The sequence below is a fragment of the Pinus tabuliformis genome, chromosome 9 (genome assembly GCF_031772625.1).
Source record: "Pinus tabuliformis cultivar Carrire ecotype Pingquan chromosome 9, CPIR1, whole genome shotgun sequence".
NCBI classification, from domain to species: Eukaryota; Viridiplantae; Streptophyta; class Pinopsida; order Pinales; family Pinaceae; genus Pinus; species Pinus tabuliformis.
The window spans coordinates 162,406,415-162,478,503 of record NC_142307.1 but is presented as its reverse complement, the minus strand read 5'-3'; the positions used below and the strand labels follow the sequence as shown (position 1 = coordinate 162,478,503).

Genomic DNA, 72,089 nt, shown 5'->3' with positions numbered 1-72,089 from the left:
CTCCAACAAAGCATAAATCACCCAATACTCTGATATCTATCTCAAAACCAACAGCAATTCCTTACAATGTGCAAAATTCCAGCCTCTGGATCTCTGGGATGAGGGATCCATATATAGATGTATGCAAGGAGGATGAGTCAGCTTGTGATTTGATTAGTGTCTTCTCTCTGTTAGTTCTTGCTTCCACTTGGAGACTGAAGGCCTCTTACTCATCCTTTGTCGAATTCAGTGAGGCAAGTGTCATAGGAGAAGATTCTGGAAGCTTCCATTGTCTCTCCACCTCGCGGAATGGCACTGCCATTTGTCATTTCTCACTCAACGCACCCTCATAGTGCATTTAGGTGCGTTGCAACGCACCTAGCTAGTGTGTTTAGGTGCTATGCAACGCAGCTAGCCAGTGGAGTAGCTGAAATGATCCTGTTTTGACTTATTTTGAGCAGTTTCTGGTGGAGAACTTCTGGGAGAAGCTGTAATTTGTTGACCTTGTTCCTTTAGGGGTTGGAACAACACTTTTAGGGACTTAGGAGCCCTTGGTTTATGGACATTTCATGCTTGGAGCTGCAAGGCACAAAAATGTCTATAACATTCATTACCCAAAATCATTTGATCCAGAGATATAATTTCAGCTAAGAGAAAGAAACCCCTCAACACTAGAAGAGATGCAAAACATGGCAGTAGATGTAGAAGTTAATCTCCAAATTAGAAGAGGAAAGTTGAAAGCAAAAAAAGAGGAAAGACTGAACATTCTGATGAAGAAAACAGAGAAGATGATGTAGAAGATCGCCATGAAAGATGAATTTTTTTCTCAAAATCACCATGACACATTTATTTTACAAAAGGAAAAGGTTGATATTCATGAACAAATTCCTACTAACTCCAACTACCATAGATCAGAAGATAGATTCTTAGAGAAATATGTGGAAGAGCAATCTCCTGATCTAATGCGTATGTTTGATGACATTACTTCTTTTGATGATTTGCCCAAATATGATCAGTATGATGATAATTATGTTCTTCAAATTTAAACTAACTTTACAGAGCAATTAGAAGCTAGTTTGGGGAATAAGGAAATTTAGTTTCAGTAGCTTGAAAATAGTGATCATTTTATCCATATCAGCTATGAAAGTGAAGAAGAAAGCGTAGAAAAATTGGAAATAAGTGAAGCTTCTTTGCCTCTTTGTTTTGAACCATTTGAGTTTTTAATGGAAATGTGGTATAACATCTCTAAAGAAAAAGATGAGCAGCTTGTAGAAACCTATGAAGTTCCATTCAAACCTATATGCAATAAGTTGCAGCATTCCTTCTAAGTTCTTTATGATCCAATAGCTGATAGGTTGGATGATAAATGCAATCAAAATTTTTCTTCATTAACTAAAAATCAAATTCAGGATCAAGATGATAAAGGTTTCATCGGTCAAACATTTCAATCAGAAGAAATATCATCACGAAGCTTATTTGAAAATATGCAGGGTGATAAAGGTGAAAGTGATATTTCAGTTTCATGGCCTGGAGGCCATCCACAACAGATGTACAGTTTCTTAAATCAATTCAAAAATAATGTGTATATTTTGGAAGATCTTTTTGTACAGTTTCTAGAGTCAACAAAGGAAATCAAGTATTTCCTTATCTTCTCATTTGTTGACAAGGTTATAATTGGCTTTAGAATCTCAATTTTAATCACAAACAAGCACAAGCAGCAAAATTCGCCAATGTATATGATGCTTGAATGGTTCCATTGGCTATTTCATTTTACCTAACCAGTAGTCAAAAAGCTGATTAGAGTAAGTAGATAGGATTTCAGCTTGAATAAATTCAGTTTTCAGCAACAACTTTATGTTAGATCAGATTTCAGTTTGCAGAAAAGGGTTTATTTTCAGTTCAAAAGTGTCAGGCGAGGCAGTAACTCCACACAAAAAAAAAAAAACTGATTCGTATATTATTCCATAGGTAGGTCATTGTTATATACAATAGGGAGTGACTGTTCAGTTCATCTCCTGATGACTGTTCACATTCCTAATTTAATTATTTACATAAAATTCACCCAATCATGAAGATTAGGTGTCAACATTCCCCCCCTTAATCTGAAGGGATGTTGGTGAGTCCAAGCATCATTCTGAATCATTCAAGCTTTTCCCTTCCAAGTGCTTCGGTGAATATGTCTGCAATTTGCTCATTTGTGGAACAATGACGGAGATGGATTGTTTTGGCCTCAACATGATGTCGAATCAGATGATATTTGGTATTGATGTGCTTCGTTCGATCATGGAACTTTGGGTTCTTGGCAAAATTTATTGTAGAGGTGTTGTCAATCATGAGTGGAGTTGATTGTACTTGTTTTACCTGCAAATCTTCAAGAATTTTCTAGAGCCACACAATTTCTTTTGTTGCTTCAGCTGCTGCCACGTATTCTGCTTCTGTTGTAGAATCTGCTAGAACTGATTGTTTGCGTGATCTCTAGGAGACAACTCCTAATCCAAGACTCATAGCATATCCTGAAGTTGATAACCCAGTTTCTTTGTCTCCATCGAAGTCTGAGTCAGAGTATCCAATCAAACTGAAGTCGTCCACCGGTTTATACTTGATTCCAAAGTCTTGAGTTCCCTTCAAGTACCTTATAGCTCTTTTAGCAGCAGACCAAAGTCCCTCACAAGGCTTTTGCATAAACCTGGAGAGGATTCCAACAGCAAACGAAATGTCTAGTTGGGTTGTAGTTAGGTAGTTGAGACTTCCTACAAGTTGTCTATACTTTGTTGCATCCTCAAATTATTTTCCTTCAACAGATGTGAGCTTTAAGTTTTGTTCCATTGGAGTAGTGAGAGGATTGCACTCTGTCATGCCAAACCTGTTCAATAGATCTCCAATGTATTTCTTTTGAGAAAGAAATATGGACTTTGGATGTTGGGTTACTTCAATGCCAAGATAGTAATGAACATAGCCCAAATTAGTCATTTCAAAACTTTTCCCCAATTCCTTCTTTATGGATGCAATGTAGCTTTCATTGTTCCCTATCATCAAAAGATCATCTACATATACCACAAGATATACAACTGTTTTGCCAACTTTCTTGACAAATAAAGTTGCATCATCAAGATCAAAATGTTGAAATTGAGTTTCAGAAGATGCTCAGTTAATTTTTCATACCAGGCTTGCAGTGCTTGTTTGAGGCCATACAACGACTTCACAAGTTTTCATACTTTATGTTCATGTCCTTTCACAGCAAATCCTTCAGGCTGGGACATAAAAACATTCTCTTTTAGATCTCCATTCAAGAAAGCAGTTTTTACATCCATTTGATGGACTTTTCAACCGTTCTAAACTGCTAGTGCAAAGAGTGTCCGGATGGTAGCCCATTTTGTTGTGGGGGGAAAAGTCTCCTCATAATCGACCCCTTCCTTCTATGCAAATCCTTTTGCCACATGCCTAGCTTTGTGCTTGTCAAGTGAGCCATCATCTTTGTACTTGTTTTTGTAGACCCACTTGCAACCAATTGGTTTGGTTCCAAATGGAGGATCAACTAGCTTCCAAGCGCCATTCTTTATGAGGGCATCATACTCCTTTTGCATCGCTTCTTTCCATTCATCATGAGAAGCAGCTTCTTTAAAGGAAGTTGGTTCAAAATCTGTAGACAAGTTCAATTCACAATCATAAGAAACATCCATATCAACAGGTGAATTAGAGTCATCTACATCACCTCCATTTTGTCGATTTGAATTTCCGGTTCCTGTTTTTCCAATTTCATCAGGATGAACACTTTCAAGTGTCTTCGTCAGTCACTTTGGGGGACCTTTCTGAGATGGTCCAGGTTGCTCTGTTGATTGAGTTGGGACTGAATCAAGATTGAGTCTCCCAATTCTATCAATTACATCACTTAAAGCATCATCCGTTGTTGGAGTTTCATGCGGGGGAGAGTGTTCTTCAGAAGAAGATTCCACAGGTTGATCTAGAATAGGAATCCCCCCTTCAAGATGTGGAATCTGATTATCAAATTCTTGAAATGATTTTGTTTTTGCGAATCTATCCAAGCGATCAAGTTGTCGCTCAACAACATTATCAGATTTGGATGATTCAAGAAAAATTACATCTCTAGATACAACAAACTTTTTATTTACTTCATCATAGAGGCGGTATGCTTTGGAGGTGTTTGAATACCCCGGGAAGATACACTTACGACTTCTAGCACCAAGTTTGTTTCTATGTACCTTTGGTATCAAATCATAATAGGTGGAACCAAAGACCCTGAGATGTTTTACCAAAGGAACATGTCCATACCATAATTCATAAGGAGTCTTGTTTCTTATAGCATTAGATGGACATCTATTCTTTATATATGCAGCACAAAGAATAGCATTAGCCCAAAACATTATCTTTATATTTTTGAAGAAAAGCATGGATCGTACCATATTCAAGATTGTTCTATTCATTCTTTCAGCTACACCATTCTGTTGGGGATTATAAGGCACAGTTGTTTGATGTTTGATCCCATGTTGGCGAAGATAGTTTTCAAATTCATTTGATGTGTATTCTTTTCCATTATCAGTGCGAATAGACCCAATATGAGATTGTGCATCATTTTCAATCCATTTATGAAAATTCTTGAATGTTTGAAAAGCATCAGATTTGTTCTTCAATAAATAAACCCAACACATTCTGGTGTAGTCATCAATAAATGTCATGATATATTTATTTCCATTTGCATAAGGAACAGGCATTGGACCACATAAATCTGAATGAATGAGTTCAAGTTTCCTATGTGTTCTTCAATGTGAATCATGAAAAGACTGTTTGCTATGCTTTCCTAGGATGCAAGCATCACATTGCTTAAGTTTTCTAGAAATTGTAGGCAAACCAGCAACACCATTTTTCTTCAATAAGCAGAGACTGTCATAGTTCAAATGTCCGAATCTAGCATGCCATAATAAACTTGATGGAAGTGTACCTTCTTCATGATGAGAATTGTATGAGAAATGTTGTGCATGAGCAGATGTTCCTTGCAGTTTGAGAAGTCGTTCTTCTTCTATTCCCCTCATGACAAGTGAGTGGTCAGATGCTTTTCTTACCTCAAGCTTGCCATCAAACATATGAATGGAGTGACCTTGCTGGCGGATGTGGACCAAGGACAACAAGTTTCTCTTGAGCTATGGGAGACATAGAACATGATCCAGAAGAAAGTCTGGAAGACCAGGCAGTTTAAGCCTGATTGTGCCAAGCCCTGATGGCTTGATTTTTTATTGATCTGCAAAGTATACTGCTCCATAAACATTGTCAGTGAAATCTTCAAAAAAATCTTTTCTATGAGACATGTGGCAGGTTGCTCCTGAATCAAGCAACCAATCATTTTTCCATGAAGCAAGTGAAGCATTAAACAAATCTTCATTTACTCCAATGTTACATTGTGCCTCAACATAGTGAGCAGATTTAGGTGCTTTACCTTTGTCTGTATCATCAGTTTTACCTTTCTGTTGGTTTCTTTTCTGCTTAATTTTTTCCCATGGTAGCTTGCATGTAGAGGCATCATGTGATCCATTTCTTTTGCAGCGAATGCAGTGCAAATCTGCCTTTTCTCCTTGAGAATTTCTGCCCCCCTGCCTCTGAAATATCTTCCTCTTCCTCTTCGTCCACCTCTTACTCTTGTAGAATCTTGAGCAGGATGCTTTTCTTTATGAGCAAGGCACACAGTCTCTTCAGAAGATTCAGGGGCTGTCTTCTTTCCAAAAGCTTTCTCTCTTTCAGCAAACTTTTTCACAAGAGATTCAAAGGTTATATCTTTGAGATTTCCATTTGCTTGCAAAGACTCAAGATAATTGGCGTAAGTAGGCTAAAGAACCTTGAGAAAAGCAATAAGAGGGATATCCAACTCAACCTTAGTTTAATTGATATCATGCATTATAGACTTTACTTCAGATGCAAGAGCAAGAGGATCATTATTTTGCAGTTCAAGAGTGAAGAGTTTAATCATGAGTTGAACAAATTCAAGTGCAGAATGTGAGTCATAGAGTTCTTTCAGCTTTTGTAAAGCTTCAAAGGCATTTGAATATGACGAAATATGGCGACTCACCTCTTCATTTACAGATGCTGCGATTAATGCATAGGCTTTGCTGTTCTTGTTTTCCCAAATGACGAGCTCTTTGTCTGAGTTAGGCTGTACTCGGTCATTGTCTCCTTCTTTGACACACACTCCTTTCCACAACTCATTGAAGATGAGGGTGTGTTTTATCATCCGGGACCATTCAGGATAGTTCTCCTTGCCAGTGAGAACTATTCCTACCATGGATATGATTGAATGCATTCTGTAAAAAAAAACTTTTGCTGCAAAATTTTACTCTTAATGGGAAGGAAAAATATAGTTCTGATATAATGGTTAAGCAGATTCAAATATCAATTTGCATGCCTTATCTTTGCATCTTGTAAACCAAGAAAAAAAATCCACAGTTCTTATCCAATTCCCAGCAATGGCAGTCATACAATATATATCAATCTGTAGTTAATACGCTATACGCACAAGGTTATTGCAACTGTAATTGGAAGATATACCCTCCAGGATAGAAGGCAAGAAGGCGGTTATAATGCGGCTGGACAAATCTTAGTGTAAGCTCCTCAATTGTGATCTCTGTCAAAATAAGTTGCGTATGACTAAGAGCAGAAAGCCAACAAATATATGTGTATTACAACATTCTTTGCCTTGAGTTGCACTATTGCTAAATGGATATGCGCATACACAACTCCACTAGAGAGCACAGATCAACTGCAACAACACCCGAATGCAAACTACAGGCGGAGATATATAAAAAGAAGTATCAATTTCAATCTTAACAAGTCGTCAGCTTTTACCTCTGAAAATCTTTCCAAGTAAGCCCACACATCAAATACCAAAATCGAGAAACCCAGTTACGCAAAACTCATATATAAACATCGCATCTCATGGCCTGAGACAAACGCCCGGTAGAAGAATGGTTCAGGTGAACAGTCACATCGCAGAAAACCGACATGGCATGATGCCGAGTCTTCCAGCTCCCAACCGAGTCTTTCTGAGATGGTTGTGGGTTCGGTTCCCACAAACGGTGTGATTGACGGACAGGCGGGGGCGTAACAGAGTAAGGGCGGCTAGATTTCAAGGGTATACAGCGTTTCAATGAACAACGTTCAATCACAGTGTTTCATCCAGTGTTGATACCAATACCATAACACAGCGTTTCAACCAGCGTTGATGTCAGAGCAACGTTCAATGGAATGGTGCGACTGGAACAAGTCAGAACCAGCGTTCAATTAAAATGTCAGAACATTCACAAAAAAAAATTAACGTACAACGCTTCTTTCAGGACAGTATGGGCAGCGCTAGACAGGACAACGTTTCAGAAGAGCAGGGCGCAGGTTTTATAAAAGGAATATGGCAGAGGGGATATGGCAGATAGAGGAGTTACAGGAGCATAAGAGCTAAAACAAGGAGCTGGCTCTGATACCATGTCAGGCCAGGCAGTAACTCCACAAAACAAAAAACTGATTCGTATATTATTCCATAGGTAGGTCATTGTTATATACAATAGGGAGTGACTGTTCAGTTCATCTCCCGATGACTGTTCACATTCCTAATTTATTTATTTACATAAAATTCACCCAATCATGAAGATTAGGTGTCAACAAAAAGTTTTAGTCACAAAGATTATACAACAGAGCATATACATGTGTGGGATTGGCCCAATGGATCACACTACTAATCGACGGTGTTCTTAACATTTCACAAGGAAATTCCATCCCTAAGTGGAGCCACAGTTAGGTTCCTATACTGATAGGAGTCATAATTTTTAAGGGCTAAAGTTAAGCCTTGTAATATGTACATACCTTTGCTTTTTGCAAATGTTTTCCATATTTAAAAATCAAAAAATGAAAAGAGGATATGTCCTAAAAGAATAATCAAAGGACAAAAAGAAACAAAAAGGTCCAAAAAAGTGAAAAATATGAACCCCAAAAACAAAAGACCATGAAAGTGTGCAAGTCAAAATGCCACTACTATTTACTTTTATGCATAATAATGATTGTGTGCAGTTTATTATTCATGTCACAATCCATGGTAATCAAACTATTTAATCTTGATTATTCCATGCTTTAAATTTCATGTTGATAGTTAGAGAATAAAATCTGACCAAACTGTTTAATCTTGACAGATCATTAGATAGGTAGAGTAAATAAAACGAGCTCATCAGTTTAATCTAAGCCCTTGGATGATATAAAGTTAGATTAGTTAGTTTACTATTGTCAAGAGAAAGAAAAATATTTGATAAGGATTTTCTAGCTCAAATGCACCCTAATAAAGAGAAGTAAAAATGGTAGGATGAGTAGATGGTAAGTAGAAGAAAGGTTGCAGAAGTATGATGATTGATTAGACAAAAAGCATATTTATCATTCTCATCATAAAAGTTCCATATATGAATGAACAATCAAGCATGTAAGTGATTTACAAAGTCAATTAATTAACTTCCCCCATTCATTTCACCCTTTTACTTTACTAATTTCCCATAAATAAATTCAAAGTGCTCAAAAACCTTTAAGTCAAAGAGGCTCAGAGCATTTCTCTAACTTTTGGAGGGATCGGACCCTCGACTTAATGACTTAAGGACAACAAGTACTAGATTCCCCCTCATCAAAAAATTCATCTCGCTTCTGTTATGAAACCAGCTCAAGAAAAGATAGAAAAGATAGATCAACGCCTTAGAATTCAGCCTCTTCGAGGGGGCAACCTCCTTTACATTACATAAATGAACAATTCTTGGATGATACAAATGACAAAACCTCCTTTCTATATATAGGAGTCTAGGGAGTCACAATATAATCCAGCCGACCTAACAATAATAATATAAAGCCACAAAAATAACAATAGAGGGATTCTATGGGGCACAGAAATAAAAATATGGGGGTAATAGGGGCACAAAAATATAAATAAGGGGTATAACTACAATAATAATGGGGTAATCACTAGTATTATAGGGACCCAACACCTTCATTCCCCCTCATTTCCCTAATAAAATCCCTTTTCCTAAGGTTAAAACACTATTTGCTTAGGGAAAGTAATCACCCCCATGTAAAACCCCTTTTTCCCAAAAACCCACAAAAAAACACTCTAGCTGAAGTTATAATGCATATATGCGAAAATCAAACAAATCATAGAAAATACATTATGCTTAGTGCAATTCATTTCCGTCATTTTCATATTAACTTTTAACTTCTATCTATTAATTCCTGAAAAACCCACCATCCCATATATATATAGCTCCTATATATAAAATAACCCCACCCATTAGTTTTAAATATAAACTATATCGCTACCCCTTATCCCTCAAAAATATTAAAATCCCACCCTCAATCATTAACCCTGATTAAATCCTTCGTTAATCACCCCGACGACATAATCTCGAGTTAATCTGTCATTAACCCGATACCGCTGCACTTAATCACTCGTCGAGCCCCCCACTACCCTTTGTGCAGTTTCCCCACCCGATCACCATGCGATCATTGCTCCCCACATTTGATGGCTCTTATCCATATCAGGCCAACCCATCCGCCGAACCATACCCACTCGAAAAAGTGGTTTTGCCACCAGCCCCCGATGCTACGTGTTCGTCAATGAGTGGCATCAGGCTACCCCTCCCAAATACCACCAAGCCCACAAAAGCGGTGCGAAATAAACCGCTTATTGCCCTCTCGCTAAATGACAAAACCGTCTACTGTTCACTTTGCACCAAAATTCAAAAAAATCAAACCTTTACCCATTTAAACACGAAAACCCTAGTTTCGCTCATTTTTTCTTGTTTGTGTAGTAAAACCTTATGTAATCTTTCTGCACCACCTGAAGCCTTTGCTAACCAATTCAAACATGGTTTACCTCCCGAAATCACTTTGGACTCACTCCATAGACCTATAAAGCTCGATAAAGCCATTAATGACCCTCCCTGTCAACCCAACATTTTCCTAATAGTTTGTTTTATTTTACAGGCGATCAAAAGACCGCAGCCTTGGATAAATAGTCTTAATACTAGTCATAAGACCTATTTACTCCAAGATTTTTATCAAGTCTATTCAAATAGAGATGGAAAATAAACATACATTTAAAAGACAAGCAAAGGAAACATGAAATTAAATGATTTACTATTTAAATAGATAATAAAAACCTAAAATATACAGTGAAGGTAAAACAACACAATAAAGAATAGTCAAAGTGTATCAAGGTTAAAGAGTATCAGATTGAAGACAAAGTCAAGTAAAGCAGCTAGCATGAAGACAAATAGCAGGGAAGACAGTTACAAAGCATACAGATTCATGTCAAAGTGAAGAGAGATGAAAAAACAGAGCGGTAAAAGTAAACAGTAAAAGTAAACGTGGAGGCGATAAGAGTTAAACAGAGATGAAAACACTTTCGCCAGCAACAATGAAGTTTATCTAAAGTAAAAGTGAAAAACAGTTAAAAGAAATTTAAGGTTAAAAGATGAAATTAGAGCAGAAATGGTACATTTTTTCAGAAATTTCCTGTTTAAGTCATAGTTTTGCATAAACTATTATGGCCAATCCAAGAGGTATTTTGAGACAATAAAGGAGGTTTGTGTTCCTAAAAGGCTAGTCTACAAAAACCTATCTCACCTTTTACACAAGTATTACCAAAAGTGATATAAGTACATGTCTTCACAACCTATTTTTTGGACTATGTAAAGTCATGTTTTAGACATCTTTTGCAGAGAATATTGTGAACAGTTGGAGCTAAATTGTGGGAAACTAAGAGAGTTTTATCTCAAACACATTCTTATCTACCATAACCTCTTTCAGGTTTTACATATCTAGCTCGGATTGAGATATACAAAGGTATCAATGGACCCTAATTTTGCAGAATTGTTGGGGCAGAATGCACAAAGAAATGATGCAGTTAGTGACTTGGATGCCTCATCATCAATTAAGAGTTGCTATCAAATTCAACTTTCTCTTCTTTTTCACCCTCAATCCATAAATATAGTGCCAAATAGATTCATTATTTTTGAGTGTCCTTTATTTAAGTTCTATTAATGTAAAACAGTTTGAGATATTTGTAAACCAATCTTGATATTTTTTCAAGATATTTCAGTTTAGAAATTGTATAAATACTTCTTCATTTGAAGTATTTTGTGTGGATTAAAAGACATTTCTGTAGACATTTCATATCAAGTTAAGGATCTATTGTAATCAAGACTAGATTGGCTTGCTGGATCATGGAATAAAGTTAAAGACATTTCACAGGATTCTTGTGCACAGTGGAAATCAAATAAGTATTATCTCTTCATGTTTATTACTGTTTTCTCTTCATGTTTATAAATATTCACATGTTTCTCTATGAAATCTGAATGGTAAACAAGGAATGATATTTCAGAATTAGCTTTAATGCTCTCTGTCTTGACTATTTACTTTCTCACTATTTTCTACTAAACTATCTTAGTCTGGGAATTCTTAATTTCTCCCTTACTTCCGTAGTTCCCCCCCCTGAAATCCATAGTAAAGGATTCTTAGTTGCCCTTTGCTATTGATCTCCTTCTGTTCTTCATCTTGATCCCGGTTTAAGGATTCTTCATTGCCCTTTTACCCTAGTTAGGACTACCTCATCCATTTGAACCTACAGATTTTCTTTTTGCTATGCTAGCCTGCCCTGTGAACTCTTCCTTTAGTAATTGATCTGATCCAGTTAAGCCACTCTTTGATTGACTCCATAGCCCAATGGCCTGAAGGCTTGCTCTGCCCATCTATTCCCAGAATTCCACCACCCAACTTCAATTTCAAAATCAAAATCCCATGAGCACTAAGAACTAGCCTAAAATCCCATAAAAAACAAAGTTAAATTATAAAGAGAGAGCCCTCTCAGGAATTAGGTTGGTTAGAACCTGAGTCTAAAACATTAGGTTTGTGTTTATCTAGGAAATTTCTTTCTTTAACATTGAGAAAATTCTGAGTGATAATAGGTTATATAAACAAATCAATTATTACCTTGTCACTTTAATACCAAGCATGTTACCTTGAAACTGCTCACACATGTCAACCACTATTACACAGTATTTTGTCACACCTCATGTTCACTTCCTATTCCATATCCCGAAGTGCCAAAACATTGACTACTGTGTAGCATATCCATCGTGATATACAAACCAAAGCCTCCCTGAAGAATAAAAGGAAAACTACCCTAAATCCATTCTGAAGAAGGTTGCCTAAAAACCCATTTTTTGGCATTAATGCATTTGGCCCCACTGCATGCCCATGCTGATGGCAAGTTGCTCAGTTATACACTCGTGCTGACAGCACGGGTTTTCATAGGAAAACCCGCATTGAACCTCTTCTGGCAAGTTTTCCCAAAGTGGAGGAGAAGCTTCGCTCACTTGAACCTCCGAGAACATCGAACTGCATATTGGTTGTTGTTGATATGGTTGAACTCTCTCATTTGGGCCTCTTGGTCTTATCATCATGGGTTTTCCCCTTGAGATGTGGACCTTCCTCCCTCTTTTGTGGATCCCTAACTCTCTCTCCCTTCCTACAAATTCACTCCCTTCCATTACCAAATGGTTGGTCATTGATTGTTTCATCCCTATGCTAAGATTATGCTTACAAGCTAACCATTCTAGCTTGGAGAAGGAGTGCTTAAAGAGTATTTTTTTGGACTTGGATATCCACCAAAAGGAGGTCTCCAACATCAAGGCATAGGTTGTATGCTTCCCTTTTTAGCTTATTAATATATATATTTGATGTTCACTTTCCATAATTGTGTAAATGTTTATGCTATTAGCTTAATGTTCCTTGATCTGTTAAGTAGTTTACGTTTGATGTATGCCATATATTCTCTTGAATCTTGCATACTACTTTGATCTTCCTTGCAGATACCTAGATGTGAAGAACAACTAAGGAGCAAGGCCTAGAGCGAAATATTCAAGGTCATCTCCAAGGATCGAGCAATTAGCATCAGAGCGAGGTAGGTTTCTCCTTCTCTCTGCATTTGTCGAACATAAACTAGGAAAGTGTATGTTAGTTTGTTAAATTTGTTGCTAGACCCACTCATTGGGCTAGAGGGATCGCCTCTGTCCACAGAGGGGATTTACCTTCACAACAACCACTTATTCCAAATATCAAGACAATTATATCTATCAATTTGAAATCAGTCTTTACCAAGACTAACAATCATGTCATAAACAATAGTCAACTCATAGTCATTAGACATAATGCTACAAATGTCACCTACTACACTCAAGTACATATCAATGGTCTCAACACATGTGTTAGTACAATCATCTTAGAACAAGATCATTTCTTGATGCAATCTTATAGACCCATACTCATATCATGTGATTAATCAAACATTCATTGACAAATAAACGACATAGTAGACACCAACACTCAAACACCAAATAGACAATGTAATCAAATATTCAAGCACAAAGTAGACAACATAAGCAAGCTCATACCTTAATGTATCTCAGGGGGGCGATCTTGTCTGTATAACCAATCCAGATTAGCATGATATAACTGTTGGCATTATGATTCAGGTGTTGTACTTGATGGCAAACGCTTTCAGGTGGTAAATCAAGAAGGACGCAGGAAATTTTGTTCAGCAAGCGCGTCCCCGCAGGTATTCCATACAGAACCCGCGTCCAGGGACGCCGGCCAGCCGTTCAGAAGGTGCGTCCGCCCAGTGCACACATTTCAAGGTAGAGAAAAGCTCGTGGGGGTTTCTTGTGTGGTATCTAGCCGACGGTTGCGTGTTTCTATGGTGTCGGCTCGTGGTATTGTTCCACGCTTTGGGGAGAAGCTTGCCTATATAAAGCAAAGGAGTTCATTTGGATTAGGCATCATCTTGGTTGATCATCTCTTGGTGTGATCTAGTCCATATCTTTAAGGGTAAATCTTCTAATGGACTACGATCTATATGGCGCATGATCAGATCTGTGGATCTGAGTGTTTGGGTTGGTTCTAAAGTCCTCTTATCTTCTATATCTAAAGGGACGCAGATTCAGTGAAGGGAAAGTGCGCCGGGACGCAGTACAGTAAAGGATCAGGTGCGTCTCTGAAGCGAAGGACGCGGCGCGACTGTGGTATTGGGTGCGTCTCTGAAGCGAAAGACGCGGCGCGATAGTGTTGATATGTGCGTCGGTCGCAGACAAGCAAAAGGAACAGTGCGTCTGCACGCAGAACAGCATAAGGTATACTGCGTCCAGTCGCAGGCCACAGAAAGAACATATGCGTCCCTGTCTCAAGATGATCTGTTAACTGTATATTTCTGTTCATAAGGTGTTCTGGGTTGTTTCTGTAATTACTGATCTGATATCTGTAGTAGACTGTATCTGTTGTATACTTGTTGATCTTTTTGAAAAGAAGTAGGGGGTTGTAGCTCCCTTCCAGGAGAAGTCTGGAAAACGAGAAAGAGTTGTAGCTCCTTGCAGGTTGCAGCCTGCGTGCTGGTAAAGGACTGCACCAGTACAAAATCATTGTAAAAAGAATTTCTTGAAAGAAGATAGAGACATTATTGCAGCAGTATTATTTCCAACAATTGGTATCAGAGCAGGTCCTTCAGAACAGCTTGATCGCTTGAAGGTAGATCGTTCATCATGAGCAACTACGAGAGAGAAGCATCAATCAGGCCACCCGTCTTCGATGGAACAAACTTCAATTATTGGAAGGTAAGAGTTACTGCATATCTTCAATCTCTTGGTACAGAAGTTTGGAACATTGTAGAATCAGGCTATGCCTTTCCTTCAGTTACTCCTACAGATCCAGCTGAGAAAAAACAGTATGAAACAAATGCAAAAGCAGTCAGTACTCTATTAGGAAGTATATCTCAAACAGAGTTCATGAAGGTCATGCACTTCAAATCAGCAAAAGAGATATGGAACAAAATGATCACTAGCTATGAAGGAGATGAACAGGTAAAAGAAGCTAAACTTCAAACTCTCAGGATTCAATATGAGACTCTCAAGATGTATAATGATGAAAGTGTGGCTAATTATTTTCTTCGAGTAGATGAGATTGTTAATTGTATGAAAAATTTGGGTGAAGAAATAAAAGAGACTATAGTAGTTCAAAAGATTCTAAGATCTTTATCTCCCAAGTTTGAATCTAAAGTATCTGCAGTAGAAGAAAAGGAAAATCTCCGTGTTCTCACTATGTCTCAGTTGCATGGAATTCTAACTGCTTATGAAATGAGAAAGGGAGGTCCATCAGACAGAAGGGAAGCTGCTTTTAAAGCATCAGGCAAAGAAGATCACTATGAAGCATGTCATGTTCCAGAAGAAGAGGAAGAAGAATCAAACTTTGTCAGAAATCTTCAAAGGGGTTCTGGAAGGTTCAGAGGTAAGCTACCTTTCAAATGTTTTGCTTGTGGAAGAGTAGGTCATTATGCTGCAAAATGCTCTTATAAGGATAAAGGAAAGGAACCAGTTAGATGGAACAAGAAACAGGGTACAAATAAGAAAAGCTACTACACCCATGAAGATAGCGATGGCTTATCAAACAGTGATGAAGATGAACAAGGTAACAAATATAGATTGTTAATGGCATTTGAAGATGATAATTATGAGGATGCTATAGATGTGGATAACCTTTATGATGAAATTACTAGACTCAAGAGATGTATAGAAGAAAAGAACATGATTATTGATACTCTACAATTTCAGATTGATGAAAAGGAAAAACATCTTGAAAAATTAGAAGGTGAAATTGTTGGTCTTAGAAAAGAAATTGAGAAAACAAAAACTATTAATCTCAAGTTTGTCAAAGGATCTGAAACGTTGAATGAGATTATCAGTGTGCAGCGATCTCCTCTAAATAAGACAGGTCTGGGCTACAATGGAGAAACTTCTCAAGCTTCCACTTCAAAAAGTTATCTTGATGCCGCAAGAAGAAATGAGCAAGAACACAAGGAAGATCATCAGGTAAAGCAGGGACAAACTTCAAACTATCAGGGGCAATCCAGCTTAAGGGTGAACAAAAGTCACAACCAGCCACAGGTAAAACCTTCTCAATTTGGTTCAAGAATAGATGAAAATAGAAATTACAATCAGTCGGCTGGTAGATTCAATAATCGCAGAAACTTCTTCAATGGACAATGCTTTTCTTGCCATAACTTTGGTCACAAAGCAGCCCAATGTGTTGCGTATAAAACAATCATGACTAGGGAAGCTCAAAAACAAAGAAGCATGACAGGGAATACAAAAAGGACCTATAACAATTTTTCAGCTCTTGAAAATGAAGTTGAATGCTCTATTTGCAATAATTTTGGACATGAAGATTTTGAATGCAGAAGCAGGTTTCCGGAAAGAAAGGTACAAGAACAAAAAAGGGAACAAACCTCAGGCACCAAAACATGGAAAATAAAGGAACCTCAAACAGAAAGATGTGGGATAGCATTCTATGCAGAAGGACAAGAAAATCTATGGTACATTGACAGTGGATGTTCAAAGCACATGACAGGTGATAAAGAAAAACTTGAATCTTATTCTAATTTAGAAAAGGGAAAGAAAGTCTCTTTTGGAAATGATACTCCTGCAACTATAAAAGGAAAAGGTATTGCTCCTTTAAAAGAAGATGTTAAGGCTGGAAATGTTTTGTTTGTTGACGGACTAAAGCATAATCTTCTAAGTGTAAGCCAGATGTGTGATCAAAGAACCGAGGTTATATTCAGATCAAATGGATGTCTTGTTCGTGATCTTGATACAGGTAAAACAGTTCTCAAAGGAAAAAGAACTTCAAATAATCTATACATTTTTGATGAAGAACAACAACAATGCTATTTAAGCAAGGATGAAGAGCACTGGTTATGGCATCGAAGATTGGGACATCTAAGTTTCTCACAAATAAGGAAAGCTTGCAAATATCAGGCAGTTCGCGATCTTCCAGATATCAAAATTCCTGACAACACCATGTGCAGATCATGTCAGTTTGGAAAACAGACTAGAACTAACTTTCCAGAGAAAGAAGGATCAGCCAGTATGCCTCTGGAGCTAGTACATACAGATGTATGTGGACCATTCAGAAAAAGAACACCTAGAGGAGAGGAATACTTGATATTATTTATTGACGATTTCTCCAGGTTTGTTTGGTTGGGACTTATGAAGCACAAAGATGAAGCGTTCGAAAAATTCAAATCCTTCAAAGCCTTGGCTGAAAATGAATCAGGTCACAAGATTAAGTGCCTCAGATCCGACAGAGGTGGAGAATTTACTTCAAATGAATTTTTCGATTTCTGTGATGAACATGGAATAAGGAGAGAATTTTCTACAGCTAGAACTCCTCAGCAAAATGGAGTAGTGGAAAGAATGAACAGAACAGTCCAGCAAATGGCTCGTGCTATGCTTGATGAATCAAGAACTCCTGCAACCTTCTGGGGTGAAGCTGCACATGCGGCAGTTATTATTCTCAACAAGACAAATGTCCGAGTGAACAGCACTCAAACTCCTCATGAGCTCTGGAGTGGTAAAACTCCTTCAGTAAAGCACTTCAAAATCTTTGGGAGCAAATGCTATATCAAAAATACTGAGGAGCAGCTTGGCAAACTTGATCCTAGAGCAGATGAAGGAATTCTTCTTGGCTACTCTCCACATAGCAAAGCATACAAATGCTACAATAAAAGACTTGGCAGAATTGTTGAAAGCATTGATGTAGTGGTTGATGAGAAAGGATACATTCCTAGGCAAATACATCGTGAAGACATTGAAGAAGATGAAAGCTACCCTCAAAGACAGAATGATGAAGAAGAAGAACCGCAAGAACAATCTCAAGACGGACCTCACGAAGAAGCAGAAGAAAGAACAAGAATAGAAGAAAAGACTCCATCCAGATATGTTCTAAAGAACCATCCAGAATCTCAGATCATGGGACAAAAGGAAGCAGGTATACAAACTAGAAGAACAGTTGCAGAAGCTTCAAGTTATTTGGCATTACTCTCCTCTACTGAACCACAAAATGTGAAAGAAGCATGCAAAGATGAATGTTGGGTGAAAGCAATGGATGAAGAACTTGAGCAAATCGAAAAGAACAATACTTGGGAGCTGGTTCCTAGACCAAAGGATAAGAATGTTATCGGAACAAAATGGGTTTTCAAAAATAAATTGAATGAAAATGGAGAAGTAATTAGAAACAAAGCCAGACTTGTTTGTAAAGGGTATGCACAGCAAGAAGGAATAGACTTTGAAGAAACTTTTGCTCCTGTTGCAAGACTTGAGGCCATCCGAATGTTTCTTGCTCTCTCAAGTTGTCAGAACTTCAAAGTATTTCAAATGGATGTGAAATCAGCTTTTCTGAATGGAGACTTGGATGAAGAAGTGTACATTGAACAGCCAGATGGTTTCATTCTTGGAAACGATCCAAATCTTGTATGCCGATTAAAAAAGGCTCTCTATGGTCTCAAACAAGCTCCAAGGGCTTGGTACTACCGGTTGGACAAATATCTTCATCAACAAGGTTTCTCAAAAGGTTCAGCAGATAGCAATCTTTATATAAAAGTTGAAAATGACAAATTACTAATACTTGTTGTGTATGTAGATGACATTATTTTTGGCAGTAATGAAGAAGCTATGAGTCAAAGCTTTGCCTCAGTCATGCAGAAAGAATTTGAGATGTCCTTGCTAGGAGAACTGACATACTTTCTTGGTTTGCAAATCCAACAAAAGAAAGGAGGAATCCTTTTATCTCAAACCAAGTATCTCAAGCAGATTTTGAAGAAATATGGCATGGAAGATGCAAAACCAGTATGTACACCCATGGTTACAGGATGTAGTCTCAGTGCAAATGACGAATCTGCAGCAGTTCATCAACCAACCTACAGATCTATGATTGGAAGTCTACTATATTTGACAGGTACCCGACCAGACATCATGCATGCAGTTGGAATAGTTGGAAGGTTTCAGGCAAATCCAAAGGAGACTCATCTTCAAGCAGTAAAGAGAATCTTCAAATATCTTCAAGGGACTCAAAATTATGGCCTATGGTATCCTAGAGATACAGATCTCACTCTTCATGCTTATACAGATGCAGATTGGGCCGGAAGCGTGGATGACAGGAAAAGCACAAGTGGTGGTGCATTCTTTATGGGTTCTAGACTGGTATCTTGGTTCAGCAAGAAACAGAGTTCAATTGCCTTGTCTACAGCTGAAGCGGAATATGTTGCGGCTGCATCTTGTTGCACCCAACTTCTTTGGATGATGCAGACTTTGCAGGATTATCAAATCACTTGTACACCTCCTATTCCTATCTTATGTGACAACACAAGTGCAATCAGCATCTCAAAGAATCCGGTTATGCATTCAAAAACCAAGCACATACCAATCAAGTACCATTTTCTCCGGGAACAAGTACTTGAACAGAAGGTCAAGTTGGAGTATGTTCCTTCTAAGGAACAAGTTGCTGATATTTTCACCAAACCGTTGCCCAGGGACACTTTTGAATACCTCAGGCAAAAGCTGGGGGTTGTTGATGCATCATCTCACTGTTGACCATCTTCCTATTGATGGTATAGGCTCAGGGGGAGCACATAATGCATTGTTGGCATTATGGAGAAGGAGATCTTGGAAATAGCTGCAATATGTCTCTGTCTTCTTCATGATGGATTTCTGGTTACAATTCTGGAGAAGCATGCGCATAGGGGGAGCATACCCTTTGCTCTTGATGTCAAAGGGGGAGAATGATGAAGCTGAAGATTATGTGATTGCCATCAAGTCCAAAGGGGGAGTTTGTTGGCATTATGATTCAGGTGTTGTACTTGATGGCAAACGCTTTCAGGTGGTAAATCAAGAAGGACGCAGGAAATTTTGTTCAGCAAGCGCGTCCCCGCAGGTATTCCATACAGAACCCGCGTCCAGGGACGCCGGCCAGCCGTTCAGAAGGTGCGTCCGCCCAATGCACACATTTCAAGGTAGAGAAAAGCTCGTGGGGGTTTCTTGTGTGGTATCTAGCCGACGGTTGCGTGTTTCTATGGTGTCGGCTCGTGGTATTGTTCCACGCTTTGGGGAGAAGCTTGCCTATATAAAGCAAAGGAGTTCATTTGGATTAGGCATCATCTTGGTTGATCATCTCTTGGTGTGATCTAGTCCATATCTTTAAGGGTAAATCTTCTAATGGACTACGATCTATATGGCGCATGATCAGATCTGTGGATCTGAGTGTTTGGGTTGGTTCTAAAGTCCTCTTATCTTCTATATCTAAAGGGACGCAGATTCAGTGAAGGGAAAGTGCGCCGGGACGCAGTACAGTAAAGGATCAGGTGCGTCTCTGAAGCGAAGGACGCGGCGCGACTGTGGTATTGGGTGCGTCTCTGAAGCGAAAGACGCGGCGCGATAGTGTTGATATGTGCGTCGGTCGCAGACAAGCAAAAGGAACAGTGCGTCTGCACGCAGAACAGCATAAGGTATACTGCGTCCAGTCGCAGGCCACAGAAAGAACATATGCGTCCCTGTCTCAAGATGATCTGTTAACTGTATATTTCTGTTCATAAGGTGTTCTGGGTTGTTTCTGTAATTACTGATCTGATATCTGTAGTAGACTGTATCTGTTGTATACTTGTTGATCTTTTTGAAAAGAAGTAGGGGGTTGTAGCTCCCTTCCAGGAGAAGTCTGGAAAACGAGAAAGAGTTGTAGCTCCTTGCAGGTTGCAGCCTGCGTGCTGGTAAAGGACTGCACCAGTACAAAATCATTGTAAAAAGAATTTCTTGAAAGAAGATAGAGACATTATTGCAGCAGTATTATTTCCAACAATAACTTCACAACATATCAACTCAAACACAAATAAGATCATGATATCCATAACAATAACTAACAAACATGTTCACATCATAAAATCATAAACAATTTTCATTCATGCATAACAATCACATATGCACCATCAATCCATATTAGTATGACATAATATCACAACATATTAAATCATACCCTAACCAATTCATTAATGTCATAACCCTAACCATCAAGTTACTAGCATATAACAACAACAACATATAACTTAATCATCAAGCTAACTATCATATAACAACAAGTTAACCTATAGCATACTCATCAACAACATATAACATAATCATCAAGTTATCTAACATAAAACAACAATAACAATGCATACAACCACAAATTAATATCATTCATGACTATCCGACACATGTGTATATGACTACACTAATCAACTAGCATCTATCATGCATGTAACCATAACAACAATAAAATGAAAGGCATACACATAGCGATAATGCATATAACAATGCTTAACCTACATACCCACATGCCCAACATACAACCTGTAGGATGACATGCTCTTGCCTCGAGGTCTAATGCTGAAACTTCACTTTGATGATATGCATCTCCTACTCCATCTCAGCCAACACATTAGCATCATAACATACTAATATCATCATGATGACCTAATTGCATAAAATGACCTCATGCACAATAACCTTCACCATGACATTGCATGCTTTACAACATATAGAAACCGACATGCATAAACAATGCATATACAACCATACACTCATGATGACACATCCCACAACAACACCATAAACCTTCACATGGCAACATCACTACAACAATGATCAACACCATGCAAATTCAACAAGCACATGGATTACAAGCATAAGGATCGCATGTGCAACTCACATGAATGCATGACCAACACACCGCTCATCCAGTCTGAGAGGCTAACCATGCTCTGATACCACTCTGTATCCAATATGATCCAACAAGAGCGCAATCTACTCTGATACCGCTCTATAACACCCTCCTCCCACATCTACCCAAGTAATTGGCCAACCAGGGTAAACATGTGGCAAGGGGATACTATGATATGATTCAACCTCCTAAGTGTCCTTAAGGAAGTGGAATTGGCTGAAACACCTCAAACACACCTTCCACAACAGCAAAAACACTCCTAGGAGTCATCCCAACCCCTTAGGTATCATGCCCCTGGGTCCCACTGAGTTTTTAAGCTATTAAACCTCTAGGTGCTCCCATACTATGGGCATGCCAGCATTCAGAGAGCTTTGGACGCTCCCACAAGCCCGCGTGCCTACGTCTAGGGACTATTTCCAGCAGACCTGTGCCAATTTCTGTGGGATTTAAGGCACTTTTCAAGCCCAGATTTCCGACCACTGCCCAGAAGTTGTAGTAACTTCTAGAATCCATTAAACATGTGATGACAAAACTAATAAAGCAAAAAATAACTCTAGGACTAGGCCTAACCATCCCCAACTGGTACTGACATTATGTCAAACACTTGGCACCAATGCAATCGGCGGGTGTAAACAACAGATTTAAGCATAGGGGTCTCATACTTATCTAACAATTGCTAAGAAGCATTGATCCCTTATATCATTAGTTGCATTATCATCTATTCAATCATAGATACATTGTTCATTAATTTACCAATCAAAACACGACGAAATACATACATCATCATTGTCATAATACATGCTTATAACTATCATAATCACAATAGAAATCAGGATACATCAGCCATAAAATCCACATATAAACGAGTGAATTTACACACAAGGTATCAAGGGAATGAATTTCTCATTAATGAATATAAAAACCAACTAGGGATGGGGCTACCACATTCGACCCAACCATAGATTGGCTTAGCCAAATCTCTCTTCAGCCAATCACCCCCGTGCCATATTCCAAGAATGAATGTGGGACTCATAACCAACCAAAAAGAACCAAACAATCATGGATGCTACCGAAGTTCTCCACCTACACCGTGAGAAATTTTAGTGCCTCCTAGTCTCTCAGGCTTTGCCATAATCGTGGGCCCTACACCGAGACCCACTCCCTAGGCTTTACTGTATATCCCATCCCAGGACTACTAGGCCCAATGGATAGCAATCTACCTCTTGTTTTTACTGTATATCTCACTATTCACGGGCAAGGATTCCTAGGCCCACCGAGGCACACAATCATGATTTTAGCACAACCCATAGTCTAGCTTAGGGGTTACTAGGCCAGTGGCTTTACCGTGATCCACACTATGGTTGAGGGACCACTAGGCCATGTGTTTGTCATTTTGGAGATCCACCTCACTTAGCTTCAAATCCATCCACCAATCCATCTCAACTGAAGTATGAGAACCCATCTCATCAAGGCTATCTAGAAATGGCAAGGTTGGGCTGAAAACATTGTCACACCTAGCAAAATGGTGGGCTCCAGTATTGTAGCAATAATGCTACAACTCCTGGAGCTTCCTTCTCTAATTTTATCAACCCGGTAGTTCGTAACAAACTTGGAAGCGACGGTGCTGTATGCACAAGTACTAGCTCTTGCCGCAGCTGTCACTTGGTCAGCTGGCACAAGTCCTCTAGGGCTCAAGCCAACTTCTATGAGCTCTTAGAAGAAAATTTTTAACCGATGAACGAAAGCTAACTCAAAGGAAATTAACCTACTGCAGAAAGGAACTGAAAGCCAACAAGAAACACAAACCCTAGCAAACCCTAATTCTACCAGCTAGTCCTACTGATGCAAAGATGGGAATGCAAACTACTCGAAGAGATGCCATTACTTCTAGGAAGGTGAGATGCATGTGTCTAGACTACTTGGATCTGAAGAGAACATATTTTTGTATTTTTGTTCAAGTTGTTGGAATTATTATGCATGTGCTTCTAACTGGGTCTCTTACTGTGAAGGGGTAGATCAAGGAGGGAAATGCTTGGAAGAGGTCAGGAAGGTTCAGAGAGGGTCTAAGGAGTCCCTAACATCCTTTCAGAGAAGTTCACAAAGTTTAGATGCCAAGCAACTGTGTTTATGAGCTTCTACAGGAAGTCTGCAGGGGTTCTACAGGATGTTCAGAATTTCTACAGGAAGTTCAGTAATTCCTACAAGATGTTCTACAATCGGATTTTTGGGTGATGGTGAGTGGAAGAGACTGCATGGATGGATAGGGAGGTAGGAGGGGAGTTTGTAATGACTCAGCGACAAAGAGATGAGATGAAGAGGGGGTGTGCAAATCTGGTTTGTCTAAAGGAGGGTAGAGGGAATGGAAGGCCGAAAAAGGTAGGATAACGAGGGTACTAGAATAGTTGAGAGACAAGGGGGCTAATTGGGAGATGAGTAGTTGGCCTGGGCACGGCTTAGAAGGACAAGAGATTGAGGGAGTAGTGCTGCACAGTGTAAACGAAACAAATCATCCACGTCCTGCACATAACCGAAATATTATTAACCTATTCTAACAGTGGAATAAAATCAATGAACAACAACGTTATCTCTAAGGAGAATCATGCATGGTACTGAAACAAAGAAACATTCCAAGAGATCTGAACGCATGGACACTTCTATAAACAAAAATATTGCATCAAGGATTTCATGAACATGTAAACCGATGTTTTTGGTGGGTAGCACTGTCTACAATTCCAGCCCCTAGAAAGAGGTGAAAATGAGTGTGCGAGCAACCCTTTTCTGGAACTTTTATCAACTCCAATCTTCTTCAATTTATTCTAAATAGCTAAAGCAACTCTGTCTTCTATTAATGTCCTACTTAACCACACCAAGAAATCTAACTCAGCAAACTGTGTTTGAATGCATGTAAAGGAAAGAAAACATAATGCTAAAAGAAAGATAACAATACAAAGGAAGGAGGCCTTAGGATCTCAGGTTGGGCCCAACCCCGAGAGCTATGGCTCCTTTAAGAACTCAGAACTGAACTCAAATCTGCCTGCTTTCCATTAAAAGATAATAATCATAAGTCAAATAACATGCCAATAATGGCTACAAAAGAGAAAAATAGAGCTAGTAGCTCGTAATCCAGAATGTGCAACAAGGTTTCAAAAGTCCTCTTCAAAGGCTAAAGCCTCATCATTTATACGTTACGAGGCCCCAAGCTGGCCTCCTAAATCAATGGGATTTGGCTGACCAAACTAGGAGTGAACTGCTGCTTCCTCAAAATCCGTTTGGCTGCCTTCTAACTCGGTGGTGGTGGCTATCAGAGCTCGGAGTTGGGGGTGAAGATCACGAGGAAGGCCATTCAATGCTGTGGACAACCTTCCTACAAAATCTCAATCCCATCTTGGTTGTCTCCTAGCCCTCATCTGCGTGGTTTTGCTCCATTAAATGTCAAAAAACCTGAAATAAGCACGTGTTAGCCACCTAGGAATAGTGACTGCCCTTATTCGTACAAATGACATAAATATACTAAAAAATGATGCATAAGTTATGAAAAATGAAGGGTTGAGCAAGGGTAGTTAGGCCAAATGAGCCCAAAATGTTACCAAATTTGGGGCTCATCATCACCCCCCAGCTAAAATGATTGCTCATCCTTGAGCAACTAATCCAGCTCCTCGTCCTTCATTGCTTTCACTGCCACCCTCACATCCCAGGCCTCTGAAGTGGTCTCCTCCTCACTGCCATGGAACCCAGCTTTCCTTTCCACCTCCTCCCACTGCTTTTTCTCTTCTTTTTCTGTGCTACCTTCCATCAATCCTAACAGCAGAGGTGGGCTTAGCTTGAGGCCAATCCAATTGGCTTGGAGGTTCTGTATGGATTTCTTGTAAAGGGGCACCCGTGCTAGAGCTTCCCTCATTCGAGTTGGAGTATGGTATTCTCTGATTTTAAGGCTGTGGGACAACGAGTTCCATCGGCGGGTGCATGCATGAACACAGTTGTCCCCTAATAGTCGCTCCATATCCTCGAAATGGGCTATGGCTTGTGCTTGCTGATCCATGTATTTCAATAAAGTTTGAGGGTTGGTGGCTAAGTGTTGGTGGGCCATTATCAACTCAGTGGGATCCCCTGGCTCTGCTCTGATCAACAGTGGCTCATGTAATTCTCGGTCCATGACCTCCTTGACTTCTGCTGCCCTCTTCTCTTCATGGTTCAACCATGAGGCAAATGCCATCAATTGCATATCCCCTACAAATGTGTTGGGATCCCATGTAGTCACGTTAGGAAGGGCCAAATTATGGAGATAGAACTCCGAGAGTTTGGCCTTATCCTCTGATGAACTGCTATTATATAATGCTATGAACTGTTGCGGGTCTTGGAGTTAGGAGATACCCCTTTGCGCTAATACGTTGATTTGAAATTGCAGCCATTGGTCTCATAGGTACAGGCCATAGGATTTGGCCGGCTGTCTGCATTGTATAGCATCCATGGCCCAACTGGCCATGCAAGCCAGTTGTGCCTCTTTTTGCTGCAACTGCTGTTTGAGAGCTTGTATCTCAATTTGTGCTTGCAGTTCCCCTTCCTGTAGATGCGAGGTTGGCTCCCCGAGACCGACTTGCAGTCCTTCTCTGCCTTGATGTTCTGCTGTAGTGTCCCCTGAGGATGTGCCCTTTTCCTTCTTCAGCTCCTGTAGCTGCAGTCTAAGCTTCTCGTTTTCTTCCTGTAGGAACACCCACTGGCAGTTTGCCACGTGTTTAGCCATAGCTAATTCTTTTCGTGCCTCCTTGAGTTGTTCCTCCAAGGGGCCTATATCTGCCACACCTTTTTATTTGGCTATTTTCATCCACGTGTGGGTTCTCACCCTTTCTTCTTCCAATGCAAATAAAAGTGGCACAGTGAATTTCTGTGGTATAATTTTTCCAGCTTCTAAGAAGTTATAATATGAGCTCAGACTTGGTTGAGGACTAGGCTCCGGAATATGCTCTTTCTCTTCTTCTCTTGGCAGCTCTACTTCGTCTTCCCTCGGTGGTGATGAGGGTGCCTCTCCCTCCATTCTCTCTGTCTCCTTAAGCCGGGCTAAGGTTTCCTGTAGAGCAGCCTCAGCATCCTGTAGCCGGGCTTCTAAAGCCAACCTGTCCATTCTCTCTTTCCACGTGGTTGTCTTCGGGCTCCCCCGCTCATAAGTGACTGATATTTTTGAGGGGGACCTCTCCCTGGGCGAAGTAGGGGCATCCTCTATAGTAATTGGGCTGCTGGATGGAGGCTGTGGCCTCCCTGTTTTGATTCTCACACTTCTCCGGGCTTTAAAATACAGAGGGATCTCCCTCTTTCGTTTCTCTTTCGGCTTAGGAGGTGTACTAAGGGCGGCCAGCACGGCTGCTGCCTCCCTTGCAAGAATTTCGGCTCTCTTTTCCTTTGGTTTTCCTTTCTCAGGGCTTCCTGTAGAAGGCCCTTTATCAGCTGATTTCTGGCTTCCTATAGAAGCCGTTTTTGGTTTTCCTGTAGAAACATGTGGCACCGTTTTAGCTTGTTTGACGGCGGGTGCTTTGCTTTTTGACTTGGTTGAGGCTGCTGTCGAGGTGCCTTTACTGACGTGGACGGGTTCAGTCCTGTCCACCCTACTTTGTAACCTTTTCTCCCTGGGTGTCAATGTGGATTTGTCATCCTTCTCTTCGGCAACCTTTTTCTCTTGTTTCCCTTTTTGCTCTTTCTTCGGTGCTTTGGCCGTGGGTTCTTGGCCTTTTCCCTTCTTCTCTGTGGGTACTGACTCCTTCTCCTCGCTGCTGGAGGAACCAAGCTCTTCGGTCAACATTTTTATATCGCCATCCTTAGTCAGATTTCGGAAGGCTTCCCACGAGAGAGGGACTTTGTATGTGTGGAGTGCATCCTCCACGAGGAGCTTAATAAGCCCATGGTGGGCTACTTGGTCTGGCGTGCCTTCCTTTAACTTGGTGGTACATTCAGTCATAGACTGCAGTAGAAAGTAGAGAATACTTAGTTTGTTTTCTGCAGGTAGGTCCATCTGATGCCTTAATTCTGTGAGTAGCCGGAAATGGTACCCATATACAATGCTGAACCGTCCTTCACATGTGATGTATTTCATAATTTGGAGGCTGACCTCGCTCCAAAGTGGCTGTAAGCTAGTTCTGTGAACCCCGTTCTTATCCTCTGAGAATTTCTCCTCTAGTGGGAAGAATTCATTTTTAGCCTTTTGGCCTAATTTCCTCTCCTCCTTGTCCCACGGTACTCCCATTGGGAGCTCAGTGACTCTGCTGATGAATTGTGGGGTGAGTCTGAGACTCAAACCCCTGAAATTGACAGTGGCCAGCATTTTTGATTTTAGCTTCAGAGCTCGCAAGAACTCTTCTGCCACCTCATCATCATAACCTTGAAGTTTATCGCAGAACGACATCCATCGCGCACGAGTGAACAGTTCCACCACCTCATGGTTCTCCCTTAATTTCTTTGAGTCTGTCGGTTCCTTTCGGATGAATCCACCCGGCATGGTGAAAACCTGCTATGTTAGCTAGAGGTGGCGGGTACGTATCAAAAACTAGCCTTTTGGGACAGAGCGTAGAACTACACCTCTGCCACGCACACAATTCGCGAAGACTATCCACAGATGAGCCTTAACAGGGCTTAATTAAAAATCACATCCTGTAGGAAACCTCACATACACTTCGATGACAATTCATGCAAACGGAAGACAACACTTGCAATTTTTATGATCAGACTGTAGTTTTACATTTTTGAGAACATCGACTCCGCCACCCTCGAAACCAATTGCATGGGAGGAACAGGTTTAGGCTTACCTTTTCCAATTCACCACCTTTGACGTGAAGAGACCAATTTTCCTCGTGGCAGTGAGCTTCCTGTAGCGTAGCTTTCCTGTAGAAGCAGCGCACGGGTTCTGGAGAGCACGGCAGTGGTTCTGCGCCTTCTGTGCCGCTACCAGACGTTCGAACAAGCCGAAGACTTGGAGTAACGAGCTTCAGAGAAATTCGGACGCTCACTCGACTTCAAAACGGCTGATGATAAATGCGTGTGGTGGCGATCTAGCTGATAGATTTGAATCCTGGCCAAACTCGTGGCGCGGGGGTGAGCTGTCCCTGCCGGACCATTGGACGACGTCACCTACTCATTCACTGCAAATCTCCCCGACTGCCGCATCATTCCCCGCAGATCTGCCGCCGCCATTTTCGTTAAATCGCGCTTCTCCCCGACTGGACGCTTCTCATGTGTCCACTACCCGTTTTTCTTGCCACGACCACCACTTTACAAATCCGACTAGACCATCTGACTGGTCATCGTGGCCAGTTGAGTGGCCATTCGACTGCTCAACCCATTCATTTCATACTTGCAAACATTCTAGAGTAGTATTCATTTAATTTGACGAAAGAAAGGGCGAGGCACTTACCTGTGCGGCCGCGACATGATTTTCCAGGTTTCAGGACGATGGTGATTAAATTTGATCGCTGCTGCTATTTGCACAGGCCCGGGGGTCCTTCCTTGCAGACTGCCGCTGATGACGAAGCTTGTGACTCGGTTGCATGTGCCCGCTCTATTATTGCATGTTGCAGGCAATTTAATGGTGTACACCCTAGCTAGATGAACTGCTACGGGATTCCTGTAGGATGTCCTGTAGCAGTTTTTCTTCCTCGGGTGCATGCTGAGATAGCGGAGACGGTGGCATCATAGTCACGATCGCAGGGCCCTCGGATGGCTTTGATAAGTATTGCATGGTATCTCTGCATCTTTTTCATTTATTTGAGAAGCGCTCCCTTTGATAATTCAATGCTCTGTTTTGACTGTGCAGGTTTTTTTCATTGCATGGCAACTGGGGTGGTAGAAGGAGGCGACAGCAGTGTGTGATGGAGAAAATAGTAGCTTGCATGCCTCCATGCCGAACCTCGGTCGTTAGATCTCCCCACACAATTAGTTATGGGCCATCCAAAACTTCTACAGGAAGTTTCCTGTAGAAATACAGAACTTCCTGTAGAAAGTCTGTAGCTTCCTGTAGAAGACTAACGGTGATCAAATCGTGCCCAGACCTTGGAGAAGATGAGTGTTTTCGGAGGGGGTGCTGGTGAGGTCACCTGGTAGCATAATAAGGACCCTTGTCTTTGAGTTGAGGGACCTCTTTTCCTTCATAGAATACCTGCAACCTGCATGCATTGCCACATTGTGAACTTGCTGTCCCTGTTTTTTTTGTTTTTTTTGTTTTTTTTTTTTTGAAAGACAGCAGGGGCGCCTCCATGAGGTTTTCACCCTTACCATCTGCCTTGAGCGCCTCAGAGAGGTTTTCACTCAAGGGTCTTTTTCAAACCCCTTTTTTTTTAAAGACAGCAGGGGCGCCTCCATGAGGTTTTCACCCCTACCATCTGCCTTGGGAGCCTCAAAGAGGTTTTCACCCAAGGATCTTTATTATTATTATTATTATTATTATTATTATTATTATTTTAAGATCTTCAGGGTGTGCCCAAAACAGAGGCAGAACCCTTCTCGATGACCAGCACTGATTTTTCCACGGTCTTGATGAATTCTTGCCTTGACAGAGGCTTTCTGTAGATCTTCAACCGATGCCCATTGACAAGCATAGGGATGGCCTCCTCATCAATGGTCTGAATAAGAACAGATCCATTGTCATTACATTTTTCCACTGCATATGGTCCCAGCCATCTGGTTCTCATCTTCCCCTTGAAATCTTTATGCCTGGAATCATACAACAGTGCCCAATCTCCCGGCTGAAATTGCTTGTCATTGAGGTGTTGGTCATGCCACACCTTCCTCTGAAGTTGAACCACTTCTGAGTGAAGAAGGGCCTGCATTCGGTGCTCGTCCAATCCATTCAGCTGCAATAACCTTTCTTGTTGGGCATGGCTGAGATCCAAGTCCAGCTGAGCTGCCATCCTCAAAGTGTTGTACTCAAATTCAATTGACAGCAGAGCTCTCTTCCCATAGACCATCTCATAAGGTGTGAAGCCGGTTGTGGTCTTCCAAGTGGTGTTGTAAGCCCATGTGGCCTCAACCAGGCGATCTGCCCAATATTTTCTACTGCTGCTCACCACCTTAGTCAAGATCCCTTCCAATGCTCTATTGGTGACTTCCACCTGCCCATTTGCTTGAGGATGATAGGGGGTGGAAGTCCTATGCTTGATTTTGTGATGAGCTAGCAGGTCTTCAATTAAGTTGGAGGTGAACTGGCTTCCTTGATCAGTGACTAGCTCTCTTGGGTAGCCAAATTTGTAGAAGATGTTTTCTCTTAAGAACTCGGCCACCTTTTCTTCTGTCGCTGCTTTGATTGCCTTGGTTTCTGCCCACTTTGTCAGGTAGTCTGTGCACACAATGGTGTAAGACCTCTGCCTCGAAAGAGGATTGATCGGACCCACAAAATCCATACCCCACTTCTCAAATGGCTCAAGAGTCACTTGAGGTTGGAGAGGCATTTCATCCCTTGGAGTCGGTTTCCCCATCCTTTGGCATCGATCACATTGGCTGATATATCTTCTGACATCTTGATGAAGCGTGGGCCAATAGTAGCCTGCGTGCAGAATTTTGAAGGCAGTCCTCTTTGCTGCAAAATGTCCTCCACAAGGCCCGTCATGACAGGTGAGGAGGATATCAAAGACTTCCTCCTCCCTTACACAATGCCTTAAGATCTGATCAGGGCCAAGCTTGAACAGGTTGCCCCCGATCCAAGTGAATGAGGCACTCTTTCTGACGATTCTGCTCTCTTTTCTTGAGGATAAGTGCGGAGGGAACTGTGCTGAAACAAGGTAGTTTGCTATATCAGCAAACCATGGAGAGAGTACTGAAATAGCAAACAGATGTTCATCGGGCATCTGGTCATCCACTGTTCCATCCTCACCTGCAGGTAAATCCAATCTAGACAAGAAGTCAGCAACAACATTCTCTTTACCTAGTTTGTCAACGATAGTCAAGTCAAACTGTTGCAACAAAAGTAACCATCTAATAATACGAGCATTCACATCTGGTTTATTCATTAAATATCTAATTGCAGGGTACTCCCAAGAGTCAACCGAGACCAAGACATCCTCTACGATCCCTTCGGGAGTCACGGTGGAGTGATCTGCTAGTTGCAGGACTGTCGAGGTCTTTCTCAGGGAACCCTGAAGGTTGAGTTTGAGCATGGTATCCCTGGTCATCACATTAATGGCAGCCCCCAGATCAATCAATGTGTGAGGTATGATGGTGCCATTGATGTGGACATCCACTAGAGGACTCCCAGGATCCAGATACTTTGGGCAGATGACTTGTCCCAACATAAGATCAGACAGTTGTCCTATGACATTGATGGTTGAAGCATCTCTTTTTCGCCTGCCTGGATGTCTGAAACACTTTTCCTTAACCAGTTTGTTGTATATCGGTACATCTTTGATGGCTTGGAGAAGTGGTATTTTCACACACAACTGTTTGAGCTCTCCCAGAAGCTCATCCTCCTCTGGGTTGGGTTGTGTGGTGGTTGTTAGTCTCTCAGGAAAGGGTGGGATGGCCTTTGGTTCACTTTCCTGTTTATCTTCCTCGTCCTCTGGGGGAGGAGGTTGGCGATCCGGAAGAGTCTTTCCAGATCGCAGATTGATCTCCTGGATCTCCACAGCATAGGTAGGGCATGATGTTTCCCCAGTATATACCTGCTGGGCCTGTCTGTTGTTGGGGTTCGGGTTCGGTTGAGCAGGCATTTGGGGCTGCCTTGGAGGAGCAGGAGGTAATGGTTGTGGTTGAGCCGGTGGTGGAGGCAAAATGGCGGGAGGAGTGTTGTACTGGGGCCTCCACCCCGGTTGAGGTGCATTCCACTGAGGCTGTGGCTGGGCATGTGAGTGAAACAGAGGAGTAGTGGGCTGAGTATGGTACTGAGGTGGGTAAGACCATGGAGGAGGTATAGACCAGGAAGGATGAACAGGAGGTCCCCAGGAAGGCATAGGAGCAGATTGGTTGGGGCTGTAATAGGTTTGGGGTGTCCCCTGCATCCCTTGTTGGTAAGGTCTAGGTCCATGTGGCCTTCTTTGGTTGAGGAAATAGAGAGGTTCAGTGGGCGCTTCTGTCCCTTGATACATGGCTTTAAGCCCAGGTAAGGTTGGACATTGGTTTGTGGGGTGGTCCTCCTCACAGACAAAACATACCTCAACCGAATGTAATGGGCATTCATTCTTAGGGTGTTTCCTTGTACACCTAGGGCAGAAAATAGCCAAAGCCCTCTCAGCTTCCTCTTTCTTCTACTGGATTCGGAATGTATCAAGTTGCATGGCGATGGTCTGTCTCACCTCACTCTTGAGATCCTCTAATTAATTTGCAAACTCATGTTTGGAGAAAGGAATACCAGCTGAGAGGATGTTTCCTCTACCTCTTTTCCGGGCTGCCCTAGAGTGGTTTCTAAACACGGTCTTTATGTCCTCATAAGGCAGTTGGTAAATATCTCCCCCAGCTAGCATGTGAAGGGTATCTAAGAGGTCTTCTGGGACTCCTCGGAGCAGGACCAACTTGAGGGATTCAGGGTCAAGTGTGCACCTGGCCCATTTATAGCTAAGTTGGAAACTTTCCTCGTAATCCTCTAAGGACTCATCATTCCCCATGGTCATCCGAAAGATTTCTCCCTTGGTTTCCTTGGACATACAGTAGTCCTGGTACTTGGTATTGAAAGCTTGCTGCATCTAGGCCCAAGTGGTGATACTGTTCCTAGGTAAGCCCATGAACCAGCGTAGTGCTGCATCCTTAAGGGTTGAGGGGAAGAGTTTCAGTTTCTGCTCATCTTCAGTATAGTCATAGGTTCGGCACAGGACGACAAACTCAAATAGGAAGGTATCAGGGTCTTCAGTAGTCAGTCCATGGAAGTGAGGTAAAGCGGAGGGACTGATGTTCTTCATTTTCATGTCTCCATTGGTCTCTCGGATGGGGAAGGCACCTTCAATTCTCTCATCTTCTCCCCTATTGTCAGCCATAGCTTCAGATGGAGTGGTCTCTAACTCTTCTTCTGCTATAGGATCTTCGTATATCTCAGGAGGTTCACCTATAGGTTCTTCTGGATCACTGTCACCAAAGAAGAGAGAAGGGTGACTTAGTGATGTGGTGGGGGTGTTGGGTAAGAATTTGCCTGTTTTATCTCGGTTTCTACGAGGCATGAAATGAAAAGACTTCTGATTGCTTTTGTTTTTTCTGGTACCTGCAAAACTAAAACAGATTGAACTGCAACTAACTATCTTGCTGAAATGGAAATGCGGAATTGAAATGAAAGCATGAAAGAACTAATCTATTTTGCTCAAATGAAATTGCAGGAATGAAATGCTAATCTATGCTTGCAGAATTGAAATGCTAACCTACGCTTGCAGGAATTGAAATTGCGGAATTGAAATGTTAATCTATGAAAGCAGGAAATGTCTATGCTACTTTTGCAGAATGGAAATGAAATAAACTACTTAGCAGAAGGCGAGAGTAGGAAAATAGAAGAAAAGCAACAATCACTAATACTCTGACGCTTCCCCGGCAACGGCGCCAAAAAGATGGTGGGCTCCAGTATTGTAGCAATAATGCTACAACTCCTGGAGCTTCCTTCTCTAATTTTATCAACCCGATAGTTCGTAACAAACTTGGAAGCGACGGTGCTGTATGCACAAGTACTAGCTCTTGCCGCAGCTGTCACTTGGTCAGCTGGCACAAGTCCGCTAGGGCTCAAGCCAACTTCTATGAGCTCTTAGAAGAAGCTTTTTAATCGATGAACGAAAGCTAACTCAAAGGAAATTAACCTACTCCAGAAAGGAACTGAAAGCCAACCAGAAACACAAACCCTAGCAAACCCTAATTCTACCAGCTAGTCCTACTGATGCAAAGATGGGAATGCAAACTACTCGAAGAGATGCCATTACTTCTAGGAAGGTGAGATGCATGTGTCTAGACTACTTGGATCTGAAGAGAACATATTTTTGTATTTTTGTTCAAGTTGTTGGAATTATTATGCATGTGCTTCTAACTGGGTCTCTTACTGTGCAGGGGTAGATCAAGGAGGGAAATGCTTGGAAGAGGTCAGGAAGGCTCAGAGAGGGTCTAAGGAGTCCCTAACATCCTTTCAGAGAAGTTCACAAAGTTTAGATGCCAAGCAACCGTGTTTATGAGCTTCTACAGGAAGTCTGCAGGGGTTCTACAGGATGTTCAGAATTTCTACAGGAAGTTCAGTAATTCCTACAGGATGTTCTACAATCGAATTTTTGGGTGATGGTGAGTGGAAGAGGCTACATGGATGGATAGGGAGGTAGGAGGGGAGTTTGTAATGACTCAGCGACAGAGAGATGAGATGAAGAGGGGGTGTGCAAAGCTGGTTTGTCTAAAGGAGGGTAGAGGGAATGGAAGGCCGAAAAAGGTAGGATAACGAGGGTAATAGAATAGTTGAGAGACAAGGGGGATAATTGGGAGATGAGTAGTTGGCCTGGGCACGGCTTAGAAGGACAAGAGAGTGAGGGAGTAGTGCTGCACAGTGTAAACGAAACAAATCATCCACGTCTTGCACATAACCGAAATATTATTAACCTATTCTAACAGTGGAATAAAATCAATGAACAACAACGTTATCTCTAAGGAGAATCATGCATGGTACGGAAACAAAGAAACATTCCAAGAGATCTGAACGCATGGACACTTCTATAAACAAAAATATTGCATCAAGGATTTCATGAACATGTAAACCAATGTTTTTGGTGGGTAGCACTGTCTACAATTCCAGCCCCTAGAAAGAGGTGAAAATGAGTGTGCGAGCAACCCTTTTCTGGAACTTTTATCAACTCCAATCTTCTTCAATTTATTCTAAACAGCTAAAGCAACTTTGTCTTCTACCAATGTCCTACTTAACCACACCAAGAAATCTAACTCAGCAAACTGTGTTTGAATGCATGTAAAGGAAAGAAAACATAATGCTGAAAGAAAGATAACAATACAAAGGAAGGAGGCCTTAGGCTCTCAGGTTGGGCCCAACCCCGAGAGCTATGGCTCCTTTAAGAACTCAGAACTGAACTCAAATCTGCCTGCTTTCCATTAAAAGATAATAATCATAAGTCAAATAACATGCCAATAATGGCTACAAAAGAGCAAAACAGAGCTAGCAACTCGTAATCCAAAATGTGCAACAAGGTTTCAAAAGTCCTCTTCGAAGGCTAAAGCCTCATCATTTATACGTTACGAGGCCCCAAGCTGGCCTCCTAAATCAGTGGGATTTGGCTGACCAAACTAGGAGTGAACTGTTGCTTCCTCAAAATCCGTTTGGCTGCCTTCTAACTCGGCGGTGGTGGCTGTCAGAGCTCGGAGTTGGGGGTGAAGATCACGAGGAAGGCCATTCAATGCTGTGGAAAACCTTCCTACAAAATCTCAATCCCATCTTGGTTGTCTCCTAGCCCTCATCTGCGTGGTTTTGCTCCATTAAATGTCAAAAAACCTGAAATAAGCACGTGTTAGCCACCTAGGAATAGTGACTACCCTTATTCGTACAAATGACATAAATATACTAAAAAATGATGCATAAGTTATGAAAAATGAAGGGTTGAGCAAGGGTAGTTAGGCCAAATGAACCCAAAATGTTACCAAATTTGGGGCTCATCACAAAACCCATGCCATGAAAAAGAATAACCACATGCAATACCATGCATGCCAAATGTAGTAAGGAAATCACACATGCAAATCAATATCTCCAAAGAATCTTGTTGTAGTTGTGTGATCTTGCTCTTCCTTGCTTGCTCCTTCCTTCTTCTTCCCTTCCTTTTCCTTTCTTGCTCTAATTCCAAGTGCTCCAAGAAAACTCTAAGTGTCCAAGAGTATGTGAGGGAGAGAGAATAATGAGAGAGCTCCAAAACTGAGCAAAATCTTGCCAACTAATCCTCGAAAGCCTTTTTTATCAATGAGACCTCTATTTTCTTCCATTTCCCTTATTTTCCTTAATTTTCCTTCTCACATGTGACTTGTGACCTTTCACCTTCATTTTCTCCTAATTTCCTTTATTTTCATAAATAAATGTGCCAAAAATGTCATTTTTCCTTTCCAAAGTCTTTGTCTTTGCCTTTGCCTTTGCCAATTTCCTTAGCCATAATAACCGAAATGAACACCCACTAGGATGTCTTGCCCACCATTCAACTTGAAATATGTGTCTCATCAAACAATGGTCCTATATATTTTTACCTGATTTTTTAACCAAGGTTGTTACAAAAATAATCATAAAGTTGAGCATAAGCTCATTGTAATCATTTCAAGTCTAGATTAGACTCATTTTTTACCTTTAGATTTATTTCAATGACTCAATCATTAGAATATCGAAAAACTTTACAAATAATTAGTTTCCATAATCCAATAGCCTCATGAGATCTTTCTCAATTGAATTTATAGCATTCATTTTCATCCATTTATTGTCCCAAAACCCAATTGATTAGTAGAAATTGGAATGAAGTTAATTATTGATTAATAATGAAGACAAAACAAAAGAGCATAACATGTGAAATTATAAAGCCTTTCTAACGCAACTCACACTATCAAAGGCATAAAAACTCTCAAGCTCAAAGATCATGGTGTCATATAAAACCAAATTAATAAGAATGGCAATACCATTTGATATGTAAAAATAGCATGTTTACTTTGTAGAAATTGTTTCTAAGAAGTTGTATGAGTTTAATAAGTATGCCTCACTCACATTGTGGTAAAACATATCTAAGACTAATGTAAAACTATCCTAAGGATGTAGGGAGTGTTCACAATACATACTCACCCCTCACATTCTTCCCTTTGTTGTGGTTCTTTTTTCTTCTTGTTTAAATAATGCATAGAAAAAACTTGCAATCAACAAATTTGGGGCCAAACTCATCTTAGACTGGAGTGGGATCAAATTTTAAGTGTAAACATTTTTTGGATCAAATTTCAAGTATAAATATTTTTAATAATTTAATTGCATGTCATGTATGAATTCATTTATACTAGATGATAAAAAAAATACACTTTAAGAAAAATAATTTCTCAATGTGCTTAATAAATCTAAGTTTAGTTTTTTATATACTTCATATATCTAAATTTAAAATAAACTAATTTAATAGTTTTTTAAATATTATTACTTACATACAAAAATATACTCTTTAAATTTAATTAAAAAACATTAAAACATTATCATATATAAAGATAAATAATTTACTCATCCTTCTAACTAAACAACCCAAAAAAATAAATATCCCCCACAAAAATGTCCTGATGATTTATAATATATCCATCCTATACAATTAATTTAGAGCCTATACAATCAGAGAGCCTATACAATCATAATTAAATAGGTGAAAGAGTTAAAATAACCAAATTTAATATTAAAAAAAAAAAAAAAAAAAAAATTATGTAGAAATTTTAGTTATAAAGTTAAAAGAATTTAATCACCTTCATAAAAATACGGTGAATTAAAATTTAAAATCATTTCAAATATAAATTCAAGTTAAAGAAATGTACATTTATTTAATACATTAAAAATTAAAATTATTAATCTTTTAAAATAATATTAAATTATTTTCATATAGATTTAATTTATTTTAATTGTAATGCTAAAAGAAATAATGGAGAACTTGTACAATACTAAAATAGCAATTTTAATTTGTTAAGAGAATTTAGTTTAAATAGTATGGTTGACAATTTGTTTCTTATGTATGGCTAATTCAAACTGATACTATTTTGTTTATAATATTTTTTTAATTATTTTTATTTTAAAAATATAATAGGTCTTATATAAATTAATGACAGCATTCGCAACTTAATCAATCTCATTTTCTCACATTGCTTTGCTTTGTTTTATTAAAGGTTGTGTACTCTATCATCATGAGATCGGATAATGAAACACCTTCCTAATCTTGAAATTCATTGTTTACTCTGCAACAATTTTCTTATGCCATTATTGTTGGTGCATAAGAAGAATTCCACAACAACTTTCTTATAGCATTATTTCTAGTGCATAAGAAAAATTTGACAATCTTGTTTAATGACTACCTCATTTTTACCTGGTTGGAGTTAGACAGGTAAAACAATAAACATGAAATCAAATACATTAATAAACCATGAAAGTAGCAAATGGAATAATGACCCAAATTATCAAGCTAACTTGAATACCAGTTTCAGAATTTGAGCATGTAAGGATCAAATACATTGATAAACCATTAAACTAGTAAATGGAGTAAAGAATATTATCAAACACTTTGATAAACCATCAAACTAGTAAATGGAGTAAACAATATTTAAAATTTGGCTGACTCAAATTATTGAGTTAATATTATTCAAGACGTTTTCTACAAGGAAGGGTCACTAATGGAGATCAGAGTTTGTGGAAAGACGTACTCTCCTCTCATGTGAGAGTGGAGCGAAGTGCACCAGTGCGCAACCAGATTCATTCACTCTGGATATTCGATTTTGAAAGTATCGAGCACACTCTTCCTCTCTAATACATTGCTCCAAAAAGCTTCCCAGAACTCGTCAAACTTATATCCTCTGTAAACAGGTGGATGTTGTTCATCAACCATGGACTCTGCAGGAGCAATGAAGGCATCCTCTGCAGGAGTACAGAACATAGGAATTGATATACGTGCACTGGAGGCGTTTGTTACTGCTCGATGCTCAACACTCCTGAATCTCCCATTGCTCACGACCTGTACACTTGTCAAAAACAGCTTTGCATTTAGTACGATCTGCAAGCTTTAAATGAAACCAGAAGTATATTCTACTGTATCTCCCATGCCATTACTAACCTGAACTTGATCTCCCAAGTTGACCACAAAGGCATTAGCTAAGGGTTGTACGGCAACCCACTTTCCATTTTTTAATACTTGCAAGCCACTGACCTCGTCTTGCATCAGAACAGTGATGGCATCTGGATCTGAATGGCCTGGTAAACCAAATGTAAGATCGGGGTTTGGGCATGAAGGATAGTAATTTATAACCATCGCCTGGTTGTGTCTTCCAAAAACTCTGTTCAAGTAATCAGAGTCCAAACCTAGAGCCTCGGAAATGGCGGATAGAAGCCTTAACATCAGTGTTCTGAGTTCAGCGGAGTACTTAGCTGCAATTTCTCTGCAAAGTCGGTGGAAAAATTTAAGGTGAAATCTTGATTTGTGCTATTTAAACTAGTTTTTTAACTGTATATATGGATTCAACACCCTCAAACCCCTAAGGCACTTAGATTGCAGCATGTAATTTCAATAAATTCCTGCAAAATTTTAAAGAAATTACAAGAGAAAAACCCACCCTAAAAACTTCCAAAAAAATCTCACTAAAAACAACTTTTTAAATATCCCAAAATTGGATAAAACTTCTTTTTAAATATCCCAAAATATCCCAAAATTCAATAAACAGTAATCAGGTCAATTAATTTTGCTGTTGCCCATAAAATTCAGCTAAAATATTCCTAAAAGCTATAACTTGTTGCATTTCTGGTCTATTGAAATGTGATGTCAGTAAGATGAAAAAATGGTTGATTACCTGTAGCCTGCAGGTTTTTCAGGCCAAGACCCCATGACTTCCTCCAGAGGATAACACGGGTGCCTTAGATAGTCCCTCCAGTGTCGGACTTTTTCTTTGCGGATATTGAAGCTTGTAGAAACCCTAACCGGCTGATTTGGGTCCTCTGAGTAGAGGCTTGCGCGGTTTTCCACGGGCATTTCGAAGAATTCTCTGGCAATTCTCATCATGTTTCTCATGACTGTCTCTTGCACACCATGGTTTATTATCTGTATTCAACCAGATCATGTGGTCAGGAAAAGGTATAGTCATTCAAATATTGAACTAGTTAGCAGATTATTCTACTGAAAGTACCTAGGTCTGTAGAAAGAATAAGTAAATGTTTTAAGGTATCAATTTTAATAACTTAAATTTACCTGGAATTTTATCTACTATTTCATTAATTTTTTCAAATTATAATACATACAATTAATAATAATAACCATGATAATTCATAATTTCAGTTATTAAAGTTTTTAAATTAAATATATAGATATTTCAGTTATTTAAAATTTTTAAATTAAATATATAGATTTTGTCATTGTAATATATATATAAAACAAGATTTAGTTATTTTTTATTTTCTCATGTTAATATAAAATTTAATGGTATTGATGAATAAAAACTTGAAAATTATAAATATATATATATATATGCAACTATAATTTTTTTAATTAAAATTTAAAAAATATCTCTTAAATACTTCGACAATACACTTATCACTAATCATTAAATATGAAAATTAATTCTATATATATATTAAAAATTTACATAAAATACCTTAACAATATACTTATCACTAATCATTAAATTTGAAAATTATTTAATACCTTGAAAAAAAATTAATTAAAAATTAAAAAATACCTCCACTAAATACCATAACAATACACTTATCACTAACCATTAAACTCCCTGTAAACATTTATTATAATTATTTTATTATTTCAATATATAATTATTTTATTATTTCAATATAAATTTTAGTTTGAGCTAATAATGAACAACTTGAAGTATGAGTGTTAGATAATCAGAAAGTATTAAAATTTAATAAGAATTTGTTGAATTATATGTTTGAGTTATAAATGTGTGGAAATTTTCTTTTATAATTTTCTTTTTGAATTTATTAATTTTTCTTTAATAATCTAGTTTTAAATTTATTTATATTTTTTGTAAATTATAATTTAACCTGAAAAAAAAAAATTCACAAATTGCAATTAAAAAAATTACAAATTTAAAAACGGTGTAATTTAGATCTAAGAATTTTGTGGTCCATAATATTGAAATCAGTGTTTAGGATTAATCACATCATTAAGATTTGGTTGACGTTTGGAACCAACTAATGTGGTTCATCTTAAAAACAAAGTGAAAACTCTTGGCAAAGATGCATCATTGCCCAGAGCATTGATTTTCAATGGCTAACTCTAGGCAATGATGCATCCTTGCTAATTTTCAAGGGCTAACTCTAGGCAATGATGCATCCTTGCTATTTATTTCCTCAGATCTATTGATTTCTCACCTTGTTCTGAACATAAACCACATTAATTGGTTCGAAATTTAGACCAAATCGTAAAGTTGTAATTAATCCTAAAGACTATTTTTAATTGTAATTTAAATAACAAAAATTTACATGCTAACTTATAATTTTGAAAACTCCTATCATCGAGCACATCCTGAAAAATGGTATCATCAAATTTGCACAAAAGTAACAAAAATGTTAAATTGCACCGTGTTGAGGTGTATACCTGGAAAAAGCCGTCCTCCTCGCATGCACGTCTGATTTCTTGGATTACCTTTGTTCTGTCCCGGCCATCGATCAGGTCTCCGAGATCCACCACCGGAATGTGGTGAGGATAGGAGACCTCAGAAATCCGAGGGCGTTCGTGGGGAGGCAAAATATACTTATCCTGCACTTCAAAACTGTTCATTCCATTGGAAATTAACTTTTCGATGCCATCGAGATTGGTTTGGTCATCACACGGAGTAGAAGATGCCATCTTTCTTGACAGTAGAATTGAGATGGGTAGGGCACCACCGGACTGTGCAAATGTTTCCAACACAGTATGAGGTGGTCGGCCTGAGTTCACAGATTTAAAGATGATCGCTTATAGCTGGATATGATGGCGATTTGGCCTGCAAGTTGCGCGAAATGTCAGTGCTTCTAGAAAAAAGCTGAGCTTCAGCCACCACTGTCATTTCGTCCGATCAAGCTTGCCATTATTAGTTAATTTCAAAAACTTTTTCAATCCGTGCACATAATTCAGATTGGGACCAGGGTGGATTGAGATTCGGACCAGCGCGAGATCCTCTGTACCAATTGATGTCGGCCACTAGGAAAGGTCGGTACTATTTAAATCAGATGGTGGGATTCTCTATGCTAGTTGATGGCTTATTTAAATCAAAGTGTGGGATTTTGTGTACTATTTGTTCAGGGTTGGAGTTTTAAATCAAACGGTAGGATTCTCTGTATCAGGGCCGCAGTTTTAAATCAAAGGGTAGAATTGTCTGTATCAGGGCTGCAGTTTTAACTCAAGGGTGGGGTTCTTTGTACCTTTGATCTGGGTTGGATTCTTAAATCAAAGGGGGAGATTTTCTGTGTTATTTGATGGCAACAAATAATAAGTTTGCCTATGGGACATAAATGTTGGGCTGTATATATCTGTCTTTGGATTTTGGTAGGTTAATTATCCAATGGCTATTAGATACAGCGGATATTTATGGTCTATTGTTAGGCTGGTTATTTTCAGTTTTATTAGGACAAATAATAAGTCTGTATATGGCCATAAATGCTTGGCTGTATTAATGATCCAATGGGCCGCATATACAGCCTTCCTGTATTTATGGTCCATTGTGTTATTTTCAGCCTTTTTAGGTCAGGGTTGAAATTTCAAAATGAAATAGTTTTCTCAAATTGAGTAGGTCCATCAACACTATCAATATCATTATTAATTTTAACTTTTTGATAATAATGTAAAAATAGATATTATTTGTATTATTTTGTTCCTGTTAAAATTTCAAACCAAATCTCTAGTCAAATTTAGTAGGTGGATCCACATTATTAATATCATTATTAATTTTAACATTTTTAACAATAATGGAAAAATGTATAATGTACCATTCATTTATTAAATTATATTTATATATAATGATAATGATGATGATTTAACATTTTTAATAATAATGGAAAAAATAGATGATGTATAATTCATTTATTAAATTATATTTATATATAATGATGATGATTAACCTCCACTAAAACCAATGATTAACATGGACTTTATTTCACAACTTTTATTTATATAAAATTATTCAAGTGATCTTTAATATTATGATATTAATTTTTAACATTATATGCTTTTATATTAAGATAAAATTTCTAATAAAAAATAATTAGATTTAAAAACAATTTCCCAAGAAATCACATTAGAAGATTTAAGCCTAAATCTTCCAATGTCATTTCCCCTAGAATTAATTACAAATCAAAATATAAATCACATTATTTTCAAATCAGAAACTTAAATTTGAATATAAAAAACAATTACATAAACAATGAAAACAAAAAATAGTAATATATAAAAATTAATAACATACAATTTATTTATTACATTTGATTTCTATATAACTTTTGCATCCTAATAAAAAAAAAAATCCAAATAAAATGTTTAAACTTTAATAAAATGGAAAAAAAAAATATAAATTCACAACATACCATAACAATAATTTAAAACATCTATTTAAATTATCTAATCATAAAATTATTTTATAAATTTTATATTTAAATTATTGTTTCATCAACTTAAAAAGTATTTTTTGTTATTACAATTGTGAATGGCTTAAGGGTTGCGTTAAAATTAAAAATTCATTTTAATTCAATTAAATTTTTAAATTAAATGGTAAAATAAAATAAAATTAGTGAAAAATAATTACAATTAAATATATTTTCAAATTAAATAATAAAATGATTAAAATTATTTACTATTTTAAATCAAAAATAAATTAAATATAAACAAATTTCAACATATAAATTAATTTTTATAAAAAATATTAAACAAAAATAAATATATGTTTTTTTAATATTAATAAAAATAAACGTGTAAACAATTAAACATAAACAAGGTTGAAAATGAATACAATTTCTTTCTATTTATCTTATATCATCATTTTAATTAATTTTAAAGTTTAATTCCATCACATTCTTGCTGCATTTCCATGAAAATTGACCAGCAAAATTACCAAGAAAAAAAGCCTACTATGCGATTTCGTGATCGAGTACGGGGACCATTTGAAGGTCAAATTTACAGAGCACGCCTTCGTTGAATAGCCAATGGTTGATTAAACGTATCCTGCGGTGCCTTGATCAAATTTACAGAGCACGGTTTCGTTGAAGAGCCAATGGTTGATCAAACGTATCGTGCGGTGCCCTCGTCATTTCAGGATCAAGGGCGGGACCATTGAAGATTGAATTTGCAGAAAATGCTCGACTCTCACCGGTCGCTGTCGTAGATCTACTTTTGGTCGCACGTCTTGGACACTTTTGCATGGCCGTCGTCATCGTGATACCATTAGCAACCTACGGTCTCAATTTAATGTTATTTTTCTGCAATATCCTAATCGTACTTTTACGGATTTTGATTTTTGGAAACTGCAACAACGTTAGCTTGATTCTCTTCGGACAGCGGCCGCCCGAGAGCCTATTGATTTGTCACATTCTACACGTATCTTTTGTTTCAGCCAGGACCACACACAACATTAAAGCCACGTGATGCGAGAAAAGTTTTACAACCGGGTTAGTTTTATAGCTTAACAGGTCATCCTTAACGGCAGGATGTCGATCCGCAGTTAATGGGCAGGGGCCAGGGATGGAATTTGATGGGCAAATTGCCTTTTATCTGGTGATTGGTTACTGGTGGGTTGTATAGGTTTATTTTTAAATGTTGGATTTAAGTAAGTAGAGTATTTAAGCTGGATAATTGAGGATTTGATAAAAATAAAAATAAAAAATTATTTTATTTTATTATGTTTTAATGTTAATTATAATAAAGCTCATTTCATATTATTTAAAAAAAAAAAATTCTCTTTTAGTGGTAATATTTATGTGTATTGTGTTGCATCTTATTTGATTAGATTTGAGCAACGTAATGGAATGAACTATAGATGAAATGACATTTTATAGAATTTAAAGTATTGTGAAGGGAGTCAAGTGAGTTGGGGGAGTCAAGGGAGTGGAGGTGTGGTGATAATTGTCTTCACAACTGCAATTTTAGTTGTATTTGATTTAAATTTAGTGTGTATTGGTCATCTTTTCAATTTAGAATTGGGTGGTTATGTAACCTTATGATTTTAATTTCAGCAATGAATGTTTTCGTCTCTGTAGTTGCGGAGTGGATTATTGGAAAGGGATAGACGTGGGATGTCAATGTCACATTTTCAATTTAGGATTGGGTGGCCACTTTCTATGTAAACTTATGATTTTAATTTCAGCAATGAATGTTTTCGCCTCTGTAGTTGCATAGTGGATTATTGGAAAGGGATAGATGTGGGATGTCGATGTCAATGTTATCGTAAAAATGTTTTTCAGATTTGTTTTTTCAATTGGAAGTAAAAGGCACTCGATTATGGGGGTCAGTATATTTAGTTTAATCATACAGTAAGAAAGGATCATAACATTTACCAATTCAAAGTATAGTTTCCTTGGGACAATATGTTAAATCGCCTCCTTCTCAGTTGTTCATGTTGAATGAATCACATTTAGAGTAAGGATCATAACATTTACCAATTCAAAGTATAGTTTCCTTGGGACAATATGTTAAATCACCTCCTCCTTAGTTGTTCATGTTGAATGACTCACATTTAGTGTCAGAAGTATTTGGCCCCTTGTTCAAAGATTATACAACCTTTTCCCTTGTAAAATTGGTGACTAAGGGTGGATTTTATGTCAGATTGTTAAGATCATCAAAAGTTGGGGTAGGATGGTAGTTAGGAAGCAGAATGTAGATTTGTAGTTCGCTCATTAGCATATTGAGGACCTTTACATCTTTCTTGAAGAGGATTTCTACAATCTCACTCTTCAAAAGGAGGTTGTGAAATTGGGGATGTTGGTTCGAGAAGCTAAGGATTATTTAGCCAAGGGCACTTATGTAAGGTACCCAATCCCCAATTGTTGGATTAGGGGTGTGGGGTTTATCAAGACCTGACCTTCAAGGTTAAATGAAGATGGGGTTATCAAATTTCCCTTTTCTTTAATCACCTGAAAACTCATTTCTAATATCACCATAATTTTCTACTTGTTGAGAGGTTTCTAATGATGTGAATTTCATTTAAATATGAGTTTTGGGCACAATGTTATGCCCACTTAAATATTTTCCTCCAAATCCATATTGTCATTTGTATTATGCCACATGGCATCCTTTGCCTTTGTGTCACTCCTACATTAGTCCTTGTCTACTAGCTTATACTATCGGAGGCTATATGGGCTCTTAGCCCTTGTGCAATGTATCCACAGTATAGACGATCATGAGCTATTTTTGCCCGACCCTGCAACATTGGCCATCAATTGACAAAGCCTGACTTCTCCATCTAGTTTTTTCACCCAATGAAATTTTGGTTCTACTAGTACTAGCGCCCCGAGCCCCCTAGACTACCCATTCGATATAAGACATCAATTGACGGAGCCTGACACTCTTGTCAACTAACATAATTGTTGGATTTTGTCAGTATCGAGAGGCAAGCCCATTACGAGAGCCCAAACCACCTAGTAGCCCAACTCCTGACATGTCGATAGGCTAATATCTCAGACTCCACATCACTTTCCACTTCCTGTCCACATTAGCACCATGATGATGCCACATCATATTCACATTAGCACCATGTCAGTCCCACATGATTACCACATCATCACCATGATAGTGTCATGTCACCTCCACATTAATGCCATAACAATGCCACATCACCTCCACATTGGTGCCATGACAACTTTTGCCACATTAGGGACCCCTTATTGGCTTCATCATTTTTGGGGGAAATTCTCTAAAATCCTTGCCTTCTCACTGAAACCCAATCTTTGACATTTGTTACTAATTGTCATCATTTAATGAATAACACTTGTATGGAAATAGAAGAGGTTTCAAATTACGTTAGTATTGGGAAATTTAGCCTAGTATGTAGATCCAACCTCTTGGTACTCCTTTTCTCAACACTCAATGATGGAGTCCTACTAATAAGAGAGTTCTCATCAACCAACAAACTCATAAGCTTCTATTAATATTGGGGGTCACAAAGGGTTAACTACACTTAACGCCTAATCCTCCAGTATCCCCATCTTGATTTGTTAAATGATGTCTCTAATGTTGTATTAAATGACATAATTTAGGTTCTATTTGTATTGGGGGTTTCCACTTGATGAGCTCCAATACACTCCCAATATGCCTAAAGGTCGATATTCACTAGTCGAAATCTCGATAACCCCTTCCAAATAGGCTCCTGGTTACAACCCCTCTTATTGGTCGTATCAGAAAGGGTTAGGGCCAAAGACCTAGAACCTCAAATTTATTTACATCCCAAAAAACAACAATAGCTAATAATTTGTGAATACCTCTTTCAAGATCTAAAGAGATTTTAGGTCTATAATAAATACCTAGAATTGACTTCGAAAAGGCTGGTTCTACTCCCCAAACTATATCGAAGAATTCAAGTGTCTTCTCCATCCTATGAAGGCATCCCAAAAATTGCCTTCATCGTAACATCTCCATAACAAAGAAACATAAAATGGTCGATGGCCAAATCTCCTAAACTTCACCCAATGGAGATGAGACTACTCTTATTCCTATGGACTATGAGCTACAACCTCACATTGGAACTACAAACTCTCATAAATAAAGGGGCCAACATTATAGTTTACTTCCAAGGAAAGTAAAGTCTTTGATTCTTGAATGAATATCAAATATTCTCATTCAATATAGGGACACAACCACAACTTTTTCCTCCCACAACTGACCTAGTAAAAGCCATTCACATTATAGAGTACATAAAGAGCCACAAAAATCAACTAGACCTCACATATTATTCACAAATAGTTTTTCTTTAAAGATTACTTCTACATTCAACATTTTGAATTATACGAGCTTACAACTCTTATCCATAAACCTTTTACCAAAACTTTTAGTTGATCATTACAAGTGTTCTTTTAAGATATGATCTCATGCTAGAATTTATCCACGAAAGGAAATGACGACCAAGGGTCTGATATAGTTAATCCTTGTTCATCATACTATTGTATTATACACAAGAATCTAACATAGTTGTGTCCATGAAGTTTTAAACATATATTCAAATCATACACATCACCATATATTCACAACATTCATTTCATTCAATTCCCGCCAACAAGTAGAGTAAATATCACAACAATATTCATGAGTTTTGAACAATAGTGTCATTTCATTTATAAGAGATGAATAGACTTATCTCATATCCTTAATATGTTGTTAACTAAAGAAGAGTGAGCCACTCTCCACCCAATTGTAGGCTCATTTACATTGTGGTTTTTCTTATGGCTAGCCACCCCTAAGTTAAATATGATGCCTTAGAAAAAAGCTTCGCTTAGGAGCTACTCAATGTTACAAATCAATTAAGAAATATGGAGGTGACTCTCCTTCACTTACATGGTTTAGTAATGGCACGCCAATGAAAATTTGGGGCCTCTTAACACAACAAATATCACCATCCAAGCCCTACACAACAAAAAATGGATACCTTCACTAATATAGTAGTCCCTTGATGCTTCTCTTCTCTAGTTCCTTACATGTCATTAGTCAAGCAGGTATTTATAATTATTTCAATCCCATGAACTTAGGTGAAGGATCCTTATTGATTGCTTGTTAGTTCACCCAATTTATGTATTACAATGTCTATCTAGTCAAATAACTCTCTTATTCTCCTCCTCGGTATCTCTATGTTGTTCTCTTCTTTCGCACTATTATTTGTCTCATGTGCACAAGTGTTGCTATCATCTTCATCTTTTTCTCATGTCTCTCCCTTTATGAGATTATGTGTGCACCAAAATTCTCCAACATAGGGGTACACAACCCATACCTCAAGCAACTTTGGTACCACTTCCCCCATTCCTCATAATTGCTTGGTATCTTGGGTAGTTGAGTTTCCACATCAAGGCCTAGTCAATTAATTTATTTAGGAAACTTTCTCCACTCCCCTTCATAGTTTCCCCCTTAGTGAAGCTTCTCTCTCATGCATCAAAATTTTTGTAGGCTACCCTCTTCCTCAGTTTTAGAAAATACTACATATTGAAAGAATATTTACATCATAATAAATTTTGGCATGATATCCATGTTGATTATCTAGCTTTAATAGTATTAATTACATTTACAAAATCCAGGTAATTATAACGGACCTTATAATCCCATCCCCCTTAAAATAACACCATCCTTAATGTTTTATTATTCATAAAAACGAACTCTATATAGACAAAAAAAATAGATATGCCCTTTTTGTGGCATCCACTAGTTCCCATGTTGCTTTATCAACTCTAAAATTCTGCCATCGCACCTATTTATCAACTCCAAAATGCTTCCATCGCACCTTGATATGTGCAATGGCTCGATTTTGAAGCATATACATTGGGGTTATGGCTAAAATCATCCTTCTAGTCCCATTTATATCAAGGCCCAATCAATATTATGACTAATATCAAGAATATGCTTTTATGTAAAGCCATATAAAATACATCATGTGCCTTTACAATGGGAGGTGTGGGAAATCCTACACGCAACTAGGGCCCACTCTCTGCAAGATCTCAAAGGTTCCATAATATTGTGGTGCTAATTTGGCACATGATAACATTCTCAACAAACTTATCCTAGGCCTAATCCAAAGGTATATATGCTCTCCTACCCGAAACTCCTTATGAGATTTTGTTGATCTTGAGCCACTTTTAGTTTCTATTTTATTTCGGCCACTTCTTATTCCATTTCCTTCAACATTTATGGTCCAAGTGCGAGTCTATCCACTATATGATCCTAGTTAATTAGAATTCTGTACTCTTGGCCATACAATGCTTCAAAGGGACTCATCTCTAAATATTTTTGACAGTCGTTGTAGGAAAACTACAACAAGGGTAAATAATATCCCCACGACCTCTTGGGATAGTGCATAACATACATCTTGACAATGTCTTTTGGCACTCGATTTATCATTTCTATCTACCCATTTATTTGAAGGTGATAATATGTGCTAGATGTTGATTCTACCCCAAATCTCGCAAATAAGCCTTCCAAAAAGTTGAGATGAACTTGGCATCCCAATCATATTTGATCTTCCTTGGCATGTCATGCACCTTAAAAAAATCACACAAATATATGCTATGTATATTGCTTTATGAGTGGATTTCATAGGAATAAAGTGTGTTTCATTGCTTAGTGTGTCCACTACCACAATGATTGCATCATGCTACTTTGGATTTATTGGTAGTCCAGTGATGAAGTCCATAGGTATGGATTCCCACTTCCATTATGAAATTAATATTTTCTATAATAATCTAGTTGGGCATTTATGCTCAAACTTCATCTGCTAAAATTCTAAACATTTAGCAATGTATTCCATGATCTCCCTCTTCATCCTGGGCCAATAATACAACTTTTTGGCGATTAGTATCATCTTTTGGTATATCGAGTGACCTACATAAGGTATTTTATGAAGTCCATCCATGTCAAATCTTCTTCAAATATACTGCATTGGGTATGTACAATCTACCTTTGTACATTAATTAACCATCTTCTATCAACTGGTATTCCTCGCCCCTTGTCTCTTTGGGTTCTTGCTTCAAATCTCTACTTACCTATTGGAAGTTTTCATCAATTTGTAATGCCTGTATGATCCTTTCTTTGATATCTATCTCACAAGTAGTGATGGCCAACATATGTATCATTTCCAAGTGTCTACTTGGTGCATCCACCACTTGGTTTTCCTTTCCCTGATATTTTAATTTCAAAATCGAACTCATTGATAAGAGATAACCATCTCATTAGTTCAACGAATAATTCAACCCACAGTTGTTTATCATTAATGTGAATTTCCTTCCAAGAAAATAATGTCTCCCCTTTTTAAGAGCATGCACTCTGAATACCAAATCCAAATTATGTGTCACATGATTATGCTCATGTTCATTAAACATCTTGGATTTGTAACAAACTACAATCCCTTCTTTCATGAGGACTCCACTGAGACGACCCTTTTAAGCATCTATGCACACCAAGAAATATCTATTGTAATATTCCAACTTGGCCTTGTGCATTGCTAGCCAATCCAGTCCAATTAGCATGTCATACGACCCCCAATATCAACACATTTAAGGTGGTCTTTGTAGGTAGGCCACTCATCTCGAATCGATATGAATCAACAAACTCAATTATCTTTCTTTTGGTTCCAATGGCTAATTGAACCAACCATGACTTTACATGCTACTTTCTCTATAAAACACATTCTTTAACCACTTGTGTGGTAATATAAATAGGATTAGAATAAGGGCCGATTCAAATTAAAATAGGATATTTAGTGAGTATACCATCCATCTCTACCACTGAGACTTGGTGGTTTTCTTTCCAGTTTTCTATTACTGCATAAATTTGAGGCATGCTTCTAGCTACATCATTGGCAATAGTATCCTCTTGGATTTTTTACACCATTTTGTTGTCATGTTTTATGTGTGGACGATGCCTCAACAAGTGTTCTTCACCACAACCTCAACACTTCAACGTATTTTTCTTTGGTTCCAATACCCCTATCTTCGCTAACCTAGATGATCAGTCTCCACTCGAGGATGAGAAGGTTTGCTAGAACTCACTTTTAGGTGGCATGTTGAACTTAATGCTTTTCACTAGATACATGTAACATGAGAATTTCACTCCTTCGTCCTAAATTTGGTCTTATCCTTTCTTTTTCATTTTTTCCATAGTTCAACATATTTCTTAGACTGGTCATAATAGTGTTTTTCTATCCTAATCGTGTCTTTAAGCATCCTTAGTTCATCAAAATCTATCCTGATTTGATAAGAGTGTGGAAATCCACTGAGAAAACATTGTATATTCACTTTTTCATTTGTGTTATAGGTCACATAACTCAATAGCTTAATACGTTGGTTTGCATATTCCTTTCCATTGTAAGTTGTCCCAATTTGTGTTCATGGAAATCCTTGATTCCTCCATCAGAATACCCTTTAGATAGGTATTTCTCCCTGACATACTTATCAAATCTACTTTATATCAATTTCTTCTCTTAAATTCCCTTAACATTCTTGAGAACTTCCCACCATATGTCAAATGTTCCCTTTGGATTAAATATAGTTGCTTGAGCTTTCATATTTTTATAGTAAATATACACTCTGATATATTTCCTTAGACCCAAAAGCCATGCTTTAGCTTCTTCATTCTTCTTGACTTCTCCATTGAAGGTAGAACGTTTTTCCTTCTTGAATTATTTAAGTAACATGCTCCTTATATCCTTCTTATTTTTTACTTGTGCATCCTTGACTTTGTTTTCATGCTAGAAAACTTGTCAGAACTATCAATTCCATCCTCAAAGGTGTCTTCTAAACTATCCTCACTAGTTGTATCCTTTATTTCACTTATGCACCTGTTCCTTGATTTTTTTTCTTCTATCTTACTAGTCACTTGTCCATATTTCTTTATTTTAGATGGACTAGGACCTTGTTTGGACTTGTACCTACCTATGTTGCTAGAAGATGTTTCATGCTGCCTTTTTTTATATATGTCTAATAGACTTTGCAACACCATTGCATTTGCTTCTTCTTATTTAAATTGGGATATAATGATTATTCATTGTTTGCCTTCTAGCTTCACAGTTCATCCCCCAAGACTTTTAGAATTTACATCCATTTAGGAGGGGTTTCTCATTCTTTTCTCTCATATGACTATTCTTTCCTATTATGTGATGTCCTCTATAGGATGAGGTACACTCCATTGGACATTTCCCCAACCTTTTATATTAGTATTGGTAGGTCATCTTATATGCTAAAATTACACACAATTGTTAGTTTAAACAAAATAGACTGAATGTATGTATAATGTATCTATATATGTATCTAGACCTGACCTTCAAGGGTAATTATGAATATGAATTTTTAAAAATTCCCTTTTCTTGAATAACCTAAAAACTCATTTATGACATCACCGTCATTTTATACTCGTTAAGATCTTTCTATTGATGTAAATTTCATCAAATTCGAGCTTTGTGCACAATGTTATGCCCAATTGAATATTATCCTCCAAATTACCATATCGACATACCTACTATGTCATGTCATTGACACATGGTATTTGTTAGTGTCGGCCAGATAAATCGTTCTTGCGGATAAGGTCGATCTCCCTAGTATCAAAAGATATCTAGCAACAAACAGGACAAGAAAATCTACCTTTCTCTAAACATATTGCGATTCATTAATAAAAGCTAGAGAGGTGTTTTAGACCCTACCTTAAGTCCAACGCTAGTTTGTGGCAGCCATGCTTCAATTGCCCGAAAGAGTTTCCTTTTCAGAACCTGCAATCAAAAACAAGCACACATCAAATTACACCTACATAGCTAATATAATGAATCATATTCATCATGGTGATCAAGGAATCCATGAAATAAACCATAAAACACAGCTTATTGAGAAAAATAAACTTGATTGTATTAACTTTAAAAATAGAAGAACTTTACAACCTTTGGTGCCTTGATGTTGTACAAGCTCCTCCCAGGGTCCGAAACAGGAATCTCCTCTACTTTGACAAGACTCACACTCTTCCAAATGAGATCAAAGAGGTATGTAATCTTTCCTCACAAAAGCTCAATTAGGAAGACTAAGTTATAGCAACATTTCACCTCAAAAATCTTCAGCTTTCAACCTCTCCAGTAACTAGCCCAATGCTTCATTTTACAGTGCAAAGGAAGGAGGTTACAGGTCCACCTATGAAGGGATAGAGTCCTCCTTCAAAGGGATAAGCTCCTCACATCAAGGGGTTAGCTCCTTAAGGTATGGGATGCATGAACCTTAAAGGAGCAAACTTGCCACCTCAAGATTCCTTCTAGAAGCTTCTAGAAATTACTCAAAGTGAGTTTTTAAGAATTTAATTGCGCCTTTTTGACTTTTATAGGGGTCCGCACCCATTACACTGAGACAGAGCAGTCAGGTACACAGAGGACATGACCATTAGGTGCGGGACCACACGTAATTCTAAGAGAAACTTTGGAACCAGATTTTTAGAGACTTCTAAGGGCTTTCTCTTATTTTTAAGGCTTGACATGAAGAACTGAGGTTTAAGACTTGCAAAGGAGGAAAGTATGAGTGGTGATAGACTCATACTGATTGCAGAATGTCCTGGTGACAATATTTTGTGCAACAGATTTCCCCCTAAAGTGCAAAGTTTGTAATAGATGAAAATAGAAGTCTTTCATGTATGAAGAGTGAAGTACTTTATCATTTCAAGGATCATCCTGTGGACACCCCAGTCGGAACCTGTAAAAAAATTCAATACAAAATATATATATGTGAACATATCATCGCTGAGGTAGGCATTCCCATGCTCAGATCAAAACTGACTAGAAAACTCACTAAACCGCTCTGATACAGGAATGATTTTGTAATACATCACAAGCATAGACATATGTAGACACAGTATGGGCGCAGCCATATGTTTAAGAATAGTCCACTGTATAATGAATAACAAAATTCCTCGTAGCTTGGATGGTGGAAACTAGATCTAGGTTCTTGATTTCTACTTCCCGAACTAGTACGATTCTATCCATGTCAATGAATGTGTCGAAGTCCAACATGGTAGAAACCACTTGATTACCAGTCAATGATGTGAACTGTTAAGAAGTGTGAGAGAAACCACCAGTAATGTCAATGGCTCTCAAAGTACTCAATACAATCCATGAAATGTGAATAGATGAGCTGATGTCAAACATGTCATAGAATCCTTTGATCGAAGGTCAATGATGCAACTTGTCATCGAAGGCGAGAAACCTGCCATTAGGGCATGAAGATTCCAAGGTATTGATGATTTCTAGATCATATTTCTAGATAATGAGATGAAGTTGATAGAAAGCGATCTGTCGTAGGAAAGCCCAGAACACGAAATCATAGATCAAGTTTGAAGAAATATATTTGGCAAGGACTAACTCAGGGATGGTCAAGATGGATGACAGATATTTTGCAGATGAATGGTTTATTTGAATTGACCTCTTGAACACATAATGACACTGCAGATGGTTTGGTGACAATTGACCCAAAGCTAATATCCAGAAACCGGCTAAAGACTTTTAATATGGTTTGATTAACTATTAGGCAAAGTATTTCCCAACCCAGGTGAATAAAAGTGTCGTGTTCAAGAGTGGTTGACTGCTATTCTAAAACACAAAGTATAACAAACAGGTTCATTTTTCTCTCTTTTCCCCCACCATTTTTGGCAAGTACCTCCTTATTTTTGACAAGCTTGAGGAGGATAACATTTTCTTGGTTATAAGCTCATCCTTCGGATGAGTCCAACTTAGTTTAAAATTCGAACCCTAAGAAGGAGTGGTTCGTTCCTGTTTTTAAAATTGAACAGGTCCTTTATTGTTAAATTTTAACGAGTCCAATATTGGGAAAACTCGGTGTTTTTCAATTTTAGGGAGTCAGAAGAAAAACTTAAGAAAACTCTATGGATGTCATTTTTCATAAATTTGTGTCTCCCAAGCCCGAAAAAGTATAAAATAATACTTGAGAGAACCTCGTGACCATTACGATCAATGAGTAATTTTCATAATTAGTGTCCCTGATCCGAAAAAGTAAAAAAGCGATCAAAGACACGCGTTTTATAACCAATATCGAACTTGAAATGACAAAAGCCCGGCAATATTTTCATGTTTATACGGTCAAAAAAGAGCTGTAAGTGGACCGTCTTTTTAATTCCGTTTTAACGAGTTTAAAAAGGAAAATCTCGGCGATCTTTTCATATTTTACGAGTCAAAAGAGAGCTGGACTCGTCCTAGAGGAACGTGTGGTATAAAGGGTAGCAACTAGTTCCAGCAATTAAGGAATTGCTCAAAACATGTAATGGTTAAGAAGCTAGCTAATAAAACCACTCATAGATGCGGTCCCTCTGGAAGGGTAAACAACCAAGTGAAAGCATATGATCAGCCAAAGAGATGGGGGCAATGGAATGAAAACAACCAAGGCTCATCTAATAGAATTTAGCGGATAAAAACGAAAATCACGAGATGTAAATCGGGTATGGGTTCATTTTTACACAAGCTTGAACCCCTTGAACTCATCAAATGAATCCACCTTGGAATCAGAAGGTACGATCCAAGGATCATCAAAAGCAATAGTGTTCGATGAAATCATATGAATAGATTGAATAGAAGGCAATACGTTAGAAGGAGGGACGAAAAAAGTTCCTAGTAAACCAGAATCTTTTATCAAACCTACCCCAACATCCTTGTAAGGGATAGTTGTTTTACCGACATGCTAAACACTATCAGTAGAGGCTGGGTCAGATGAGAAATAACTCAGCTGGTCTATTGTAACAATCTTTCCGTTATGAGGAAACTTAACAAGCTGAAAGACCGATGAAACAATATCAGTCATAGCATAAGACCAACTACGACCCAGAAGAAGGTTGTAATATAGAGGGGCATCAACCACTTCCATATCTAGATTAACAGTTTTGCCTTCTACCACTATAGGTAAATATTCCAAAATACCAAAAGGATGGAACCCTTGGCCATCAAAATCCTTTAGAATTGTCAGAGACTGATTGAGTGTAGGAGAACCAAGAGATCTCCAACACTGGATTGACATAATGCATGTAGAAGCTCCTTCATTAATCACAGTCCTAAAACAAGGTCTGTTTTTGACTAACAATGGAATCTGGAAAGCCATTTGATGAGGAAGGTGGGGTGTACTATTCTCTAAATCGAAGATTATTAGGTTCGAATCCTAAAGATCAACAACTCCTATAGCAGACAATAGTAATTTACGCTGTGCTGGGCATGATTGCAGCACATCCAAAGCTGACATTGCTGAAGGGGCAACAACTAAGTCTTCAACAATGCTATAATTCTGAGTAGCTTTCGCATATGGGTTGAAAGCTGATTTCTGAAGTATACCTTTAGCAGGCAGTTTGGTTACTAAGTCTGGGTTGGGTTTCTCAATTTGTAGTGGAGCAGACCCAAGAGGAGCTGTAGTTGATGGGTTTAAATTAGAAGATTCCACTTCCTTACCATCAATAGGATTTTTACTACCATAATCTTGCGATCGCGTAGCAATCCTGACATGAGACATCATCATAATGGGTTCTTCCAAGGTATTTGAGGAAGAAGCAACCACTTTACTATCTTGAGTAGGAGAAGGATCCTTCAAGACAACAGGCGTTTGAGAACCTTTAACAAATTTCGAAAACTCTACTCGATATGGGCATTCTTTAGTAAAATGATCCTCGTCGCAGATGAAACAAGGATAGCGAGGTTTTCGTTTTTCGTCAATAGATTCATTTTTATTTGTTTTATCTTTTGAATTTTGATTGTTTTTGTTCTTCCCCTTCTCTTTACTATCGGATTTGGTCGTAGATGAATCTATGACATGGACGTCGGTAGAAACTTCAGTGGAAGAATCTCCTTTCAGGGAATCAGGTAAAGTCATTGTAGGAGAAGATTTCTTTGAAGATTTCTTCTTGCTCTTATTACTAGCTGAACCAATGATACTATCAGCGGCATGAGACCCTAAAGAAGTTGTAGTTTTCAGAAGATTAGGGATTTTTTTGTGTAAAGTACTTGACTGTGTATAGACGAGGTCAAGGTACTGAGCCTGAGCAATGACTTGCTCTTCAGTGACGACTCCTGCCTTAGCTACATCTTCAGCGATCTTAGGTAACAATGATTTTACGAACCATTCCACTAAAATTTGATCTAGAATAAAAAATTTCACTAAACGACTTCTACGTCGCCATTCATGAATATGATCAGAAATATATGTGGACGTGGATTGTTTTAGTGAAGTTAACAATTCCGTGCCATTGTCGTATCTGACAGGCAACTAAAAATGAGTTAAGAAAGAAGTAGCTAACTGACTGAAATTATAAAAAGAGCCTCGTGGTAACTCAATGTACCATTTGGCGGCAAGACCAATAAGAGTTCTTTGAAAAAGACGCAATCAAATTGAATCATCAATAATGGAATTAGATGCACACCAGAGGTGATAAGTCATCACATGATTTGACGGATCCTTGCTTGACTTACCCTAGAATTTCAGGATATCACTGGGCAACTTATTTGGCATTGGCAGCCAACACGGAAGATAGTAAATTGGATCGTTCGTAAGGCGCAACAAATCAAGTAAATCCAAAGTTTCAATAAATGGTAATTGACGGTTAGGTTCACGAAAACCATATGTAATGAGACCAACTCTAGGAGGAGGATAACCAAGATAACTTAGAATCAGATTTGATTAGGAATGTTATAACCTCTCGGGAAACCAGGATTGACCGGACCAAACTTGGGTTGTTGAGGTTGTTGATAAGTATAGCCAGGGTACGGTTGATACTGATAAACTGGATTTTGTATAGTATGACCGAATTGATACTGCCCCTGGTACGGTTGACTCATGGCAATTGTACTTAGACCAACTTGTCCTACAGGCATCTGGACTGAAGTCTGAACTGCAGGTCCTGACTGGGGCATAGAGACTTGAGGAGTTGACACTAATGCATGGATAGTAGAAACCAGAGCTACAGATACTCCAGAAACAAGTGTGGTAGATTGAACAGAAAATGTAGCAGTTGCTATAGCAGTTTGAGGCAGAGTCTGAGGTGAGCTAGGCCCAGGTGACTGAACTAAACCAGGTGCAGAGGTTTGAACCATAGGCTAGACAGGTTGTTGGATTGGACTAGAAACCAAAGGTTGTCTAGCTTGATAAGGTAACTACACATTAGGTTGCAAAGTCTGTTGAGTTTGAGATGAATCCCACGCCATATTCATTCTGGGACCCATAAAAGGTTGTACATATGGAGGACCATAACCTGGTTGAACGTAGGCCTGATAATTAGGAGGTACATTTCCAGATCCTTGTAAAAATGACTGACTAGAAGGCGGTTGGAAACCTTGAGTTGGGTACTAACCTTGAGGTTGATAACCCTGAGGCAGGTACTGATTCTGGAGTTGATAAGCATCCTGAGGAATATGGGGTTGACCTTGGGGTATGTATTGTCCTGAAGGTTGAAAACCTTAAGGTAGTCCTCTAAATGGGAACTGACTACCTTGGAGTTGCCCCCCCAAGCGATAACTAGCTACAGTGAGGTTGCCCCCCAGGCGATAACTGACTACCTTGCCCCCCAGGTGGTAACTAACTACCTTGAGGTTGAGGGTTTGGAATACTACCAGACATCATAAAAATCTGTTCTATGTTAAAAAATTTAGTTCCATTATTACCAGGTGATAACTGATGTTCAGTTGGTCGAGGAGTTGCTCCTGAAAAAGTGCCAGAAAGTGACTGGTACCCCAAAGGAATAGTAGGACCACCATATAAAAATGTTTTCAGTGATTGGGAAAACATGGATGACTGTCTTGACATGATTGATCAAGGATAATAATCTCTAGGTGTAGGATGAAAATAATCACACGCAAACAAAGAAAATTTCAATAAAAGCACCTAAAGTCTCTAAAGAAACAAACAAGTGAATCACATGCCTAAAAAATCTAAGAGTTCAAACCACACACAAATAGTAACTTCCCGTACTAAAAACACTAGTTGGTGATGAAATCCAACGTCGTAGAATTTAATACAGAAAGGGTGGTTGGAACAGTTACCCCAACAACCTGCTTAATGAAACAGACTGGCACAAGTTTCTTCACATAACCATCTCGAGTGAAGAGAACCCCTCAGAAAGTCCAAGTGAGTCTAGTCAACGTGTACTCTAGGTACAATGAGACCCGTCCTTCACCGTCACCTTAGGAAAGATTCTTAAGATTATGGTCACTAAGGTTACCAACAGTAACAAATACAACTGGGGGAACAGTCTACGATCCGATCTACGCGCAAGGGCAGAGTAACAAAGCTCAATCCCCTTGAAGGCTCCTCGACATGATCAATCCTAGGTTTACTAACAAGTGACCCCAGGCTCCTCGACAATGGTTAATCCGAGTTTTACCGTTTTTAATACGCGCAAATCTTCTATCTCTCCCAATGAGACAGATTTGATTGTCTCAAAGGTTCGGACATGATCTCGTGATTGACTCCTTTAAGAGGAGCTTCCCAGATTATATCAATTACAATTGGATTTATTTCGTACTGTGAGATATAGCTACTTGTTTGTTTTAACTATCTTGGAGATTTAGTTACTCCCTACTCCAAGATACTAGCCTAAGCTATATTGGTGATAAGAACCCTAGAAATAAAAGATTGTTAGATCAATTTTATTTAAGCGTTACTTTTATGGGTTGTTTCTTAAGTCAATAGGTATGGAAATGAAACTTTGTGGTGTGAATACTTGACTCCAAAAACACTAAAAATGAACCTAAAATGATAAACAATTCGTTGTTCCTTCAATGAATTTCTAGCTAAAAGAAAGAGTTGAGAATGCAATCCTTTTAGAAACAAATCCTTCTTTCAACATAGAAATAAAAGAAAATCTTTTGTCTTTTTCAATAAACTCAAAACGAGACTACTAATTAAAGCTCACAAAAAATCCCTTTTCTTTTTCAACAATCAAAAACTACAAAACCAATTTTCTTTCAAAAGAGATTCTACAATTTCTAGAAAACACTCAAAACTAAAGAACTAATTTTGAGATCTAAAAACTTGAAAAACCTAATGTATAAAAGCTTCAAATCTTTTTGAGGACATTTTACTTAGTTATTCAATAAACTAAGGATTTATTCATTCAGAAAAACAAATCAATCAAAAAAACATCCAAACGTGTTTTCTTTTATAAAAATGAAATTCAAAACTTATAAGCAAGTTCGTTCAAAGCTTTGCAAAGAGAAAACGAAATCTATTTCTCACCAAGGGTAGATTTCACGAACCAGTCAGATTCATCAAGAAGACAAAAAACTAGGCTAATCTAAGGTTTCTTAGGCTTCTAATCTCTGAGTCACTACAAAGACCAAGTGAAAATCAATTCAAGCATGCAAAACTTCTAGAAAATCATCTAAAAAAAAACGCCAATGGAACTTACTTGCAAGAGATTTTTGACAGAACACATGCAGATCTGGGTAGACACTAACAATTGTAAATAAAACCTAAAATTAACTAGAAGAAAACATTTTAGGTTTTTCAAAAATTTAACAGGGTCCACATGCTTCCAGTAGAATCAGATGCGGTATCGCTATGTGTACTAAAGGAAAGGTGCGGAGAAGTCCACACTGTCTGTAATCAGAATGTACGGTTCCCTATAAACTTCGGAAAAAACAAAAATAATCCAGATCCAAAAAACTACCCAATCCCACACACATCAAGCAAAAACCAGAAACAGGGATAAGTTTGTCAAGTCAAAGAAAAAGGAAAAGAAAAAAACCAAATTCAGTTCCCCAGCGGAGTCGCCAATTTGTCGGCCAGATAAATCGTTCTTGCGGACAAGTCCGATCTCCCTAGTATCAAAAGATATCTAGCAACAAACAGGACAAGCAAATCTACCTTTCTCTAAACATATTGCGATTCATTAATAAAAGCTAGAGAGGTGTTTTAGACCCTACCTTAAGTCCAACGCTAGTTTGTGGCAGCCATGCTTTGATCGCCCGAAAGAGTTTCCTTTTGAGAACCTGCAATCACAAACAAGCACACATCAAATAACACTTGCATAGCTAATATAATAAATCATATTCATCATGATGATCAAGGAATCCATGAAATAAACCATAAAACACAGCTTATTGAGAAAAATAAACTTGATTGTATTAACTTTGAAAATAGAAGAACTTTACAACCTTTGGTGCCTTGATGTTGTACAAGCTCCTCCCAGGGTCCGAAACAGGAATCTCCTCTACTTTGACAAGCCTCACACTCTTCCAAATGAGATCAAAGAGGTATGTAATCTTTCCTCACAAAAGTTCAATTAGGAAGACTAAGTTCCAGCGGCATTTCACCTCAAAAATCTTCAGCTTTCAACCTCTCCAATAACCAGCCTGATGCTTCATTTTATAGTGCAAAGGAAGGAGGTTACAGGTCCACCTATGAAGGGATAGAGTCCTCCTTCAAAGGGATAAGCTCCTCACATCAAGGGGTTAGCTCCTTAAGGTATGGGATGCATGAACCTTAAAGGAGCGAACTTGCCACCTCAAGATTCCTTCTAGAAGCTTCTAGAAATGACTCAAAGTGAGTTTTTAAGAATGTACTTGCGCCTTTTTTACTTTTACAGGGGTCTACACCATTACACTGAGACAGAGCGGTCAGGTACGTAGAGGACATGACCATTAGGTGCGGGACCGCAAGTAATTCTAAGAGAAACTGCGGAACCAGAGTTTTAGATACTTTTAAGGGCTTTCTCTTATTTTTAAGGCTTGACATGAAGAACTGAGGTTTAAGACTTGCAAAGGAGGAAAGTATGAGTGGCGATAGACTCATACTAATTGCAGAATGTCATGGTCACAATATTTTGTGCAACAGTTAGACATGTGTCATGGTACATTGGTCCATGTCTGTTTGCCTAGATTACCAAAGGGTATATTAGCTTTCGACTCTCAGGTGATTTTTTCAATATATATATGATCTTAATCTATTTTTTTTTACTTGACATTGGATTTCCACTTATAGAGCCCAACTTTTCTATCCATTTCTTTCACCCGATGGACTTTTGGTTCTGCCAATTCATCCCCTCGCAGCCTGAGTTGTGTTGTTAGACACATCTTCTAATAAACTTGACTCAATACAAGATTTCAACTAATGGAACCCGACACTCCTTTCAACTGACATACCTATTAGGCTATATTAGTATTAAGAAGAAGACCTATTACAAAATCCCATACCTCATGGTATCTCGATGCCCAATAAACGAATAGGTTGATATACCAAAGTCCACATTACTTTCCACGTCATCTACATGTCAGTGTTGCAATAATGCCACAACATCTTAAAATTAGTGCCATGTCAACACCACATCACCTCCACATCAATGGCATGATCGTGCCACATCACCTCCATGTTATCACCACATCAGCATTTTCATTTTCCACGTCAGGACCCCCCTATCGGGTTAGTTGGTTTTGGGGGAAATTCTCTGAATCCTTGCCTTTTCATCGAAGCCTAATCTTCATCATCCACCACTACTTTCCATCAACTAATGACTAACACCTCCCTATAAATTTGTGGTGTTTTGGATCTCATCAATATCAAGGGATTCAACTAGATATGTAGACCCAAACTCCTAATAATTTATCTCTCAACACCTAATGATGGAATCCTCGTTATAGGAGAGTTCCCATCAATTGAAGACTCATTAGCTTTCACAAGTGTCAGGGGTCACAATGAGTTAACAAATCTTGGCACTCTATCCTTCGGTATCCTTGTCCCTATCTATTAAAGGATTCCTCTAATAGCCTATTAATTGATAGGATTCAGGATATGTCTATATCATGTGCTTCTGGTCGATGAGCTCTAATACACTCCCAATAACCCCAAAGGCCAATATCCATTGGTTGAAATCTCGATAACCCCTTCTATCTAGGCTCCTTGTCACAACCCCTCTTATTAGACATATGACCATAGGCTAGGACCGAAGACCATAAACCTCAAATTTCTATGTGGCCCAAAAGCACAACTACACATATTTCATTAAAATAGGGAAAAAAATATTACAAGGACATCACTATAATTAAGTTTTTTGGTTATTTTGAAAATCTAGATCCACTATTAATTCTAAATTTAATGAAATATGTGTGAATATTAAAATGGGTGATTCCCAAATTTATCCAAGGTATAAAATGGATTCAAGGCATATTCTAAAGGCATGGTATCAACTCCCACAAAGATTATGCTACCCCCCTAAGTATCCTAAATAATTTAGATATCTTGTCCATCCTATGAAGTCATCCCAAACACTACCTCCATTATGAAATCTCCACAACAAAGATATAAAATGGCTAATGGCTAGTCTCCTCAAATTCACTTAATGTAAATTAGACTACTCCCACTCTCTTAGATTGTAAACTACAACCTCACATTGAAAACTCCAAGCTCTCATAAATAGAGGGACCAACAATCTAGCTTAATTCCAAGGAAGTAAATTTTCCCATCTTTGAAGGACTATAAAATATTCTCATTCAACAAAATGCTACAACCACAATTGACCTAGTAAAATCCATTCACATTATAGAATACATAAACATCCACAAAGCTCAAGTTAATTCATATGTTCACATTAATAAACCATGCCTCACATGTTATTCATATATAGATTTGTTTTAATGATTAATCCTACATACAACATTCTAAATTATAAGAGTTTACAACTATTAACCATACACCTTTTACCACAATTTGCAACTGATCATTACAAGCATGCCCTTAGTTATGATCCCATGCAAAAAAATTATCAACAGGAGGGAAATAATAGCTAAGGGCTTGGTATCGTTAATCCTTGCTCATCATATTATTATAGTATACACAATAAGCTAGCATAGCTATGTCCATGAAGTGTTAAACATATACTGACGCAGGAATCAATTGTTTCAAAGAAATCTCAATATCGCCTCGTGTTTGCTATCTCCCTTTTACAGTCCAACCTTATACTGCTCTAATCGAATTTTCTTTGTAAAATCTCGAACACTGATATTTCCCCTTTTTTAATAGAACAGCTCGCAATTCTCCATAGATCAACTTGCCTTAGATCCAATGGTCCAAGTTGTATCGCATAATTGCAAGTCACTATGGGCAAGCACTTAGGTCTTGGCACACACATATAGAATGTTGTGATGCGATATATTCAATGGTCCCACTGTCCATCACATATCGCAGTTTCCCAATGCTTGAGGCCCATTTCCTTTGTAATGAAATATTGCGATGCGATGTATCACAATCGCATATCGCACTGTCCCACAGCTGGGGTTCCGATAACACACAAAGGCTTTCTTGCGATGTGATATTTCGGTGAACACACTTCACAATTTCTTAAGACCTGCGGTCCGAACACATATCAGTGTTTATTTGTGATGCGATATGGGTGATCCAACGGTTGGGATTTAAGCAGGCATCAACAATGTTAATCACACTAAAGACTGCAACCTCCATTGAAATCTGAGTTTATAACATAAAGCATAAAAACAAAGAAATATTCGACTCTATCCTGAATACAAAGAAACAAAGGTCGAAATGAAATTTCACACAGAATTGATATATAAACATACACACGGCATCAATTATTCATTATAAAAATGGTTACAAAGTCTCGCCTTTCGGCCTGAATACAACGATTTTAAAAGACCTTTGTTTAGTATGGAAGCCCTCGCTCTGTCACCCAACTTGTGCTTCCTCAATCCTCTCTCATCTCTACCGATCTCTCTACATTACATTCTTCTCCTTTTTATCAATCCAATCCCACTCTAACTACTCAATCTCTATTTTTAAACATTCTAACAGTCAATCTCTATTTTCAAGCTCTATCACACACCTATGCTAACAACTTATCTTTGAATCTAAAATAAGACAATTTCTTCTTATTACAATAATGAAATACAACTCATTTCTTGAGAGATCCAACCCTCTCAGTAAAAACTGACTTTTGACCACTCAGGTCAGTGAAATTCAACTTGTTTAGCCACAACATGTGAACAAACTTTCACATTGCTAGCTAAGTCCATATGCTCCTGCATCAGACTCCCAGGGAAGAAAAGAATCATCCTTCAGAATTTCAGGGCTTACTCCATACTTCTGCAACTCTGTTGTAGTCAACCAACTAGCATCCTCCACTGGCTGTCCTTTCCATTTGACTAGATATTGAAAATAAATCTGTCCTCTGGTTCTTTTGGATACTCTTTTCTCCAAAACAACTTCTATTTCTTTCTTAACGATCTTTGGCATTTTTTCTTCCCAGTTCAAGGTTTGAAGTTCATCTTCTATAGTTTCCTCCTGTAGCTCTATCTCTGTCCCTTTGTATGGATACAAATCTACAATATTGAAAATAGGTGATATTCCAATCCCTTCTGGCAATTCAATTTCATATGCATTATCTGAAAACTTTCGTACAATTCTACATGGTCCTCTCTTTTTCATTGTTAGTTTATTGTAAGTCTTAGTAGGAAATCTTTCTTTTCTCAAATATACCATCACTAAGTCTCCCACTTGGAATTCTTTCTCTCTTCTTTTCATATCCACTCTCTGTTTGTATTTACCACTGCTTTCCTGCAATCTGCCTTTGACATCTTCTTGTATTCTTTGCATCTATTCTGCAAACTCTTCAACTTTTGCACTTCTCATCTCCTGTTTTCCCACATTTCTGAGTTCATACACACCTCTTGGATTCATTCCAAAAACAATCTGAAATGGACTCATTCCAGTACTTCGGTTTGGAGTGTCATTATAAGAAAATTTAACCTGAGCTAGTGCTAAATCCCACTGCTTAGGATTTTGATACACTAAACTTCTCAATATGTTTCCCAAGCTCCTATTTACTACTTCGGTCTGTCCATCTGTTTGAGGGTGGTATGCTGAACTGAAACTGAGGTTAGCTCCTAGTTTCTTCCAAAGAGTTCTCCAGAAATGTCCTACAAACTTTGTATCCCTATCAGACACAATACTTATAGGCAATCCATGTAATCTTACAATTTATGAAAAAAATAGATTAACTATATGTGTTGCATCACTAGTCTTCTTACAAGCAATGAAATGTGCCATCTTGGAAAATCTATCTACCACAACATAAATGGAATCATTCCCTCTTTGAGTTTTTGGTAATCCCAAAACAAAATCCATGCTAACTGCATCCCACGATCGATCTGGTATTGGCAATGGCTAATACAACCATGTGTTCGGACTTCTCCCCTTATCATGATGACATATCCTGCACTTCTCAACAAATCTCTTAACATCAGTTTGCATTTTTTGCCAATAATAAAAGCATTCACCTGAGCAAAGGTTTTATCTTGTCCAAAGTGACCAGATAATCCTCCAATATGTTTCTCCTTTATCATGTTTTCCCTCATAGAACATTTGGGAATACACAAATTGTTGCCTTTAAACAATAAACCTCCTTGGATTAGATAATCTAACCATTGACTTTTGTTATGCACTATTGGATTTTGAACTGTTGTATAGATATCTTTGAAATCTGCATCATATTTGTACATTTCAATCATTTCTTCAAATCCTACAACACCAACTTTGAATTCTTGCACAATAAAACTTACCATACTCAACGCATCAGCGACTTTATTCAACTTACCACTTGTGTGCTTTATCACAAAAGTAAAGCTCTGTAAAAATTCTACCCACTTGGCATGTTTCTGGTTCAATTTTGGCTGGTTATTTATGAACTATAATGCATGATTGTCCGAATACAATATGAATTCCTTTGGCAGCAAATAATGTCTCCATTTTTTCAAGGCTTGTACAATAGTGTAAAACTCTTTATCGTAAGAAGAATACTTCTTCTTTTCTTCATTCAATTTCTCACTAAAGTACGCTATCGGTCTTTTTTCCTGACTCAAAACTGCGCCAACTGCAACTCCGCTAGCATCTGTTTCAACTTGAAATACTTTTTCAAAATCAGACAAAGCTAAAATCGGCTCTTCAGTAATTTTCCTCTTCAGCAATTTAAAATTCCTGTCTGCTGCTTTTGTCCACTTGAACGACTAATTAGTCTCCTTAACTGTTTCAAGAATTGGTGCACAAATCTAACTAAAACCTTTGATAAACTTTCTTTAAAAACTTGCAAGACCATGGAAGCTTCTTACCTCAAATATGTTTTTGGGAATAAGCCAGTTCCAAATTGCGTGGACTTTCTCTTGATCCATTTTCAATCCCTCTTTAGAACCTACAAATCCCAAGTAAATTAATTCTTCCTTCATGAAACTACATTTCTTCATATTTAATAGTAGTTTCTCTTTCTGCAAAGTTCTTAAAACCAATTTAAGATTCTCTGGATGTTATTCCTTACTTTTACTAAAAACTAGAATATCATCAAGATAAACAATCACAAACTTTCCTGCATATTCCTTCAAGACTTCGTTCTTCAATATCATGAATGCGCTAGGTGCATTAGTGAGTCCAAAAGACATCACTAACCACTCATACAACCCACTATTTGTTTTAAATGCAATTTTCCATTCATCTCCTTCTCGAATTCTTATTTGATGATATCCACCTTTCAGATCTATTTTAGTAAAATACTTTGATCCACTCAAAGAATCCATTAAATCATTCATGCATGGCAAAGGAAATCTATACTTGATTGTGATCTTGTTTATGGCTATGGAATCTGTGCACATACGCCATTCACCTCCTTTATTTGGACTGAGTATTGTTGGTACAACACATGGACTAGGACTCTCTCTGATTAGTCCCTTATCCATTAGTTCTTTCACTTGTCTTCCAACTTCTGCATTCCCTTGAGGAGTTAATATGTACGCTGCTTTATTTGGAAAACTCACTCCTGGAATTAGATCAATATGGTGACTAATACTCCTGATTGGTGGCAATGCATTTTGTCCCATTGCTTGATCTTGGACTTTCCTTTCCTTGTTCTGGATGTTTGTAGCTCGTCCCACCAAATAGCTGCATGACTCTTCAATCTGGTAACTGCAAATTTCACCTTCTTCTTTTCATTAGGTTCCTCTTCATAGTCAAAATATTTGTCTAGTGACTTAATCCAATCCATTAGCTCTTCTGCATTGAGACTCCCTTCATACGTAGGAATTTCTACCTTTGGTTTTCCTCCTACTTTCGCCAGCATCTTAACAACTCTGATAGTTTCATTTTCCTCCTCTTCTTCTTCCTCAGAAGATTCTTCTTTAGCACTGTCATCCCCTTCATCAGGTGTTCTTCTCTGAGTAGTCTCAATTGTTTCCATCCTCGTACGCAGACTTTATATCTCCTCCAGCAGAACTGCATTTTCTTCCAGCCTTCCTCAGCCAATGTTAGCTCCTCTCCTTGGAGGTATGTTTACTGCAATCAACTTTAATCTCTCTGTGCTCTGATACCACAAATGACACAAGAATCAATTGTTTCAAAGAAATCTCAATATTGCCCTGCATTTCCTATCTCCCTTTTACAATCCAACCTTATACTGCTCCAGTAAGATTTCCTTTGTAAAAGCTCAAACACTGATATTTCCCCTTTTTTTAATAGAACAACTCGCGATTCTCCGTAGATCGTTTTTCCTTAGATCTAACAATCCAAGTTGTATCGCATAATCGCAAGTTGCTATGGGCAAGCATTCGACACACACATATAAAATGATGCGATGTGATATATTCAATGGTCCCACTGTTCATCACATATCGCAGTTTTCCAATGCGTGAGGCCCATTTCCTTTGTAATGAAATATTGTGATGCGATGTATTGCAATTGCATATCGCACCATCCCACGGTTGGGGTTCCGATAACACATAAAGGCTTTCTTGCGATGCGATATTTCGGTGATCGCACTTCACAATTTCTTAAGACCTGCAGTCCAACCACATACTAGTGTTTATTTGCGATGCGATATGGGTGATCCAACGGTTGGGATTTAAGCGGGCATCAACAATGTTAATCACACTAAATACTATGGCCTCCGTTGAACTTTGAGTTTATAACATATCACATAAAAACAGAGAAATATTCGACTCTATCCCAAATACAAAGAAACAAAGGCCGAAATGAAATTTCACACAGAATCGATATATAAACATACACACGGCATCAATTATTCATTATAAAAATGGTTACAGAGTCTCACCCTTTGGCTCGATTACAACGATCTTAAAAGACCTCTGTTCAATATGGAAGCCCTCGCTCTGTCACCCAACTCGCGCTTCCTCAATCCTCTCTTGTCTCTACCGATCTCTCTACATTACATTCTTCTCCTTTTTATCAATCCAATCCCACTCTAACTACTCAATCTCTATTTTTAAACATTCTAATAGTCAATCTCTGTTTTCAAGCTCTATCACACACCTATGCTAACAACTTATCTTTGAATCTAAAATAAGACAATTTCTGCTTATTATAATGATGAAATACAACTCATTTCTTGAGAGATCCAACGCTCTTGGTAAAAACTGACTTTTGACCACTCAGGTCAGTGAAATTCAACTTGTTTAGCCACAACATGTGAACAGACTTTCACATTGCTGGCTAAGTCCAGATGCTCCTGCATCATATATTCAGATCATACACACTACTAGATGTTCACAACATTCATATCATTCCATTTCCACCAACAAGCATAGTAAACAACATAACAATATTCATGATTTTTAGACAATAGTATCATTTCATTTGTAAGATATGAATACACTTATCTAATATCCTTAAGCTATTGGTAATTAAAGAAGGGTGAGCCACTCTCCGACCAATTGTAGGATCAACTACGCTATGGTCTTTCTTATAACTGGCCACCCATGATCCCTATTTGATGCCTTAAAGGAAACATTAATTAAGAGCTATTGAAGATTACAAAACAATTAAGGAAGGTGAAGACCACTCTCCTTCACTTATAAATTTTAGGATTGGTATTTTAAAGCTAAGTTGGGACCCATTAACACAACAAACATGGCCATCCAAGGTTTACATAACACAAAAGGGATCCCTTCATTAATCTTGTAGTCACTTGGTGCTTCCCTTCTCTAGTTCCTTGTGTACTTCATGACATCATTGGTACCACTTCCCCCATTCCTCATAATTTCTTGGTAGCTTGGGTAGTTCACCTTCCACATTGTGGTATACACAATTAATTTAGTTAGTAAGTTTTCTCCACTCTACCTTGCAACATTTACCTTACTGAAGCTTCTTTCCTAGGTATTAAGATCTGTGTAGGATATTCTCTTCCTCAATTTCAGCAAACCATATATTAAAACAATATTTACATCATGATAATTTCTAGCATGATATCCATGTTGGTGATCCAAACTTAAAAATCAATGCAACAAATTATAGATATAACCATAAATACACTAATACAATAGAAATAACACTTCGTTTCATTAATATCAAATACTGAAATATGCTTACAAACAGAATGGAAATAAATTAGCTTGGGTGATGGTAGCTTATCTCTGAGAAGCGATATGGTGGCTACATGCCTCTGAACTATGTTATAATGAGGATCAAGGGCCTATTTATTATTTAACAACAAGGAAAAACCATAAACACCTAAAACCCTAACCCTAGGAGATGGAACACCAAGAGTTTGTGGGCCTCGTTGGGTTTAGTTGGGAAACCAACTTCCCGAGGTCATAACTTGGTCATATTATCTCCGTTTGGCGCATACGATACCTTGTTGGAAAGGTTTCTCTGAATACTATAGGATTTGTGGTAGGCCCATGCCTATGGCAATGGGCCTACTGCGGACCTCAAAAAATGCGTCATTTAAGGGGTCAAAACTGCTCCGAAAGCTCAGGACTTGAAAAATGGATAAAAATAGTAAATGTTGAAATAAACAAGAAAATAGAGGAAACCAACTAGGGATCTAGATGGAATAGGAGGGTGTCCACCAATATCCACCTAGATCATTCCTCACTCATTAGGAGGAAATGGTCCTCATTTCATGCAAAGCTTCCATGATGGAGGAAATTTCTATTGAACCTAGTCCTCGGTGAACCACTTACCTTGATGAAGGAGTTGGCCTTCCTTGAAAAGTCAATATAGCTAGATCCTTTGTTCACAAGTGTTGTTGATTTGTGTGTCCATGGTCTGATTAGTTGTGGCATGTTCCATGCAGTCTGGATTTATCCATGTTGATGTGAGTTGTTCTGCAATGTCGGATGTGTCCAACAATGGCGGAAAGTATGGCCAAAGACGGTCT

At 38.2% G+C, this 72,089-nt stretch overlaps 1 protein-coding gene across 1 annotated transcript; it reads right to left on the bottom strand.

Annotated features, from left to right (window-relative positions):
- Positions 1 to 38,754: 38,754 nt before the first annotated feature.
- On the bottom strand, positions 38,755 to 42,293 carry LOC149147631 (protein DMR6-LIKE OXYGENASE 1-like). Its single transcript, XM_089440771.1, has 4 exons — positions 41,856 to 42,293; positions 40,096 to 40,343; positions 39,366 to 39,687; positions 38,755 to 39,266 (listed from the first exon to the last, which is right to left on the bottom strand). Exons 1-4 carry the CDS (start codon positions 42,105 to 42,107, stop codon positions 39,012 to 39,014), a joined length of 1,077 nt encoding a protein of 358 aa, XP_089296897.1. The 5' UTR covers positions 42,108 to 42,293; the 3' UTR covers positions 38,755 to 39,011.
- Positions 42,294 to 72,089: the final 29,796 nt, after the last annotated feature.

Bases quoted from the DNA above. Each gene is read 5' to 3' on its own strand.
- LOC149147631 (XM_089440771.1), bottom strand. From the start codon at position 42,107: ATGGCATCTTCTACTCCGTGTGATGACCAAACCAATCTCGATGGCATC. The intron at 40,344-41,855 runs GTATACACCTCA...GGTTGAATACAG, and splicing joins AGGAGGACGGCTTTTTCCAG to ATAATAAACCATGGTGTGCA. The intron at 39,688-40,095 runs GTAATCAACCAT...CCGACTTTGCAG, and splicing joins GAAAAACCTGCAGGCTACAG to AGAAATTGCAGCTAAGTACT.